This window comes from Citrus clementina, unplaced genomic scaffold, assembly GCF_000493195.1.
Source record: "Citrus clementina cultivar Clemenules unplaced genomic scaffold, Citrus_clementina_v1.0 scaffold_5, whole genome shotgun sequence".
Lineage (NCBI taxonomy): Eukaryota > Viridiplantae > Streptophyta > Magnoliopsida > Sapindales > Rutaceae > Citrus > Citrus x clementina.
Window position 1 is genome coordinate 37,089,604 of NW_006262201.1, and position 56,165 is coordinate 37,145,768.

General features: G+C 34.4%; 10 protein-coding genes across 15 annotated transcripts in view; 2 read left to right on the forward strand and 8 right to left on the reverse strand.

Moving 5' to 3' along the window:
* The window catches only part of LOC18040372 (O-fucosyltransferase 10), a 5,968-nt gene extending 3,942 nt beyond the window's left edge, over positions 1 to 2,026 (reverse strand). For all 3 annotated transcript variants that reach the window (XM_006434069.2, XM_006434070.2, XM_024184712.1), the window contains exons 1-4: positions 1,431 to 2,026; positions 873 to 960; positions 666 to 733; positions 360 to 448 (exon numbers count right to left, since the gene is read on the reverse strand). In XM_006434069.2, the coding sequence (XP_006434132.1) occupies positions 360 to 448; positions 666 to 733; positions 873 to 960; positions 1,431 to 1,859 (674 nt within the window). In that variant the 5' untranslated portion in view covers positions 1,860 to 2,026. The remainder of the gene's footprint in view (positions 1 to 359; positions 449 to 665; positions 734 to 872; positions 961 to 1,430) is intronic.
* A 4,260-nt stretch (positions 2,027 to 6,286) lies between these two features.
* LOC18040373 (ubiquitin-fold modifier 1) lies at positions 6,287 to 8,472 on the reverse strand. Of its 3 annotated transcripts, none has more exons than XM_024185019.1 (5): positions 8,351 to 8,472; positions 8,161 to 8,258; positions 7,401 to 7,433; positions 7,076 to 7,123; positions 6,643 to 6,920 (listed from the first exon to the last, which is right to left on the reverse strand). In XM_024185019.1, the coding sequence occupies exons 1-5, from the start codon at positions 8,416 to 8,418 to the stop codon at positions 6,859 to 6,861; spliced, it is 309 nt and encodes a 102-aa protein (XP_024040787.1). In that variant the 5' UTR covers positions 8,419 to 8,472; the 3' UTR covers positions 6,643 to 6,858. The 3 variants fall into 3 exon arrangements, with proteins under 3 accessions (XP_006434134.1, XP_024040787.1, XP_024040788.1); XM_024185020.1 differs by having other exon boundaries at positions 6,643 to 6,931; XM_006434071.2 differs by lacking the exons at positions 6,643 to 6,920; positions 7,076 to 7,123 and adding an exon at positions 6,287 to 6,636.
* Positions 8,473 to 10,979: 2,507 nt separating this feature from the next.
* LOC18040323 (pathogenesis-related protein 5) lies at positions 10,980 to 12,207 on the reverse strand. Its single transcript, XM_006434073.2, has 3 exons — positions 12,124 to 12,207; positions 11,374 to 12,037; positions 10,980 to 11,260 (listed from the first exon to the last, which is right to left on the reverse strand). The coding sequence occupies exons 1-3, from the start codon at positions 12,182 to 12,184 to the stop codon at positions 11,119 to 11,121; spliced, it is 867 nt and encodes a 288-aa protein (XP_006434136.1). The 5' UTR covers positions 12,185 to 12,207; the 3' UTR covers positions 10,980 to 11,118.
* Positions 12,208 to 15,319: 3,112 nt separating this feature from the next.
* LOC18040324 (auxin transporter-like protein 3) lies at positions 15,320 to 18,070 on the forward strand. The gene is made up of 8 exons (XM_006434074.2): positions 15,320 to 15,660; positions 15,764 to 15,949; positions 16,119 to 16,231; positions 16,368 to 16,551; positions 16,656 to 16,753; positions 16,841 to 17,048; positions 17,165 to 17,422; positions 17,538 to 18,070. The coding sequence occupies exons 1-8, from the start codon at positions 15,505 to 15,507 to the stop codon at positions 17,730 to 17,732; spliced, it is 1,398 nt and encodes a 465-aa protein (XP_006434137.1). The 5' UTR covers positions 15,320 to 15,504; the 3' UTR covers positions 17,733 to 18,070.
* Positions 18,071 to 21,481: 3,411 nt separating this feature from the next.
* LOC18042203 (glycine-rich protein 2) lies at positions 21,482 to 24,248 on the reverse strand. Its single transcript, XM_006434075.2, has 2 exons — positions 23,430 to 24,248; positions 21,482 to 21,625 (listed from the first exon to the last, which is right to left on the reverse strand). Exon 1 carries the CDS (start codon positions 23,966 to 23,968, stop codon positions 23,459 to 23,461), a length of 510 nt encoding a protein of 169 aa, XP_006434138.1. The 5' UTR covers positions 23,969 to 24,248; the 3' UTR covers positions 21,482 to 21,625; positions 23,430 to 23,458.
* A 3,763-nt stretch (positions 24,249 to 28,011) lies between these two features.
* LOC18042204 lies at positions 28,012 to 34,208 on the forward strand. Of its 2 annotated transcripts, XM_024185169.1 has the most exons (7): positions 28,012 to 28,638; positions 29,247 to 29,255; positions 30,774 to 31,222; positions 31,409 to 31,486; positions 31,808 to 31,906; positions 32,702 to 32,894; positions 33,077 to 34,208. In XM_024185169.1, exons 3-7 carry the CDS (start codon positions 30,818 to 30,820, stop codon positions 33,718 to 33,720), a joined length of 1,419 nt encoding a protein of 472 aa, XP_024040937.1. In that variant the 5' UTR covers positions 28,012 to 28,638; positions 29,247 to 29,255; positions 30,774 to 30,817; the 3' UTR covers positions 33,721 to 34,208. The 2 variants fall into 2 exon arrangements, with proteins under 2 accessions (XP_024040937.1, XP_006434139.1); XM_006434076.2 differs by lacking the exon at positions 29,247 to 29,255.
* Positions 34,209 to 34,630: 422 nt separating this feature from the next.
* LOC18042205 (flavonol synthase/flavanone 3-hydroxylase) lies at positions 34,631 to 36,816 on the reverse strand. The gene is made up of 3 exons (XM_006434078.2): positions 36,336 to 36,816; positions 35,671 to 35,998; positions 34,631 to 35,398 (listed from the first exon to the last, which is right to left on the reverse strand). The coding sequence occupies exons 1-3, from the start codon at positions 36,797 to 36,799 to the stop codon at positions 35,186 to 35,188; spliced, it is 1,005 nt and encodes a 334-aa protein (XP_006434141.1). The 5' UTR covers positions 36,800 to 36,816; the 3' UTR covers positions 34,631 to 35,185.
* Positions 36,817 to 38,168: 1,352 nt separating this feature from the next.
* LOC18041965 (selenoprotein K) lies at positions 38,169 to 40,246 on the reverse strand. The gene is made up of 4 exons (XM_006434079.2): positions 40,075 to 40,246; positions 38,810 to 38,913; positions 38,542 to 38,707; positions 38,169 to 38,432 (listed from the first exon to the last, which is right to left on the reverse strand). The coding sequence occupies exons 1-4, from the start codon at positions 40,091 to 40,093 to the stop codon at positions 38,395 to 38,397; spliced, it is 327 nt and encodes a 108-aa protein (XP_006434142.1). The 5' UTR covers positions 40,094 to 40,246; the 3' UTR covers positions 38,169 to 38,394.
* Positions 40,247 to 41,678: 1,432 nt separating this feature from the next.
* Positions 41,679 to 48,706, reverse strand: LOC18041966 (putative transglycosylase H16_A0665). The gene is made up of 5 exons (XM_006434080.2): positions 48,017 to 48,706; positions 43,012 to 43,137; positions 42,467 to 42,618; positions 42,099 to 42,255; positions 41,679 to 41,871 (listed from the first exon to the last, which is right to left on the reverse strand). The coding sequence occupies exons 1-5, from the start codon at positions 48,533 to 48,535 to the stop codon at positions 41,701 to 41,703; spliced, it is 1,125 nt and encodes a 374-aa protein (XP_006434143.2). The 5' UTR covers positions 48,536 to 48,706; the 3' UTR covers positions 41,679 to 41,700.
* LOC18040139 (G-type lectin S-receptor-like serine/threonine-protein kinase At5g35370) lies at positions 44,057 to 47,569 on the reverse strand. The gene has a single exon (XM_024184946.1). It carries the CDS (start codon positions 47,222 to 47,224, stop codon positions 44,609 to 44,611), a length of 2,616 nt encoding a protein of 871 aa, XP_024040714.1. The 5' UTR covers positions 47,225 to 47,569; the 3' UTR covers positions 44,057 to 44,608.
* Positions 48,707 to 56,165: the final 7,459 nt, after the last annotated feature.

Here is a 56,165-nt window from a genome sequence, read left to right on the forward strand (position 1 = left end):
ATATTTTGATCAAGGATCCTCATGCATTTGGCTGAGCAATTTAAAAAATAAGATCTCTGCAAGCTCTATATGAATAAAGTTTTGCTTGTAAAACAATCATAACATCTACACTATAGAAGAGTTCTCAGCCGTCAGCAGAGTCTATCCTCATGTCTCCATCACTTAACAATAACAATAGTAATTATATCAAAACTTGATCATAACTAACAAAACAAAAAATATTTTTTGGCTAAAAGTAAAAACATAATGAAACAGGAATATTAACAAAAAGATATCCAATATGTAAACCAGAATCTAGCACAAATATCCTTTTACTGAAGTTTGAGACAGAAACAAATAATGGCTCATTCGCTAACTACCTTGGATCCTTCCAAACACTGTTAAACTCAAAACGAGGGATGACAAGTATTGCATTTAAAAGTCCAGCTACAGCCACTGCATTGCAGATCTGCAAATGATAAAAAACTTTGAAGATACACTTAACGAGAAACAGAATCTATTAAGCATGTGAGTGTCTGTGTATTATGTTGTTATATTGTGAAACTATGGTAAATCCATTTGGTTTCTTGGAAGATGGATGAGAAATTTTGGGGAAAAAAAAGAAAAGGAAAATCTAGAACAAATAGCACAAAGATTAGTAATCAACATCAAAAGTAACAACTTACTGCAGAACGCTGTTGGTTAAGACCACCATTAGCTTCGACAATCAAGAAACCGCTAGGGCCAGGGGACTCTGAAATTTAATGGATATATATATATATATATAAGCTCTCAGCACCACTTCTATCAAACTATCAATTTTCATGGGAAGACCATGCCTTAACATGTTAAAGCAGACCTTAATCAGGATGAAAGATAAGAAATCACATTACCTTTTTCAATGCCGAAATATCTTCCAACAGTTGAATTCAGGCAAGGTTTCTGCACCTTCAGTCTCTTGTATTTCCATACAGAGGACAACTACAAGTAGAAACAGAGAGAATTTTAGCCTACTACTGAAACATCTTAATTTACGCCATAATATCCATTCATCAATCAACATATAATCACCAACTACATTTTGGTTCTCTACTTGATTATGAATATAAAGCCACATCTCTCAATTAACCCATTTGAGAGGAACTCAAATTCCCACTTTTAACCTAACAAACAAGAATGAGAAGCACCGATTTTTATCTAATTCTAAATTTCAAATTCAAGAAAAGCAAGGAAATTAATAGCTCGCTTTACTTTAGTCACATTAACCGTTAACAAATTTAATCCAGTCAAGAACTAAGTTTTCAATTTTAGTCTTTTAAATGCCAAAAATAAAGAAGTAAATTTCGAAAACATAAAATTTCATTCTCGGTGCTTTCTTTTCCTCACCATATTTTCTAAGCAAACAAACAGAAAAAAAATAAATAAATAAAGTGAGGAAAAGAGAAACGAACATCAATGGCTGACGAATTATCGGACTGAATTTGATCCCAAAGCTTCCCAAATATCTCGTGACTTCTGTAAACTGAACCTGGAACGGGAGTGTGGCCCACAAGTCCGGCAAACGGGCCCACGCACATGATGAGGCCCAAAACGTACAACAGACACAGCAGCACCAAATACCGGAGGTTTCGACGGAAAATAAAACTGACAGTGAGGGCGAAGCTATCACGGCGAAAGAACGAGAAAGACTTGGTTCGGAGCCGGCGTCGGCTATGGGAAATGCTAGCGTGACGACGCGGCGACGGAGGCGGACTCGGTGAGTTGCTGCCGCCGTTGCTACTCTCGCTACTATAACCGCCGCCTCCTCCGCCAGAGGCAGCGGCATTTGTATTCTGTTGGTGGTAGTAGGGCTTCGCTTTCATGTTTTTGTTAGTGGCCATGCAAGTCTCCACTATACACACTCTCTTTGTTGCATATGCTTTATGCGCGAAGGCTTAAAAAAGTGACCTGTTTGTTCTGATCTCGGGAGATTTTTTAACGGGCAACAGTGAAGAAAGAGAGAGAGGGACACAGAGCGTGGTGGCTTGGCTTGTAGCTATGAAGATGGCGTACGTTCCTTGTTCGTGCTGCCAGTGATATTTTATCATCCATAAATTTTATTTGGAGTCATAATATAGAGGTCCCTAACGTTTTGCTAAATTACTTATTAAAACAAAGTTTGCATCCTCTTATACAAACCTTTGCTTTTAAATTCTAGGGTTGATCAAGTGAGTGACAACACTTATTAGATCACTTATCTTAAATTTTATTTAAAAATAATTAATTAAATATTTAATTTAATGAGAATTCTATTGAAAATCTAAACTCAAAATTGACATGGACAAAAAGGTTGAATATAGTTTAATAACCTTTAAATTAATTCACATTAAATTTTTGTTCGTGATTAATTCAATATAATTCTCATTTTTTTGGTTAAATTTTATCTAAGTCATGCCTTAATTTCTCTATGATTTGTCAGTGAAAATAAAACCAATATTTTAAAAAATATATACATACATACATACATACATATAACAAACCGATTAATTTAACTCAATTTAGTTAATTATTAATCTCAATATATAACTATTAAATCATTGATAGTTAATTTTACTAATTTTTTAATAGAATCTATGCAATTTTTTTAATTTACTTCCATAACCAAATCTTATTTTAAAAGCATCCAAATTAACATCAGTAGATGCAAAAGGAGATCATATCCCTACGACCTTTACTATCGTTTTAAACTTCCTTACTTCCTATAAGAAAAGAAATGATGTCTTAAACTTAAAAAGATGTGTACTCTTGCTACACCTTTATACTAACTTGAGTTTCTCTTCCTTACCACAATCATATGTCTAATAAAGTAAGACTAACCAGTACTAGCAGAGATTTATTCCTCACTTGCTTATACTCATGAGGCCGTGAAGTGTCTTCAGTAGTGGGGAGATTTGAACCATCCACCGTAAACATAAGAAAAAGTATCAAGTATCAACCAATTCAATTGATAATATAGACTTGCATGAAAAGAATTATAATTTATACATGTAATTGTAATTTTTAAAAAATCAGGGCCTGAATGGCTTACTCCGATATTTTCTTTCCCGCGCTAAAAGCGTTTAACGTGTCTTAATTCTTATTTAACCACTACTCTGAAAAAGTCCAACAGACCACAAGGGTATCTTTGGTGTTTACAATTACAATTTTTTTTTTTTTTAGCTCAACCAATCAGCAACAATTTCTTAGCTGCACCTGTCCCCTACTCAAAAGCGAACGTGCTTCACGGACTAGAGTCTGGAGGGCAGAGCAAGTCCAATCGGCGCTTGGTCACTTAGCCGAGCTGCGCTGATCGGATCCTAATGATCTTAATCATAATCATGATTCCTTATTCAAAAGCACCAAATTGGAAAAGGAAAAGGAACAAAAGAGCACTTAGGAGATACCGTATTAAATTGGGTGCACTGATGACAAATCCTAAATTAAAATCCAAAACGGTGCACTTAACGGAGAATGGTTTTGCCAGATAAGCAAAGACGAGACGAGCGGCTACAGCCGGTCAGTGTCAGCAAAGTGCGTCGCCTCGGGCACTGCTGCGTGACCCCACTTCGAAATCACTAACGGACAATTTTATTGTAAAGATTAGACAATTTTACCCCCCCACGCATCTGACAATAACTTTTTCTGTGACCCGTTTTGGCACCATCCAATTTAATACACTTTGGAGTTTGCTAGCATGGATCCTTCTCATTTTTTATTTTTTTTTCATCTATTTGCTCACAACCAGGTCCACCACACTATTTTTATTTATTTATTGTATTTTATCTTAATTTTAACTTCATCTCATAATGGGTCCCTATGTTTTCATCAAGATAATAATTTATAACAATGTTGAGTAAATGTGGTTAGTTGAGGAAGAGCAACACCATAAAGACTAAAGTATAAAAATGTTGAAAGTTATGGAGCTAATGTACCTGAAGTGAATTTAAAGGCTTTAAGCCTTTTCAACGTTTTTTAATGCTCGAATAGAATTAATTCAACACCAAACGTAGATGATCCATTACTTCAAAAGACTTCTAAGTTTCTTTCATGGCAAAAGTCATGTGAATTTCCAATTATCAATTCGCATTCTTATACGTATGGGACTCTGCTAGTGGATAATTTATATTAAATAATGATTTCAAAATAATATATCATGATAATACATGTATAGCACACAAAAAGCTAAGCTCAAATCCTAAAACATTTTTATATAAGATTTGATGTAAACTAGTTTCAGTAATTATGTGATTGTAAATACCACTTATAGTATCTTGAGCAATAGCCTCACGTAATAAAAAAAATCGTAAAACATTTCATAATGACAACTAATTTTATTGAATTTCAATTTTGATAAAATAATAATATTAATAGAGATTTATTTTTTCTTTAATTTATTAATTATTAAGGTAACGATAGAATAAAATATTATGAGTGCAAATTGTAGAGTGAGAGGCTCTAACACAATTAGGTTGTGAAGAAATTAAAAATAAGATCTGTATAAGATTAAAAAAAAAAAAGAGTTGAAAGAGTTCATACCTTTATTTTTTCATCCAATAGAATTTTATTTCATTTACATATATATTTTTCTTAAAAAAATTGTGCTTGCATATATTAGAAAAAGGGATGAAAATGTGACAATGATTTTAATTGACAGTTAATAACCTACATGGTATGTTCCTCTAAATAACAAGAAATTGGAGGTCCAGTGGCAGTGAGCGACGCGAGAAAAGAGGAGGAGAGAGAGAAAACAAGCGCTGAAATCACATGGTGGGGACTGGGGACACAAGGATCTTTTGGTGTGGGTATGATGCCGAAAAATGACATAAAAAGGAGGGTCCCGAAATCTCCTCCGAGACACACGCTCCTTCCTCCCTTTCGGGTCGCATGTTCACTTGTTGTGGGTTGTGCTTTACAAGCTGAATTTCATAGTTTAGTCCCTTGCCAAAGAATGTTTGCTCTATTGTTATTGACTCACAGAGGGCATTTCTGACAAATAGACCCAACAATCTTCGTTATTATTTCATCCTAATCTCATTTCTACAACCAAATTCAAGGGATAAGCCTAGTTGTAATAACGTGCAAACTACCCAGATAAATTAAGCTAAGCCGTAATGTATGATTAAAAAATTACAGTTTTTTTTTTCAATTATTTTCTTTTCGTTTTGTGGGCAGTGGGCGCAAATGAAAAAAAAGAAAAAATGGTTTCTATATTAAGTTGAAGGTGTTCTTACGTCTCCAAGATTCTTCCATATAATGGGAGACTTGGGCACGTGCTATTTTCATATATTAAACGAAAACACTGAATTTGCAAATACCCACTTGGACAAGAGCACGACCTTTTTATCTTTCAACGTCTCACTCTATTATTATTATTATTATTTTTCTTTTCCCGAATTCCTCAAGTATCGAAGACCCAGAAGCAATACCCAAATCTTTCAAAGTGGCATTATTGGTGCAAACCCCATTAATAACACTAAAAATGTTGTGAAATAAAAGTTTTCCTCTAAATACGTAGAAGTCCTATTGATTTCCATTGAGAGTTGAGACGTGGCACTGTTTTCAGAAAACTAAGATCGAAGCATATGCTGCTTTTCTGGAAGTCGTTGTTACTTGCAGCTGGAAAACGAATAAGTTGTCTTTTTGTTTCTTCCACAAACTTTAGTAGGAGACGCATTAAGTAATGTGCCAATTTTGGATCAGAGAGATTCAAAGCTACTTTTGGTAGATGAAGTGCTAAATGAACTTGTCCCCACTAGATGAGAGGTTTGGCTACGTTATTGTTGGGCGGCGCATTACAGTTTCAAACTAGTGTGGGTTGCCTAAAAGACTCAGGTTAGGTCGGCAGTACAATAGTAATACAGCGGTGCAGATGGTTGGTAGATTTTTGGAGTCTTGAAAACGAGATTCTCAACCACAACCAGAATAATTGGCGAATCCCTTACCATTTATAGTTCGTATCATATAACAGAAGGATCAACGCATACATACAAATAAGTAAGAGATATCTGGGAGGAATATGACGGATGGTTCAGCAAAGCAAGTTAGTTACTGTAATGAGCTAAAAAAGCATGCAAAAGGTACCACTTTCCCTTTGCATTTCAAGATTGAAAGCAACTGCATTAAACTATCACGATGACCAACTGTTACGCTTAAGGCTTGCATCATGAAACTCCAGATTCAGTTAGTTCTGGTATTTGGTACTTAAACCAGGCAAACGTACTGCAATCAAAAGTCTCTGCCTGCTCAAAGCTTATTGACTGTGTCTTCAACCCATAAATAACATCTAATATGAGGCCCTAAATTGGCATTGTGAGTCATTCTATTATTTATTTATTGAAATGATTACGGTGGTCATTACAGAAATATTCATGCCTCATAGTTTCTTCCATTCTTTCAAAACTACAAATACTTTGCCTTTCACAACACAAGGATAATCTTTACCCAAGAAGTATGATGCATAAGATATAACTAATTAACTATGCCCCCAACATGATGAAAACTAAAGCAATGGATTCAAATTAATCCAGGTGAACCGGTCGCTTCACTCCAACAATGATGCAGCTCCCACCATCCTTGAAGCACCAACCCTGTCACGGGGAATCAACCGAAGCTCGGAACCATGTTTGAGGAAGACATTGCCTGACAAAACCAGTGAAATTTATGTTTCACACAACCTTATTACATTCAATATTCCAACTGTCCGAAGCTAGTGTCAATAAGCCTACACAAAGAGGAACTTCTAGCTCATGTAACGCACAATCTTTACCAATGAAGTAAAGGAATGCAATACTCAAACTAAAACTCCCCTGTATATAACAGCCTCTAAGTAAATCCTGCAGAAATGGCCAGTCCGTTTCCGTCCTAAGTGATGGTAAAAAATTGTTTAAATTTCATCCAGGCCTCATACTTCTTCTTCTGGGTTCCTGATGGAATACTATTATGAACTGAAATCAGATGCTAGCAGGGTGGGGATCTTTAATAGGCCCAGCAAATTTTTTAAATAAGTATGTATGAATTTGAGCATCTTAGGATAAGACTTTTTTATCACTTCAGCCACTTGGCTCCTGCAGTTTCTAACCTTGACATTTTAGCCCCACAACAGCAATGCTGGCTCCACCCTTGAATTCTAGGTTAAGGATAGAGGGAAATCAATCATATTTAACAGGTGAAGTTTACAAAACAAGCAGAAGCTATGCTAGTCATTGATAATTTTAGAGAACAGTCAACATGCTGAAAACAGATATAGTGACTGTGTCTGTAATCTAAACCTTGTTTCTTATAATGCTAATGCTTCAAATTTTGTAAAATACCTTATTAGTTAGGGCAGGGAGTGCACAAATGATAATCCAATAGAGTAAAGCTTAATACAAAAGAAACAAAATCAAGAAAAATAAATAAAATACCTGCACTTTGCTGAGGATTGATTCCCACACCATCTGCAAATTACAGACAATGAATTTTGAGTGAGATTGGTAGAAGAACCACAGTGAAAACATTTGAAAATCTCAAACTAAACAATTGAAAATCCATTTTTAATAATAATTACAGGTGTGCAAATCTTACCTTACTGAGTTTGATTACCTAGACTTGTAAAATGAAAATCTTCAGTTACTGGAGATAAAAAATAACTAGAATGTTTGTCTTGGTGACATCAATCGTGTTTATCTAGGTCACATCAATCGCAAAGGGTAACCAGAAAAAACCAAATAGACATCCTTGATCAAAATTTTCAAATGTCCATTATGTTTATATTCTCTTATGCTTTTCAGGGTTATCAGATGGAAGAATAGTATCATTGCAACAGATTTTTTATCCAAAAGAAGCTCCTCCCCCATATTACAGAAGACACACCGTAAATAGCCTTTGTTTCATATTACAAATGCCAAATAAAACACTAGCACCGGCAGATCAATTTCCTATTTGCAGGGGCCACATACCATCGATAAAATCACGCTAATGTATAAAACTTTACAGAAATTGAATAAAAACCAATCTACTGAACATCAAATCGACAACCTTGAACCCTAAGAAAGGGAAAAATATAATACGAGGAATCAGGAATCATTAACAACATGTAATCTCTATATTATTAACACATACAAAATAAAAGTAAATATAACTATGAATATCAATAGAATTAAAGTAATACAAAATAAGATTTACCGTTGGTGATGATAGCGCTAGTTTGAGGAGGGACTTTGAATTCCTCGGCTGCGAATTTCAAAACGGCGGTAAACGGAGCCGCTTCAGGAACGCTAAACCTGCGATTAAATTGAAAAACGAAAAAAAGTTTATGAAAATTGAGAGAATTAGTTTAAGAAACATACTTAGAATATTGTATGAATTTACGCACACTTTGAAGGGAAGCTTAGGATCGGAGGTGAGCGTAACCTTGAAGGAGACCTTTCCACCAGACGCCATTTTTTTTAAATTAGTATTTTTCTTTTTCAGATATTAATCAAGGGTTTTTTTGGCTTTCTATGGAGGAAGAAATAATTTAAATTTCTGAATTGCGTATTTATAGCGAACGAAAACGCAAAAACAGAAAATGCATTGGGCCTGCCTCTGCTCATCTTCGATTTTGGTCCAGCTCGGTCCATTAAGGATTAATAAAATTATGGACGAGTTCAACTATTAGCATCCCTTTAAATAACTTTTAAAACCCTTCAGGTATTTAAGAATATAACCAATATTCAAACTAGGGCAGAGCTATTGGCAACCCCCATAGCTTCCTTTAGAAACCCCGTTTCTGAGCACACACCTATGAAGCATGAACCACTTTCCAAAAACCCCTCTTTTTTTTTTTTGAGACGACCAAAACCCCTCATTAATTTCAAAATTGCTCTTATCTCTTTATTTTTTATTTCAATTACTGATTTTCACTTTTCATCTTTCCTTTTCCATTCTAAAGAAAAGGATCACAATTGCAATCGTTGTGCTCCTGACAGTGCTCCCACTCAAAAGTCATTGGCATAGATCCTAATTGAAATGATTGTACATTGAGAAATTCTTATTATTTAACTTGTCCAATCCCTTTTGATATCATATCATTCTATCAATGATTTGCTCAACCTTGACTTAAATATAGTTGATTCGTTACCACACAACTAGACTTATATGCTATCTTTTTTAATATAAAGAATAAAGAAAGATTAGTCAATAAATAAGATAGATAAAAGATTATTATATATAAAAAATAAATAAAATCAAGGCCAGAGAGAGAGAGAGAGAGAGCTATTTGGAAAAGAAGTAGAATGAGATTAGTTTTTGAATAAAAAAGGGTTCAAAACTATTTTGAAATTGCAATTTATTTTGGGTTGTGGGAAAAAAAAAACAGGTTATTTTAGGAAGTAAGAGGTGTGACAATAGTACCACTCTAAAATTTTATGCAAAAAAATAAAAATGAATTCTAATTAAACCCACACTTGAAACACAAACAATTACTATGCTTAAAATCTAAACGCCCACAAACATGCAGATTTTTTTTTAATTTTATTTTCTTGTTCTTGACAACCTTTGACACCCATGTATCATCATCAACATTCTTTTCTTTCTTAAACCATAACTTAACTACATTTATTTTTTAAAAAAAATTAGACTGAGACGCAGTAATCATGCAAGGGAGGAAGTTGATCATAAAAAAGCTAAGATTTTTTTTTTCCCTGAATGGTAACTTCATTGAGAGCAAAAGAAAATTAACAAGTAAATGCTGAGGAAAAGTCCTTAAGTCAAAACGCATGCTGTTGCTAAGGAAAAAAAAAAAAACATGTTGAAGATTTTTTCATCTGGTTGCTTTCCACTTATGATGAGGGTTTTATTCGCAATTTCCAACTATACTAACAGAAAAAAATAAAATAAATCTAAATACTAAACAGTTCCCACCATTCTCATCACTCATTAAGTTTTTTCAAAATTAAGTTTTTTTTTTTTTTAGTTACATGCAAATCTAAAACACCAATCTAGACATTGATCGACATGGTTTAGTTTGTTAATTATATGATCATAAAGTAGTGGCTAATAGAGCGAAAAGAGAATAAGGTGAAAGGAAATCTAAAGAGGTATAATAAAGTAATAAGGAGAAAGAAAGAAAAATGTTGAAGGGGTTATTCAAGAATAAATCAGGGTTATTTTTTGAATTAAAGGGATTTCATGAGAAACTTTGTAATCTCTATACAATTTTAATAAGGTAAATAAAAAAATTAAAGGTATTTAAAGGAGTGACAATAGTCAAACTCATTATGAACGCAAAAAAAAAAAAAAAAAGTGTGTCAGAACACTTAAAGCCGTTATATTGAGATCCATTTATAAATTAAAAAAAAATCGTATATTTACTGTATAGGTATCCATCATTAATACAACGAGGTGCATAGGTGATAATCACTAAACTAAGAGTTATCTGCCTCATAATTAAAATATAGTTAAACCTCCAACATACAACAACTCAGCAGGTAATGTGGAGAATTGACAACCACCAAACTGAACAATATAGTTAGAAGTTGAAATAGAATTTAAATTTGGCTCTACTTAAAAACAGTTTTTACTTCTAGTCAAACTATAATAAGAATTCTACACTTAAAAAAAATTGGGAAATTTATTTGTTTTCTCCAATTGATTTGATAAATAGACAAGTAGCAATCAAATGACAATATAAACGACCATTTGACACTCGACAATTTATGACACAAATCCATGTTACGTACCACAAATTATTTGTATATTTAATACTACCGTCCGTGAGTTTATTAGTTTTAGTTAAAGTCCATCTGGGAGTGCCATGCTGTGGCAGCCGAGCAACAAACTTTGAATTTGGTTAGTATTTTTAAGTTATAATTTCTTTTTTTTTTATAATATAAACTCATGTATCCTCTTCGGCAGAAATCATAATCTTGAATTGCCTTCCCTCCTCTCTTATCAAGGTTTAAACCCAGTAATAAATGATTGCAATTGACATAATATGATTATATGGTTTTCATTGAGCGCCGAATCAATGCAAAGTTATATAGTTAACAAATTCATATTTACAACCACTTCGAACACGTATCTTGTGAAGAAACGGATACATTCTTCCCCAAGTTAAGAATTAAAAAAATTTCTTCGAACGTCAAAAACAAATTAAGATTTTCAAGAAACGATCCACAAGGCAACCATTATCATTATTCCAAGCATCGCCCGCCAAAGCACACCAGTCAACCCTTTCACGCCGTTCGATTTCGATCCGCTGCATACCAACTTGTTGTTGTGATACGTGCACACCGGCTGCTTCCTGTTATCAAAGAAACAAGCAAAGATCGTTCCATTAGCTAACACACTTCATATTCTAAGTTTTGAGCGTAAATTTAAAATGTCGATGGAGATAATTAATTGTTGCTCACTAACCTGGGGGAGCAAAAGGTGATTACATAATCAGTTCCCGCGCACGTAAAAATGCTAGTGGGATCATCATATGCATAGCTATAAGCCGTGGGGCAAGCGTCCTTGAACTTCTTGGAATAATATGTTGGTTGACATACTACGGGGTTGCCATAGACACCCCGGCAACAGTACTCATCGGTGTTGAACACGTCACACGCGCTCCGGCAGGCAACAGTCTTGCCTTTTGATTTTACGGAGAGCTCCGAGGGGCAGGTAAGCCTCAGGTCGCCGTCACAACCAGCAACGCTGCAGTTTCCCTTGCCATTTATAGGTTTAACGGACATTGGTAGGTTAAACCCATCAACAAGGCTAACATCGTAAAAATCAAGAGCGGAAAGGGTAAATTCGGCAAGTGTGGCCGGGGGTGCACCCGAGGCTGAGCATTTGAGGGACGTCCCACAGGCCCCGGTCAGGCATGAACCGTTACCGTTTTTATCAAACTTGCAGCCGCTTCGACCCCAAATCCGGCCGCTCCACCCGACCGGGGCGTTGAATACAATAGATTGGCCTGATTTTAGTGGAAAACCCCCGTTATTGAAGTTCTCACCTGGGGTAATCGCGGGCCAAATTGTTTCTTTGCAATCATTAACAATAGTGAAAACTCTTGCACTCTCGCCCATTCTTGCCCCTGCCAGTTCATCAAAATTACAATATTAGAGATTTCTCTCCATGTGGCAATAAGATAATTGCAGTACATTATGCAAAAAATAGTACCTGATGAGATTATGACTGAAATCATTACAAATGGCAAAAGGAAACTGAAACGTGAGGCCATATCTTTGTGTGAATCTTTCTTGCTGGGAGTTTGTGGGGTAGATAGAAACTGAAAGCAATGTATGCATATAAAGGGAAAAGAGGTTAAAGGAGAATACGTGTAGCCGGGGGAGATAGTAAAAAAATGAAAGCAGCATTGGAGACATTTCTTGGAGGGCTTTTTTGAGTTAGTGTGATTCTTTTCCTAATCCTTTCCAGTAAGTTTGTTCAGGTTCTATAAACTTTTTGTGCATCCGGCTTATTTACTTTCTTCCTTCAGTTGACACACTAGACCGACCGAATCTGCCTACTGACTCGAGGCTTGCTTTCTTCTCTTTTTTATTTTTATTTTTTTCTTCCAAGGAAAAGTTATTAAAACACAAGTTGGGCTCAGATAGCACAGTTCAAATTGTTAGAAAAAGCCCAAGCTTGGATCTAAAATTGCTTCAGCTTAAGTCCCAAAATTTTAGACAGGCTAAAGGAAATAGGCCTAAATTTTACGTTGTCATGGTGCTGTCTGGGGTCTTAGAAGTTCATGAATGGAAATGATCACGTGGGCCGCTTTCTAATCTTTTATTTGAGGGAGATTTGGATGTTGCTCATGAAAGACGTATTTATATAATTATATGATATCATTCACGAGCATGGCATGGCACCATCAGAATTCAGTTTTAATTTTTGCACGGCTGTTTTGGTTGAAAGCCATCTCGGATGACCCCATCCCTTATCATGGACACATAATTTTCTCAGCGTCCAAACAAGCTAAAGAATCCTCTCACGATCACATTGGAACTTGATAAAAATTGCTGTCTCTATAAAACCTAAACCAATTGGTCAAACTGTTGATCTCATTACCACTTGTGATCTTTAGGTGGCTCTTTGGTCCCCATTTTTTTTTTCCTTTTTAGACTTTTTTTTCTCGCAAAGAAAATAATGGTCTGTTATTCTCATAGTTGCACATGAAAGGTTAGGCCTATGAACTTTCGGACCTACCCACATGGACAAGTACCAATCACCTTATCAATTATTAGCTACTTCCCTAATTTCCATAAGGGCCACTGATGAAATGATTATAACCATCCGATTGACTTATGATCATTTCTAATTTTGTGATCGAACATGCTCATTATTGTATTAATTATAGGGGGATTCTCAATTTTCCTCTTGCTAAAATGAATATGATCACTCATCCTTTTTATTATTTTTCTAATTATTAATAATTTCATGACAACATAATTTTATGGTATTACTCTTATTTTCAAATACACTTTTATTTATATTTATTATAAATTAAACAAATCAATAAATAAAAAATTAAACACTAAAAATAAGAAATATATTGTCAATGTGAATAAAAAATTAATAATAAGATATTTTCTTGTATTTTTTTTGTTATTCTTTAACTTTTTTCTTATAATATATATATATATAATTTTTTATTCCCAAATAGATGATCAAACAAATGAGCTATTTACTCCGTTTTTCCTTTAAAGATTTGATGCTAGAAGGATTTTTGGATATTATAAAAATAATAGGGGGAGATATCAATCCGCCTTCAACGTATTGTATCATTCTGGAGCTCGAGTTTAAATTACCACGATAAACAGGTTATTTGCAAAATGAAGACATGATTCATGTTGCGTGATCGAAAGAATACATGTTTGGTTGAAAGCAATCAACATTTAAGCAGTGTATTATCATTAGCAAGCTGGCTTATTATTTGTTGTCTCACTCAGTTTCTGGTGCAAAAGCATATTATAAAGATAAAGTGGTGTTGAAACATAAATATTTACAGATGTAAAAGAAGAAGTGTTGTCTCTCTATATGGCTTATGGACTACAAAATTTAAAACAAATTTGTGCGAAGTTAAATTCATTATGGCTTACTAATGGACTTTTGGGCCAATGGGAAAAGTCTTGCACTTATAATGTTGAGTGCAAGAGTTTAAACTTCCATAAAAGTATTATGGAGATTAGTTTCAATTCTTCCTCAATTATCAACTAATTGAGTGGAGACATTCTTTCCCTTACGAAATGTGAGTGGAGTAGACATCCCTCGAATATTAGAGAGGACTTAGAGTATTTGAGATTTTGAGCAAGTGTTTCAGTGGGTTAATGTATGGGCGATGATCACAGTTATTTAATATGACTGTAAAAAAAAATTCATTATAGCTTATTGCATGAATTCGGGCCCCATCTCACTCAATTCACATATATGAAACTTGTTTGCTTTCGATGCTTTTTTTTAAATATATATATATATATATATATATATGCAAGCATTATTTTCGGATTCGTTGATCTATTTTACTTTCTGAATTCGGCCACCTAATGGTGACTCCACCATGCATCCCAGGTCATGATTGGTGATACTCTAAGCCAGAAAAGTGTTTTTACATAAGAAGAAAAAAAGGGCCTAATCAATTCTATCAACTTTTTATTTTTTATTTTTTATTTTTATTTTTTACTTTAATCATTTCTTTGACATTTTAAAGACCAAACATGTATAGATCTTTTTGTATAAGCCAGTTGGCACACGTGTGGTACTAATCATGTTTAGCACCAAGCCCACTCCTAAGTAATCATTCCCTTCATATCTAGACTCCCCAAAGACACTAGCACTCACATTCACATAGGCTAAACCTATAATTTTTTTAATTCGTCCTACAGTGTGGAATTAAAAAAAAAATCTTATTTTCTTACTTTTTTCCCTTTTAATTATAAATTATAAGTGGCTGTCAATTAGATTAGTTGAAAAAATCTCTTAAATAAAAATAAGAGATATAAGGAAATAAAAAAAATATAAATTATATAAATCTTTGTTTATGATGAATTATACATGCATGGCACATGAGTTCTTTGTTCTTTCAAAGAAATTAAAAAATAAAGTACCTGGTTCCCTGTTAAAATTAAATAAACAAAGCTGATGGCGGGCCACCCCGCTCGTGCGATCATGAGAACCTGGCCCATTACCCCCTGGCAAGCACACATAACCCAAGAACAGTGCAATATGAGTTCCACCCGCGGGTGACAGAGATTCATCACTTACCAATGCAAAAGCTACACACAGACCCACAAATAACTTTGAAAAGAGCAAGATGGTATGGTAAATGTAATATCTAAATATCTAATGTAACAGGTATGCCATCACATTCCTGAAGGAGACCATAGCTTGGTCCACACAAGGGTGACTCAATTATTGCTCACAAGTTTATAAAAGCAACATAACAAGCAAAGCGAGAACGTAAAAGAAGCATTTTATTTTATCTATTTATAGATTCTCAAATTGCTTCATTGATCCCCCAACTTAATTGATCGGTATATACTTATAAGTGCTATAGCAATGGCGTCAGAGAAAGTTGAGACTGTTGTAGCTGGAAACTACATTGAAATGGAAAGAGAAGAGGAGGATTCCAAGTCTTCCAAGAGCAAACTTTCAAGCTTCTTTTGGCATGGTGGTTCAGTTTATGATGCATGGTTTAGCTGTGCTTCTAACCAGGCAATTTTTTTTATTTTTAATAACAGCTTTCACTTATACTTTTTTAGTTTGGTTAATTTAGAAAATGATGCATTGTATTAAGTGTTTTGTACCTTTGTTTCAGGTCGCACAAGTGCTACTCACACTGCCATATTCATTTTCACAACTTGGGTTGTTATCTGGGATTCTACTTCAGCTGTTTTATGGGTTAATGGGAAGCTGGACTGCTTATCTTATAAGCATACTTTATGTTGAGTACAGAACTAGAAAGGAGAGAGAAAAGGTTGATTTCAGGAATCACGTAATTCAGGTAACGTTTGTGTTCAGATTTATCTTTAATACTATTATCGGGCACTTATCTATCGCTTTAAGCTTTTTGGATCAAGTAAAATATTACAGAGGAAAGGAGGAGGAACCAAAAAAAAAAAAAGGCGGCCCCTAGAAAAAATATTAAGTTTCGTTTTCAAATTTCTGTGCAGTGGTTTGAAGTTCTTGATGGGCTACTGGGGAAGCACTGGAGGAATATAGGCCTATTTTTCAACTGCACTTTTCTGCTATTTGGATCCGTAATCCAGTTAATCGCCTGTGCAAGGTAACCCTTAATAATATTAATACGATACTACACGTAGATCATTTACAAGTTGGTTAGATTGATTATAAAAATAAACTTGAGTAATATATTTTGTTAATTCTGGCTAATATAACATTCATTATTAATGCTGATGCAGCAACATATACTACATAAATGACAATTTGGACAAGAGAACTTGGACCTACATCTTTGGAGCATGTTGTGCGACAACTGTGTTCATCCCTTCATTCCATAATTACAGAATTTGGTCGTTTTTAGGCCTTATAATGACTTCCTTCACCGCATGGTATCTCACCATTGCTTCCCTTGTGCATGGACAGGTACATATATATTTTAATTACATTTCATAAGGTTTCAAATTTGGCCTTTATTTATTTTCCGTACCATATTGTTAATAATCTTTCAAATATGTAATAATTTGCAGGTTGAGGGAGTGAAGCACTCCGGCCCAACCAAAATGGTTCTCTATTTTACAGGAGCTACTAACATTCTCTACACCTTTGGCGGACATGCTGTCACAGTGTGAGAATCTACAATAATGTTACCAATCACATACAAATTAGCAAGTTAATGCACGTATGATTAATGAGAATAATTATCTTTGTATAGGGAGATCATGCATGCAATGTGGAAGCCACAAAAATTCAAGTCAATTTACTTGTTGGCAACACTTTATGTGTTAACTCTAACTTTACCATCAGCTTCTGCTGTATATTGGGCTTTTGGAGACATGCTTCTCACTCATTCCAATGCTTTTTCATTGCTCCCGAGGACTGGTTTCAGAGACACTGCTGTAATCCTCATGCTCATTCATCAGGTCAACTAACCGCAAGGGATTTTGTTAAAAATGTATTGCATAATTGGTCCTTATTATGTGAACTATTGTAATCAATTTGCAAGAATATAACGTTTTTGTTGTTTTTATATTTGCAGTTCATAACATTTGGATTTGCCTGCACTCCTCTATACTTTGTGTGGGAGAAATTCATTGGGGTGCATAACACAAAGAGCACCTTCAAGAGAGCTTTGGCCAGACTCCCAGTTGTGATCCCAATATGGTTCTTGGCAATCATCTTCCCTTTCTTTGGCCCCATCAACTCCACTGTTGGATCTCTTCTTGTTAGCTTCACTGTTTACATCATTCCTGCCTTAGCACATATGATCACTTTCGCTCCTGCTGCAGCCAGAGAGGTCAGCCTTTTTCGAATTCAATTACTATATACTAATTAACACTTGGATGTGATTATTCATATACATTACTAATTTAAGTCTATTAATTATTTGTATGTTCTTAATTTATCTACAGAATGCAGTAGAGAGGCCTCCAAAGTGTTTAGGAGGGTGGGCAGGATTGTACTCATTGAATATTTTTGTGGTGGTGTGGGTTTTAGTGGTGGGATTTGGGTTTGGAGGATGGGCAAGCATGCTCAATTTCATACAACAAGTTGATGCATTTGGATTATTTACCAAGTGCTATCAGTGTCCACCTCACAAGGTTTAAGAATTAATTAAGAAAAGTTTCCCATTTCCTAAATTGTTAACAGATTAAGATACATATGTAAGTGTGTAAAGAGATTGGCAATTTGGCATTTGTAACTCTTCTTTTTTTCTTTATCTTTTTCCCCCTTCTGGGATCTTTTTTTTTTTTAATTTGTTAGAGTACTTATTGTTGATGGTTTTCGGATTATAAGGTGTGATGGCAATTTCATGGCCACCCCTACACGGATCTGCAGTTGTGTGTTGGTTAATCTCTTTAAAAAAAATTAGTGCAAAATTCCCTTGCTTTTTGGTGGGATTTATATTTCTCTCTTCGTTTCCTTCTTCTAACATCACTCCAACTGTTCTATGAAGTGCATTCCATTATTTTATATAAGTTCTATTTGATTGTGTGGATTTTTCCCTTTTTTTTTTTATAGAAAAACACATACACTTATTACGTGTTTCATCAGAAAACTATTTTTAATTCATTTATGTTCAGTCACACGCATCTTTAAATTGAAGGCGGACAATCGGAAGAGCCAAACTGAAAGTGCCATTTACATGATGAACGTGACTGCCCGAACGACGACTTTAGCACCAAACATGAATGAAAACGACGATGCGAAAACAAATGTGCATATTAATGCCATCACTACTAGGCGGTTCTGCTGCTGTGCATGTCGGCCGCAAGGCCCTGTTGTGGTACTAGCTACCCATGGCCTTGTTGATTTTGATGGCATTTCAGATTTTCATTGCCATTTCTTTTTTCTTTTACAGGGCTCTTATCACATAACTCAAATTATTGGACGGTTGCCTAATCTGATGTGCTTCTCTTTGTACATATCTTAAAACGACAAATGCAAATGTTTATTTCGTGTTTGAAACAATTCGACCTTTTTCCCATTTGGCTTAAGTATTTGAATGAAACATAAATTATTGGTATTTCTTAACACTCCACCCCCAAAAAAAAATAAATAATAATAATAACATTCATTTTTTATCATTAAAAATGTTCGATGTAAAAATCTAGCATGGTTTAAGTAGAGTAATAAATTTATAGGATGTGATACGGATTTGCATTGTCACCTCGCCATTCTGACCCCCTTCGCCGAGTGAATCAAAAGGAAGGGGAGTGACAATGGTGAAAGTAATATGTGGGTCTATGAGCTTTGGTGTGCTTATAATGACATGCTATCTTCCTGGCTAATTAAAGTGACTTTGATTCATTTCTTCTGAAAAGAGAAATGGTCACAACATGGAGAAAAAGTTACAAAAGGCAATCAATACTCGATGCCCACTACTCATCTCCTTAAAGCCTCTTGCAACTCAAAAGCACTTTTTCACTTTTTCTAAGCTTAACAACTCCGAGAGAAAATCAACAGCTTCCAAAGAAGAGAGGCATGCATAAAGAGAGAGTGAAAGGATACGTTAAAGAGCTGAGGTTGGGTGCGAAACAGTGATTTAATATCGTGGTATATATGTAAGGACTTTAGTCTGACCAAAATGGTTGGCTAATCAACTGGATCAAAGTTAAACTGTGGGGTGAGTTTAGATTAACTTAAGAAAGTGCTTTTTTAAAAGATAAGCATTATTAGGCACTATCTGGCGTCTAGTCAATAGTCATTGTCCCGGGATTTTTAGTTTCAATTATATCTTCTTTCTTCAAGATCAATGAACCTGGCTAATGGCTATTGCTTTTGACCAATTATTCTGACCTTCCAAGATTAATGGGGACTCGAATCTACTAACTAGTTGCTGGGCAAAGCTTGGGCTTCTGGTCATGTTTTCTTTATTTGTCGTTTTGTCTAAGAAAACATTTTTTTTTCACAATAGTAATATTATATAATCAGCAAGAAATAACATGACAAGTGTAATGACCCTCATCATATTATTCTCAGCTAGTGTATGCTTGTGTGATTTAAATTTTTTTTTTATTTAGACATCCCAATTTGAATTTTAGGATAAATATGAAGTTGAAAAATTAATTTAAAATTTACCTACCCCATATTAAAAAAAAAAACTTATGTTAGCAATATTATAATCCAAAATTAATCGTTCTATCTCCTTCATAGTAAGTTAGATCTTTAATTAATTTCCTTTTAATGTTAAAAAAAATATTCTTGCAAAGAGATGGAAGACAGCTGAACCATTATGTTTTAACAAGCATAACTCCATCTCGCAATTCAAACCTCTGTAGTTTCTACTCGTTATATTTTGTTTTTGGATTTGTCTACCCTAATATACATCCAAGCTGAAATATACGACGGAAGATGGACCGAAGTGGGCCAGTCATCGCTCCGTTTTATTAGGGGCTATCAGGCATTTTTGCAAGCTCGTGAAGAAGGAATCAAATCTTGATCAAAATTTCCAAGCAAAATCAATCGGTGCCGATAAGGCACACGTGTGTGGGTCCTGTTGTGACTCAAATACCTTTTTGACATAAAGTCCCGACTTGACTCTGATGAACACCGAAACCACGGAGTGTCATCACGTGGTTGGAGGATTATGGGCATCGGCTTTTAGTCCACCTCGCGGCCTATGATCACCATCATTCTGTAATGCCAAAACGCGGCATCTTGGTAAACATGTTTACTATAATTTGATCTAATTTTCTTTATATTTCTATTATAATCTAAGACGAAATTCAATCAAATAAAAGATGTCATCAACCTGATCTGAAGTCTACTAGATTCCAACTTGCTAAAAGCCAGCTGCGTGGCCCATTCTGGCATGTAAATCGTCCTTTTCATCCATCTTTTTTCTTTTTTTCAGTGACCAATGAATCTACATCAGATAAAGATGCAGAGACATACAGAGTGAAGTCCGCAAGAGGAAACGGAGGTGACTGCAGAAGTGGGTGTTGGTCAAAACTCTAAAAAAGGGGTCCATGGAAGTTTCTCATATGATACATAAAGGCTGCCATTTTGCAATTTCTAAAGGAAATAAAGGCTGCCATTTCTAAAGTCCACTGAAATATTGCTTGATCAGGAATCAGGACTTGTCCCTGTCATTTTGACTGTGGTTCACCAGTGTTCTTACCTTTAGGGCGATTCTTTGGCGGGTTGCACTCTATTGTCCGTAGTCTGCACTGACTCCCCGAAGAAGCAATCTGAGCATCCATTATTCCCTAGTTAATGCCCCCATGGTACAAATGAGTACTAACATTACATTACCTATATGATACTACTGTTTACTCATTATGTTCTCACGTTTCCTATCACCAATTTCATAGCAAAGAAATTATTCAGAAAATAAGAATTACAGAACAAAGAATTAAAAAAATCATAAGAAAAGAGCATGATTAGGATCAAATTATGAGGAGCTGTATTTAGGTTTTGACAGAAATCTCTGAATAGAAAACAGAGTAAAGAAACCGCAGAGATATTATGTATCGTGGATGATCAAACTTAGTTACCATAAACATGCTGCATCGTGAGCCTCGTACTCCCAAGGCAATGTTAGCAAATAGCAATAAAAGGAAAGAAGTTAAGAACTTATTTTATTAGATGGCCACAGACAAGCACGAATTTTGAACCTACTATTCTGTCAAAAATCATGCATCTATTGATGCGAACTGAATTTTTTCTTTTGGTATAAGAGTACTCAGCCAAAGGCGTGTCACAGATGAATATAGTCTCATAATGGTTTACATCCTGAAAATTGAATTTCATTCACTACTAAATCGTTTACATCCTGAAAGTACAAGCAAAGAAGAACGATGATAAACTTGGTTGTCCTGATGAAATAGAACAAAAATGAATATGAGGTGATCTGGGATTGCTGCAGAGCCCAGGGTATAGCAAGGGCAAATCTCATTTCTTATTCTTCTTACTGTTTGGGATTTGGGATTCCTTTGACACAATATATACCAGCTTCTATGTTGGCAATGACAGTCAAATATGGGTGTCGAGCAACCTAGTAAATCGAGAAGCTAAGTAAGTCCAGGTTACACTGCATTAATATTGATCAGTTCTTTTATGCATTTCATACACTTCTAATCCCAACTCCTGAAACATGAAGCATAAGTTCACTTCATACACTCATTAATGATGAAACTAGATTGCTAGAGAGAAAGGGCGAATAGGCGTTCGATTCTGGTCAGTAAATTATAAAGTCTATTAATGCACACAATGAATCTATGAGAGATGGTTAAATAGTCCTGACCAGAGAACTAGCAGAAGCATTCAATTTTCCACAAGAAGATGACCTACATGATACACATTTTGACATTGAACTAGTGAAACCAAAATGATCACCCCAAGTAAAATAACAGTTGAAATTTAGAGGCATGAATCTCATTCCAGAGTTTAAATCCTGGAAATAAGTGAATGGAACCTCTCTCTTATTGCCCCAAAGTTTCTTCGTAAACAAATTTATAAATGCTAATTTGAAGAACTTGCCATTTAGAAGGCTACAGAATTAGATGGATTTAAGATGAGTGTATGTACTGCTTAGAAAAGCCTGATGACCGATGGAGTTTGCTCTTACATAAGCACAAATATCAATCATGAAACATGTCAAGTGAGGCAATGTAATTGCTGGTGTCTCTTGATAAGATCATACAAATAATCACTTCCAGCATACATGGTATAATTGGTATTCTGCATTCACTTATAAAACGTCAAGGGAAAAATATATTGTTAGACTGATGACTGATTGAATTGCGGCACAAAGTCTTAATTTTCAAATCGATAGCTGCTTTTTCCTTCCTTTAGGAACACAAATGATGGTGATTAGTCCAGACACAGTACTGTGTCACCCTAAGTTTCATATTTTCATTATTATAAATTCACTTTTAGGAGTATCAACTCCACTATTAAGAAGCCAACCTCCTATCTGTTACATGTTGCTAACAAGATTTAACTAATAGTAAATTAGGTGTAATTTTCAGTTCTCTTTTCGATAGTCAAACCAAAGCAGTCACTATAGAAGAAGAAAATCTAGATAGCAGTTAAAGACTGGCCACAAAACGAACCAACAGATACATCTCACATGCTAACGCTAAAAAGGAGAGCACAAGCAATCTTAGCCAGCCCAATGTCCGCCTCTCACCGGTTAGATGGTTACTAAACATGGATAAGGATGATGTGAATTCAAGGCCCACCAGAAATGAATGACTTGGTTCTTCTGCCTTAAGCAAGATAAATAGATAAGATGAGTCTAGGAATATGTTGGGACATTTTTGTCTGGCCATCAAAGCATTGAAGGCGATTGACACATTATATAGATGCAATATACAAGACCAGAAAAACTCTAAAATGAGTCTTAAGATCGCTCTATTTTCTTGACATTCGTATCTTCAGCAAATTGAATAAGAAACTAACTAAAAGAACAACCACAGTATTTCTAATTTTTACCGCAATGTTTCTATGTTCTATCCAATATAAATTTACACAAAATTTAATTATTGCAAGCATTTGATTTTAACATCTCTGTTTTAAGGACCATAAAATTGACGGATGTATATTTTTCCTTGTATGGACCAAATTCTACAAAGCAAAAAATGGAACATAAAATTAAAGGTGAGTAACAAAGAAGTAAGAATTACAATTGCAAGCAACAAATTTGCATAAGCAGCAAAATAACAAATATTATGCCTTTTCATTTCATAATGAACAAAAAGTAAAACAAGCAAATCAATTGATGGGAAAACAATTTTGAAAAAAATCACCCGCGTTAACACATAATTAACCAAGAACAAAAACGGAAACAATCTCACCGGGCACCTCTTTTTCCCTCTCATTTCTGTTAATAATTCGGGCAATCTCTCGCAAAATGCCCTTCCTCTCCACAATTATAACACCCTCCTCCGCCTCTTCCGCCGCCGTAACCCCGACCACCTCCGCGGCCACGGCTATAACATTCCCGAGCTATATGGCCAGTTCTTCCACAGTTAAAGCAAGCGCCACTGCCGGCACCGCCACCACTTCCAACTGACCGACCTCCTCTCCCACCTCTACCATAACCACCGCCTCTTCCCCTCCCGCCGTAAAATCCACCGCTTCTCCCGCCGCGACTTCCGAAACGGCGGGATCTGGAGGCGGCCTCCACGTCGACTGCTTTTGTGCGGCCGTCTTCTCCGACATCCACGGAAAACTCAACGGTTTGGCCTTCAGAGAGAGTCCTGAAACCCTCGGACTTGATTGAGGTCTGGTGGACAAAGAGATCCTCGCCGCCGTCTTCCGGAGCGATGAAACCGAAGCCTTTCTGTGCACTGAACCACTTTACCGTTCCGCTGGATCTCTGAACCTCAGCCATTGAGTGGAAGTTCTAGAAACCAAGTTCCTGCTTTTTCCAGAACGTTCTAGAAGATCAATGGCTGATTTGGGTGAGGTGTGAAATGAGATCCAGGTGTGTCAGAGCTGAGTGAGTGTGGTTTATTTGTTTTTTCAGTTCGTTGGGCGGGGACCAAACGAGTAGGAGATCGGACGGTGAGGAGGTCGTTACCTAAAGTCGTATATTGTATCTGACGGTTCATATATTTTGTTGATTTATCCGTTTCGAGGTTTGACTTCTTATTAGAGGAACAGTGGCGGGATTATCCCCTCGAGTACAAAATTTTGTGTGTCAGTGTGTGTGTGTATATAGCTGACAAAACCGAGTCGTGTCCGTGCCTCGTCAATTTCGCGGCGTCTCAAATTTATATAGACTCATTTAATAAATATATTAAAATATTAATATTTAAATTCAATATAAAAAATAAATAAATTATTTAATAACTCGTTTAATAGCTATATATTTAATAAATATTACACATTCCTCTAAACTATTTTATATTTATATTATTTAAAATTTAAATTATATATGTAAATAATATTATATATTGATATCATAAACTATATATGTGTATCAATATTTTACACACACTTATATTATTAAAATTTTAAATTTATAAAAAAAATTATAAATAAAACACTATGTATATGTCCATCAGCTCAAAAAAATTAAAAAAGGATAATCATGTCCAATATTTTAATTTGATGACAAAAACTTAAAAATTAATATAAAATATAAAATATAATTATGTCATTGTTCGGGTAAATGGGTCAAGAACTTTAATCCTAACCCAACATGAAAAAAAATGTCAACCTAAACCTGGTCAATTTAATAATTATGTCAAATTTGACTACTCATACTCATTTACTCATGTTGTATTTGTATCGGTTAATCAGATCATGTTAAATTTTGCTAGCTATATATATATAATGAATGTTATAGTATTGTTGCAAAGTCGCAAAGTCGCAAAGTCCTACGGTGTTATCTCAACTTTTTTATATCTTTAATTTTCGTGAGATTTGTTAACTAATAACTATCTCAAATTCAGTTAATTTGAAAAGCGCCTCCCAAATAATTTATTTTCATTTTTACTTTTGATGGGCAAATAATTTTTCTTTCTCAAACCATGCAATCAGGTTACATTATCATAAAAAAAAACTTTTCTAATTTAACTTTTTAAATATTTATTTGTTTACTTATATGGCAAATAGAAGGGTAAAAAGAGAAGTTATTTCTCAATACACTCTTCAAATAAAAATACGTATATATTATATTAATTAAAAATTTTATATAAAAGTAATAACAATTATAACACTCTTCTCTCTTTATGAATTAAGAGATAAAAATAATAATATAATACTAAATTAAAATCTCTAAAAAAATTTTCAAATAAGATTATTCAAATGAGATTATGTTTTTCTCTCTTCAATATTGAAGAGAAATAAATACTATCTCATTTGAAAAGTCTTTTATAACTGTTTTTGTTTATGTGATTGTTTAAATAAGAAGTAAATTAAATATCATTTGAAAAGCCTTTTGATGATTTTCTTAAACTTAACTTTTTAAAGGATAAAATAAATAAAATTTTATGTGTACTTGAGTTTATGGTATATATTTTTTCATCTATTATTCTTAGCGTATGTGTTAATATGGCATTTGAAAAGGCTATAAGTATTTTTTTTTCTTTTTTTTTTAGTTCATAAACAATTACCAAAGTTTTTTTTTGTGGTGTTTACAAAAAAAATAAAATAAAGGATGGGGCTATTTGAACCCACCAATTTACTCAATAAACCTATTTACTAAATAAGCCCACCTTTAAATTTTAAAATTTTAAATTTTACTCAATAAACCCACTAAAATACCTAATATACCCTTTCTAAACCCAGTTTTTATAATAATAGTGATTTTACTCATTAAACCCCTAATATTCATTTATAAACCCATTAGATTGGAAATTGATTATTAATTGAAAATTTAATAATCAATTTTGAGTGAATGGCCCTCGTTCAAGGACAAATGAATCAAAACATTCTAAATGGAGAAAATAGTTGTCATCATGAAATTATTTTTTTGAGTTATATTATATTGGTGAGAAAAAATCTTGTATGATGGAATAACGTGGTGACCCGCCTGCATAATATGAAGAATATTATATATATTTCTAACGAATACTATGAAATTGTTTTGTTTAAAAATTGTAGCCAATCCCTCTCTTAAAATGCAAGCATTCAAGTGTGCAAGGAAATTTTATGCAATAAGACGAAAAGTCAAAGAACAGCCAACTTTGTTCGTGATTCAAATAAAGGGAAAATTTGTCAACATAGTCTATCAATTTTGAAAGGAAAAGGGAAAAAAACAAAAATTAAATATAAAAAAAATCATAACTGTTCATGATTGTCAATATTATTTTGTTCCTCCATAAAATCAATATCCATCAAATCAATAACAACTAATTTTGTTACTCTGAATTAAATCACACGTGCCTATTTAACAAAATATATGGCTTGAGAGAAGAATCACATCTCTTGATTGATTAGAGTTTAATGAAAATTTGATTAGGGTTCTATAAAACTATGTTGAATATAAAGATGGGTTTAAAGAGTTAAAATTCAGTTTTTTGTAAAAATTATATTCTAGTGTCCATAACTGTAATTTAATTTAGGGGTATTTTAATGATAAAAAATTATTTTTAAAAATGGGTTTATTGAGTAAATTAGTGGGTTCAAATAGCCCCACCCTAAAATAAAATAGAGCTTTTGGGGTCTTTAAAAGCTATTTTGTCTCTACTTCGGAAAATTCAAATTTTAGATTTTTGGAGTAGAGATAAAATATTTTTTTTTATTTTGTATGAAATGTCAAAATTACCCTAACATAATTTCACTAATTTCATAATAACCTTATATGTATATATATATATATACACACCCTAAAAAAATAAAATGTTGAACCACCCACACCCATTTTTTTTGGGGCCATTTTTAATGCATGCCTCATGGTTATGCCTGTTTACTGGCCGAGTCTAGCGTTTTCTACGGTTTCTTCAATTATTGAGGAAACTAATGGGTCTTCGTTGTGGGATTTCATGACTCCTACTGTTACGTTTTACATGAAGATGATATGGAGTTGCTGTTTATGCTTTTGTGGCTATGAGGAGGCTTTGTTAGTTTGGAATGGGGCTGCTAGTTTCTTAAAGAATTTTTGGTAATTTAATTATACGAAAGCATTTTTAGAATTATAGAAACAAACAATCTAATAATTGGAAAAAAAATTAATTGAAAACTAAACATTTAACGACCTTCGTCAAAAATTTTACTCTAAATGCTTAACCAAATTGGACCTTAGCAAGCATACATTTACTTTTACAAAGATTGATTGAGATTCATGCAAGATGCAAATGCACAAGAAATGAGGGAAGCATCCAAAACTATCTTATAAAATAGATTAACTGCTTCTTAGTTAATTATTGAATTGTCTAAAAACATTAAATTGTCCGTAAATAGGCAGTTGCATAGGCGCAAGTAAGGACGACCAATCGTTCATAAAAGGAACATCATTTCGACATGTCGTTTTTACAACACCGAGTCCGCGTGATGACATGAAATGAAGAGAGGATCACACGATCTCCATGACTCCATCGTACCGCGTGATTTTATAATTTATCCTCCTCCTCCTCCGTTAGCCAATCACACCATCCCACGCGGCCTTGCTACGGAGATAGCCTATGCTTTTGGGCATTGACTTGTCGTATTGATTCAGTGGCTAATAGTTGGGAAGCAAGGCAAGAAATGACTTGACGAGCAAGCGAAGAAAGATTCAATGGTTCAACTTCTATGTTCTCCAGCTGCCATTCAAGTAGCATTCAAGAAAAAAAGAGAATATGCCTTCTCAGCCTCTCAACCTTTGATATTGTACTTTTACTGTTAGCAAGTCCATTGCACCACACCAGGAATAATAAATAAGACTCGTCGATGACTCGATAATACAATGTGCTTGGACTATTATCCTCTTTATTTTTATTTTTATTTTTAAAAGGAAATTTGACTACCGTTAGATGCAACGAGGAATCGAAGCAATTATATGCTTTGGTCTCTGCTTTCAGTATTCTTGTTGACATTAGGATTTCACATTATTATCGCCGAAGTCGTTTGCTATACCAACTACAACTCGTACGTTAGTCATATATTGCAGCGGCAAGTCGTCTACTAAAAAACCCGACGAACGCAGATAAAAGAAACAAGAGAAATATTATGTTCAGTCGAACTCTTGAGGCGAACAAGTGTACTTCTCTCTCTTCTAATTATCGCGGAAGGTACGTTGCTTGAAATTGTGGGGGTGCAACACGTATCCTTGCCCTGAATCCAGGCCCAGCGGCGCCGAAACGACCATAACTAACCTCCGCTCATTTTTAAATCGAACAAAACAAGAGAAACGCCGAAACAACAAAAACAAAGACAAAAAGAGTGCCGCTTTTTTTCAGATCTGCTTTTCGCTCCCGCGAACGCCATCGACTCCTCTTTCTATTTCGTTCAATCACCCTGAGAGTCACGGTTCGCAACCCTAGGATACGATCCTCATTTCCACACTTCGTCTTGGAATCAGCTGTTTTGCTCCGTCAACAACTTACGGAAGACTTTTTGGACGGTCGGCTCCTGGTAAGTACAAAATATGAATCTTCGTTCACATGCAAATATTCATTAATTATTTTAATTTTAGTCTTACTTTATATTTTGACTCCCCCCCCCCCCGGGCACCCATTTTTTTTTTATAATCGGGTTTTAATGTTTGCTTTTAACTTTTAGCTGCTGTTTTATTTGAATCATTCCGTCCGTAGCCGTGAAATTGCTCAACTTACATGTTTAATTATTGATTATTATAATGTGAAAAAGGCACCGAAAAGTTTCTTTGCTCACATATTGCTCATTTGTTTGTTTACGCGTTTGATTCTAAGGAGGCTTAGCTGACATCAAATCAAATTTGAAGTGGGCCTTGTATTTTTGTGTTGTGCGTACTGCGTATATATATATAGCTTAAATTCTGGAGGGCACATCTTAAATTCTGAAAAAAAATCTAAAAAGAAAAAAAAAAGTTGCTTTCATGTCTTTTCTACTTCTTATTTGCTACTGCTAAATGGTTTGATTTCTATAATGCCCATAGTGTGTTTTATTAACAGGAAAATATTAAAAAATATATTAAATGCTTCTTTCTCTCTTTCTCTCTTTTTTAATCTTTTACTTTTCTATTTTTCATGGTCTCACTATAGCTCTCAAAGGTATCATCCAGGCATCCATAAACTTGTTGATACGTTCACATGCTATGCTTGATACTTACAGTTTGTGGACTGCAATCAATCAGAGACATGGTTACCGTCCAGATATAATATAATAAAGGGGAAAACAGATTCTTTTTACCTGGACTACTGTCTTTTTTATTTAGTTATTTAAGAGGGGTTTTATTACGATATGTTTTATTTGTTAAACAGTTCCTCGCCAGCTTCTCTGTCACCACGTGGGTACATGTCTACTTGAAGAAAAATATTTCTTCCACTGTCGACAGCTACAGGAGTTTAACAACACAAATTTGCATTTACTTTGTTTTTCTTATTTCAATAGAAGTCCTCTTATTTTGTTATGATCCGTAATTATTTACTGAGTAAATTTGAATAGCATATTGTGTGTCAGATTGTAATCTCAAAAAAGAAAAAAGGAAATATGCTTTCAATAAAACTCTGGCAAGGTTTTTTCACTCCACTTTTGCCGTTCTGCTTTACTGTGGCCTTTTTAGTCTTTTTATGATGATTTTGTTGCCGTATAGTTTGGTCAATCTTGCACTTAAAAGAAAGAAACTATATTTACTGTTATAGTTGTACGTGTGAATGGTGATTGCTGACTTGGGAGGTCTAGGTACTTCTAATTTGTTCTGCTAAATTACCTAGACTGCATTTGCAAATTTCAGATTGGGTTTCCTTTACATATCATATAAAGCTACCTTTTTTTGTTTGACATTGTTTCCATCTTTTGTTTTTTTCTCTTTGGAATTTTATTATTTGGTTAAATATGAATGATAAGTCATTTCATCGCACTCACATAGTGAGTTAGAATTCTAATAAATATGAAGTTCTGGTAGTGCCGACAAGATTTACTGATTTAGCTAATTATTAGTGGCTTTATGGTTAAAGAGCTGTGGTCTACCACTAAAGTGATCTAAAATGGCTCGCATCTGAATCTATCCTAGATTTTCCTGTAGCAGCATACATACTTATTTGAGCTCTTGATTTGCTTGTAAACGAGAGGATCTTTTTTTATCATGCTCAATGAATTTCAAAACAGGGTCCGTGTAAGATGATTCATGATCAGCAGAAAGTCAATATGTGCCAAATGTTTTCTGAAATCCATGGCATCATTCATGAGGTCAACATAGTCTGCATGTAAACTATTTTAAAATTTGATAAGAAAAAAATTGAAGATATAGCTTTTGGTTCCTTATGTATGATGATTTCATTTATATGAGTCTCTGTCTGTCTTACATCACTTGGAGCAGACTTGGATGCAGATAACGGTTTTATGCTTGTATCCTTGAATTTTGAAGCTTGAATTTTCTGTTAAAAATATTTGTGCAGGTGGCATCACTTGTTCTTTTGCGTACATATGTACGTTTATCAAAAGAGGAGTGGTTGGGATTGGGAATCACTTACAGAACCTGCAAATAAATTGTTGTCATTATTAGCGTTTAAATCACTATTATTGCATATATTCTTGGTTTCTGAACCAACGCCATAACTTAATTGCAGTTGCCTCTGATAACTTGCAAAAAGCTCGTGGCCGGTGGAGTGGCATGGATCAAGGAACAACTCATGATTCTAAATTTAGAACAAGTGGATCATTCGGTCGGACAATCAGTGTAAGTTCTTCATTGAGGAGGCGCTCTTTAAGTTTATCCAGTGCCGTGGCCTCTCAAATTGATGATGAAATTGAAAGTGAGTCTGTTTCGGAAGCAGGCGATATTGGGGATCGAGCACTTCCGAGCAAGAGACACAGCGAGAGTGGAAGCCTATGCTTGTCTATTAATAATGTATTAGAGGATGGAATGGAATTTCCCATTCCAGAGAATAATCTATTGCAACATTCATCTCGTGATCCTGTGGCATTAAATACAGGCTCTGCTGTGACACCTTTGCCAGAGAAAATCGTATCTCCTATTTCCACCGAGCCATTAGTGTGTCCTGAGTACAAAAACCAAGTGAGCGTGGACCTGATATTTTCTCTTGATTTCTTAAGCATCACACGAGTAATTTAAATTTCACATTATAGATGGTGCTGTTTCTGGTCTGCATGGTGTTGGGTGATCATATTTATATCAGACTTGTTTATTTCCTATGCTTCACAAGTCACAGATAACTGAGGTGACTCATGCTTTTGCTTGCAGGAAAGCAAGAAAACACTGCCGGAGTCATTGGAGTATATATCATGTCTAGTCCATCTAGCTGTTTTTGGAATTCTAGGGGTAATCTACATGACCTTCATTTCCTGAAACGTTTACATTGGCAATTGACAATGCTTATTTCGGTTTTGACATGCAAAATTTTCATTAGCTTTTAACAGTAATTTTGCCTCTGTCTTCTGGTTTTGCATTGGCTTCCCTTTAGGAGTAACCTTACTGCAAATACCTTTTTCGGCACTAACTCTCTAAGAAAATTTTGGGTTTTTATTGTTCTTCTGTAGGAGGATATATATCGTTAGTCTTTTCAAATAAAATACAAAAAAAAAAAAAAAACCACATAATAATTCATTAGTTAAAAACAATGTGTAAAAAAGTGTTTTGCAGGTTTTATCAAGATATTTGCTTGAAAAGCTTTTTGGTCCTAGCGTTGCTGGTGTGACAAGTGACGGAAGCATTCTATACCTTGACCTTCCTTCTAATATGGTATTTCTTTCTCTCTCTCTCTCTCTCTCTCTCACCCACACACACACACAAACACAGAGAACTGGAGAAACATACTCATTGAGGTTACACTTGCTCTTGTCTGCAAATTTGACATTCCTGCCTCCTGTTTCCTTCCAATTTCAGTAATTTTAAACCTTCTATGTCCCATAATTTTGCTAAAAGAGACTTTAGGACTGATTAATGCAATGCTGTATGCATGTTTGGGTTTTGTTTGAAGATCAAGAAGTTCTGATTCGGATGAGGGACACCATGAAACCTCATGTGATCCAATCTTGTAAATAATAAAGGACGAATGCTTTTGGAATTAAAGGTGTTTTAATTCTTTCTTTTTCTAAAAAGAAAATGAGTGCTCATTCATGAGTTAGAAAATGACATCAGTTGCACTATTTGAAAATTAAGCAAAGCTTAGGTACTTTTTAAATATCGATTAAATTTGTTTCCGGAAGTTGGGACTTCTGGGCATTTGGATTTCACCCCAGCTAAATTAGCGTTGTGGTGGATTTGAAGTCATAGGCTTTGGATCTACCTACCACTCAAGAGGCTTTCTGCTTTTCAGATAGTAAGCATATTAGGTGAGCCTTCATAATTTGTTTCTTGCCACACCAACGCAACTGGTTATTGTACCAGTTTGCTTAAAGTAATAATCGGAATTTTTTAGTATGCCTGGAATAGGCTTTTGATGCTTTATAAATTGCCCTTTTTTATTTTATTTTGTTGTTTATAATCTTGTTGAAAAGTTTTCTTCTGATGCTAATTAATTCATATGCCTTTCAGGTTGGTTCTTTCTTGATGGGGTGGTGGGGTGTTGTTTTCAAAGGAGACATATCAAAAGTATCTGATTATTTGGTTATAGGGTTGAACACTGGCTACTTGGGAAGCCTCACGACTTTCAGTGGTTGGAATCAGAAAATGCTCGATCTCACTGTTGATGGCCATTGGGTTTTAGCTTTCCTCGGCTTTTTCATAGGTAATGAGGGTCACTTTCTAGTAAAAAAAAAATCCTCTAACATAGAGCTGCAAATAACGGGCTTTCAAATGAAAATTAACATGTTTCAGCTTCATTTTTTCTGCAGGTCTTGCTTTTCGTCCCGTTCTGATTTAATAACACTTTACTCACTGTCCTTATTTTTCCGTTATGATTCTTTGCAGGCTTGTTTCTTGCGTCCCATTCTATTATATTTGGGATTGAGACAGCCAAGGGTTTCAGGTGGCTTCTAAAAAGATATAGCACAAGCTCAGGCAAAGAAACACCAAAATCTGGCAGCAACTGGAAGGTGGACAGCTGCAAGCGTCACTTGGCAGTAATATTAGCATTGACGCTGCTCCTATGCGCTTTGTGGATTGTAAGTGCGGTGCTCTCAAAGGAAGAGTTCGATGGTGGTGGCAGGGCGGCTGAGCTGTGGCTTGGCTGCATTGTTGGGCCAATTGGCGTGTGGATCAGATGGTTCTTAGCACGACTCAACGGACGTGGATTAGGAAAAGCCGGTACTTTGAGATGGGTTCCGTTTGGTACTCTGATTGCCAACGTCTCAGCAGCTTGTGTCATGGCTGCTCTAGCTACAGTGAAGAAAGCGGTGGATACCAAGACTTGCAACACTGTGGCATCCGGAATTCAGTTTGGTTTGTTGGGTTGTTTGAGCACTGTTTCTACTTTTATGGCCGAATTCAATGCGATGAGAGAAAGCACGTCCCCTTGGAGAGCGTATGCGTATGCCTTAATCACAATACTTATCTCGTTTGGTCTGGGAATTCTGATATACTCTGTACCTGTTTGGACGAAGGGCTACAACTAAAAGCATGCTAAGGCCAGCATTATTAATTTTATGCTTAATTTTGTTGTGCTTGCTGCTGAAGACCAGTTTTGTGCCGGTTAGTTGGGTGAACTTGAGTCATGAGGGTTCGGTGCTCCGCGTACATCGGGGCAATATTATCCCGGGTTGAATTTGAAAACTGCCAAATCCTGCGGGTAGCCCGATAGAATTGCCCGATATTAGCAAAGAAATGTACAGAATTACAAAATATCGTTCCAGAACCGAGCTTTATTTTTTTATTATAATGTTGACGCCAAAATAGTAAATACAGATGAGTTGGTTAGTAACTCGATTTCAGATCCCTGCATCAGCATTAAATTTGTTTGGTGGGAAGTTATTGGTTGATCTCGAAGAAAATCCTCCGACTATGAGCAAAATATTCATGAGCATATAAACTTCAAGCTGATGATCACCAAGTACTTGAAATTACAGAGAATGGTCAGAGCCGCTGAAAGTTTTTCCGGCGTAAACCCTCAAACGCTCAAATCAGTTATTGAATTTACAGGAAAAACCAAATATGTGATTTCTAGTTTTTATGAATAAATATTCTTAAGTAAATGTAATAAAAGAATAAAATAAAAATTAAGAAATAAAGTTCCTCCCTTGGCGTGATTGTGGATTCATTCTCCTGGCCTGTTGGGTCACTAAACGTTCAAATTGGGTTTGCCCTGCCAACTCTCCATTTCACTCAAATAGTTTCTTTAGACGAACATTCAACATATATATAAATGTAGCTGTCAAAAAAAAGAAGAAGAAAAGACATATAAAATGTAAAACAGTCCATTTATTCCACCAAAATTCATTACAATATCAGTAAAATAATAATCAGTAGACCGCAGACAAGATCAACATATCAATTGTACAATTGCATAAACATTTGAAATCATCCGGACAATCGGGGAGAACACTAGTGTAGAAATAAACCGGTATAATGAGTGATTTCGCCAACGGCCAACTCGCGAGAGACTGACTCAATTATTCACCCTACACCGGCATAGTGATAGCAGGCTCCACCATCTCGTACCATCATACAGCAGAGATACGACAACCAATCATTTTACACTCAAAATGAATTGACAAAAAAAAAAATTCAAATTCACTCCAATTTCCTTTCGCACTCCCTCTCTAACAAATCCTCACACCAACATAATTTCCTTGGCACCAATGGAGTAGTAAATGGTCTCGAGGACAAGGAAGGACCAAAAGGAATAGCAAACGAAAAGAATCTCATTCTTTCAGTATTCAAAAAAGAATTAACCTTCTTTTTAAAAAATTGCTGCCACCACTGGTGTCTTCGAGTCACTTTGTTTCCGTATAACTCCTTGAAATCAAATCATATTTTCCTAGCCATAAACCTAATTATCAGCGTAATTACCACTGGTATTAAATTAATAGTAGTTAATTAATAAGAATTTCGTCTCCAATTACTCCAGTTAATTAATACTGTTTACTGGGGAATCTTGTTCAACTTGCAATAAGCATAGTCACTATATTCTTTGGTCTTGAATTTAGCAGGATTCTCTTCGTTAACGAGCTTAGGATGAGGCCCTACTTCTTGGTCCGGTGGTGGCTCTAAGAATACCGGCCAAGACATTCTTGTCTTGTCCTTGCTCACTGTCGTCCTGTGAAGCACGCTCTTGTACTTTCCATTGCTCAAAATCTGCCACATAAAAGTTTATAAAGACCAAAAAGGAAAAAAATTGTAAATTAACTATTCATGCTCTTGTAGGTATTTGGGAATTGATGATCTCGGTTTCCTTTGATCTCCCTCTATTCGATTATTGTCACGTGTACATTCACTCTTTCAATTATATAATTCGTCAGAAACTACATGCCACAAAAATTCTAATAAAATGGGTTTACAGACAAAGTATACCCTTTTTTTTTTTTTCATTTTCCTTTAAAAGACAAAGTACGAAAGCAAAAATGTACCTCCATTTGATCCCCAATGTGGATGACAAGGGCATTTGGGATGTACTTTACATCATACCAATGGCCATCTCTTGAAGCCTGAAGGCCCTGCACGTCGTTGGGCACAAGAAGGGTGATGGAGCTCATATCCGTATGAGCCACCACGCCAAGAGCAAGCTCCGGCTGCGGACACGGCGGATAGTAGTTTATCTTGAGAAGGTAAATCAAGTTGTCACCTCCCAGAGCTTCTTTCATATCATTTTCTTCTAACCCTAACCCTAACGAGAGACACTTCAGAAGCTTGTCTGCCACCCCATGCAGATATTTTCTATATTCCTCGTTAGCTTCCCTGACAATATTCAAAACCAATAAATAAATAAATAAATAACCTAAAGCCTGTAAGGCGTGACATTTGAATTATTAGAATGCGGTTAATATCATTTTACTATCTTTTCAATACTGTTGATTAAAGTTATATATTTATTCTAAAATTTGATCTTTCTGATGTATTCAAGTTCTAATTTGATCTAAATAGATGAAGATGAATTGTTTTATGACATATGGTATTGTAATTCCACGCATCATGTCATTGAAAAGTTATTTTTTTAATATTAAATTAGATTTAAACCTAATTGAAGTTGGAATCAGGAAAGCATCCTTTTAAATTTTCATATAGCTCCACGTACCTGTAAGAAGGAATGTTCTCAGGCCAAAACCGGTAGTCAATAGCAGAAGGAGGCCATATTTTGTGAAACAAATGATCAACCCAACCTTTCTTGCCTTCTAATTCTTTTTGAAGCTTTGAACCATATCCTTGTATATCCTTAGAATCAGGAGGCTTTGCATATTTCTCTTTCTCCTCTTGTGGAAGCTCAAAAAACATTTTTCCAACTTTTTGAAGCTCTCTTATAACCTCGCCAGGTATCCCATGATTCACAACCTGGAACATGCCCCACTGCTGGCTCGCATCAACGATCGAACGGTGGACCTTTTCCTGATCTGGGTCGTTGAGATCGATAACCGGAACCTCGAGAACAGCCCCATGGACGGTGGTAATCCCAGGTTGCTCATTCTCTGACCTAATGAACTGTTGAGGGATTGTGTCATTGTGCTTAAGAGCAACGTCTTGCACTCTCACCTCTCCCTCCATTCATATGCACAATTGATTTAATTTGTGCAACTCTGAAGTTTAAAAACACAAAAGGTGTCCCTTGAGTAATTTAGCTCTCTGTGGACAACACACGTATCTCTCTCTTTTTATGGAGTTAACGGAAAACCAAAATTTCTGGTGCCTAGCTAGAAAATAGGATGAGAAAGAATAATGAAGAATATGGACGTGATATTTTGTTCATTTTGATTTTTTTGATCATTTATCAACAGAATCTATTTATAGAAACAATAGGCTGATTTTTCTCTTGTATTTCGGAAATATTTTGTTTCTAGATACTCGTCGTTCGGATAAAAATAGTCAAGCTATCATCGAAGAACAACAACAAAAATGTCAATTTCGCCATGAGAGATAGTCAGTCTCTTGACTCTTGAGCGGCTGAGAATGTTATGTAAAAAAAAAAAGGACATGTTATTACAACAACTAAAGTAACCTTCTTTTATTTATTGATGGAAAAATATCCACCGTCCACCTGTTTTTTCTAACTTTTTCAAAAATACACAATTCTTTTTCTTTTTTTTTGCTGGAATCCACCTAGAATTACATTTTGTTTCACTTTTCCACTTCCGTTTGGAATCCGTTAAGAAAACTAACGGAAACTTAAAAAAATAACAATTTTACCCCCAAAACGAAAATTATAATTTCACCTTAAAAATGCTAAAAATAATCAGATTTAATGATAATTTTACTTTCTTTATTAACCAATAGGGAAAATATTTAGATTTAATTTGATTATTTTTGGCAATTTTAGGGTGAAATTATTATTTTCGTTTTGGGGAGTAAAATAGTCATTTTTTTAATTTTCTGTTAGTTTTCTTAACGGATTCCAAACGAAAGTGGAAAAGTGAAACAAAATGTAATTTTAGGTGGATTTCAGCAAAAAAAAAAAATTGTGTATTTTTTAAAAAATTAAAAAAAACAGATGGACGGTGAATATTTTCTCTTTATTTATTTATTTATTTATTTATCCATCTATCTTTTCCTCTTTCGTTTGTGTATTCCAAAGCTACCATTATCATACTTTTATTAAATCAGCTTGCAGCTTTTGATTTGTAATTTGTAAACATTTTTCAGCTCATCTGAAAATGTTCTTCAACGTTTTGGCTTGTTTCTTATTCTTTTCCTTCTATTTTCTTTCAGCTTCTGTAAAACGGACGATATGCGACTGCCGTTTTGTGTGAACTTTTGTCCTTTCTAGCAATTACGTTTGAACAAAAAATTGTATCTAAAATTATGTAATTATAGGTGTTCGTTAAGATTAAAGGTGGGATTCCCCTCCTCAATTAGGTGTTCGTTAAGATTAAAGGTGGGATTCCCCTCCTCAAAAAACAAAAGGGGGGGGATTGAATTCCTCAATCAAATAACCATATATCTTGCTTTATTAACCCAAAAATATTATACAGTGATGCTGATTTACAGAAAATCAAAGTTCAACTAGCATATTAAAGAGCTTCCATTCGTTTAACATTGAAGATTAAAATACAATATATCGGCTTTTAAAACTTCTACTGACGTGACAGTTTCAAAGTAAGCGTTTTCAGACCCGATGGTAAATGTGAAAGGAAAAGGAGCCACTCTTAGCCACCACAGCAGGAGCCACAGGCAGGTAAGGAGCCTAAAAGATAAGCAATTAAAATAGTAAGCAAATTAGGGAAACAGTGAGACATAAAAATATATCTGGAAATTCGAAGAACTGGAAATGTATTCAGGATTTTCAAACTCACTATGGTCATTGCCACGGACATCATTTAGCCCTCGCACATTGTCAAGTCCGCGGGATGGCCCACGTGGACCACCGCCACCATATGGTCCACTTCCTGGACCACCTGGGCCGCCATCCCATTTCTTACTAGAACGAGAGCCTTTTCTGTAATTATCAGACTTTTCCATCTACGGCACAAAGGACATTAAGAATAGAAGTTTTTAGACAAACTGCCATCTGTATTTCTGAAGAACATACATGCTAACAAGAAGGGAAAATCAAAACATTACCGAAAACATAGTTGCAAAAAATACGCGTATGAAATTGATAATGCTCCAGAAAAAATCAGTGATTGTACTGATACGCCATATCGATCGCTTGGATTTGACAACACCTAAACAAATATTCAGATGAGTTCAGAGTCAGCTATGCTCATACAAGTAGCAAGATGATGAACATCCCTGAAATCTGCCATAAGTTTGTTTCAATTTTAAGTACAGTCATTGCAGAAGACCAAGCAATTTCAGCATCCCAATTCTGCTTATAATCAAGCAACACACACAGAAACTCACAAACAAACAACACCAAGTAAAAAATGGAATCATAATGGAAGACACAGGGGCTTAGATCCCAATGTCAATAGTTAAATTGCATGATGCCCAGAAAATTAAGGCCAACAAGCTTTGACAAAATGGATGATTTATAATTATTACCCGTCAATCAAAATTTAATGAAATCACTTTCTGTTTCAGCAAGAAAGAGAATGTAGGGGATAAGAACTCCAAGTTGTCCAAAGGGGTTCGAAGAAAGTAAGCATCATATCCTACAAACAGATTTTCAATATACCAATTCCTGTGGACCTCAGAAAGAAAAAAACTACTTTACAATCAGGAGAAGAACACTTGATGGATAAAATTAAATTTGAAAACTGGGCATATCAAAAGGTAAAACAAAAAAGAAAAGAAGCATCAAAATAGGAATGTAACTAAAAGAAAAACAAAATCAATGCTTAATTTAAGCTCACTGCTAACTAGTGTTCCAGATTTCAAACAGAAAAATAGCTAAATAATCCTCAGATCGTTTCACAAGGAAGCCTGTTAATAATTAACTAAAAACTAAGCAACCAATAAGACATAAGTACATTGTGGTCAATGTTAGCGTTGACTATCATCATTGGATGAAACCATCAATCGGATCATGTTTACGGAAACGCTGATCCCTCAAAAACAAGCAATATATACAAAAAAATTTTACAAGTCAAAACACCATTCATTGACATTGACGATCAAAGAATAAGACAAAAGAGAAAAAGTAACACAGAAAACATTAATAGAATAATTAGCCAAGAATAGAACCCCTAAATTCGAATCTCTCACAGAACTCTAATCAACAAATTAACGATACAAAGGCGGGAAAATAATAGCCCTATATTCAGAACAGAACTTAGAATCTTAGATTGAAAACCCTAATTTATAGATCAGATGATCAAAATAAATTACAAAAATTTAAAAATCCAAATTAAAAAAATTAGAGAGTGTGTGTTCTGAGTCCTGACCTCGCTCGACGTAAGCCATGAGAGCTGCTGTTCCACGGTCTTCTCCGAATTAAGGAGGCGCAAACTTATTGAAATTTCTGGTCCTTTTTATCTCACTTGCGTGTTCGGGCGATTTTGGTTGGCTCATGAAAGTCGCATCTCAAAGTCGTTGGCTAGCGTGGCATGCTGTGATTCGACTTGTATAGAATTTTGTCCAATCGGCGTAAGTTCGAGAACCTGAATATTTAATTAGAGTTGATTTGTGGGCCTATTCTTAATCTGGTACGATTTTAATAGAAGCCCAACCCGACCCAATATGAAGGTGGAGTGGACTTGGCAATCCATCTGAGTTGTGACTTGTAGCCCTACCGAAATAGTGATTGATGCCATGCCTAGTTTCCTTGTTGAATACTAATTTTCAGCTTGGCTGTTAACGAGGAGACTGAAGGGAGCACCACCATAACATCGATTATTCAATATTTTACTCCTCGAAAGTCTTGAACATAATTCCTCTTCATTTCACATTTCAGAGGTCACATTATCTTCAACTACTCTGTTGTGGATTGCGACATAAAACTCTGGTTACAAAATAAGCAAAACCGAACAAGCTCGTTGAGCACATATATCACAAACTTCGAACTTCTTAAGGGTATTTGGAGAATGCCATTAGATTTCAAGTACCCAAACCAGCTATTGAGCCCTTCTGCTCCGATTTTTAGAGTAGGGACAGATGCCTTCTTCATGCTTGGCTTTGGCGATACTTCAATGAGATCATATGAGGCTAGGTTTTAAGCTTATGAGTTGGTAAGCCGAAGCTTCTTTACACAGTAGGTATACGCCAGGTCGTTCGTTAGTTAAAAGAGTAAAGGACTTGTCGTCTATACGTTATAGAACAAGATGTCATTTCATTACGGATCTACATGTCGTTATTTTAAGCAAAACACGACTTGCATTTACTAAGTAGCTAGATGTTACGTCATTTTAAAACCATATTTAGACGATTGTCATAACATATCAATCGACGCATACCTTTTCGAATGCCGTTTGTTATTTTAATACAGAAAATTATTATTCATTCGCGAACTGAGTAATTAGATGTTATGTCATTTTAAAATTATATTTAAATAACTTGTCATAAAAATTAAACATTGACGCATATTTGTTTTGAATGTTATCTTTTCCGTTCAAGATAAATGATGAGTTGATAACTTCTTGTTCATCGGTTTAAGATTTAAGATTTTAAGATTTAGGGTTTAAGGTTTTTAGGGTTTAAAATTTAAGGTTTGGGCACGACTTTGTCGATGTGGATTGTTTTAAGCCACTTATTTTATGCAACCTCTCGTGGCTTGTTTGCTTTACTCCCTTCCTCCTCTCCTCTGTTGTGAAAATTTATTTACTAAATATCATATGGAACTTTTGTTCCAGGATTTGAGCAATGGGAAATACAAGAGTGTTCTTCACAGTAATGTCGTGAACAAGGAACGTATGCCCATGTGTTGGGCAGTGTAATTTAAAGTAATAATAATAATAATAACATTGATTGATTGATTAATGAAGAAAAACTTACTGAGAAGCATCCAATGAATGCTAAAAAATAGTTTTAAAAAAAAAAACACAGAGAACACTAAAAACGATCAACACATTCTATCACGTATCCTTTTTAGAAATATTTTTCACAAGCTGATGTGGGAGCTTAGTCGCCCATCTTTCCATATGTTCACATGCTTCCCGTATCTTGCTTTCTTTTTCCCAGTCCCATATATCCTTCATACTTGAGTCTACGCCTCCTTGGTTCAGTTCGTCGAACCCTCCAAGTCCCTAGAAACAGAATTTTTAAACTCAAGAAGAATTTACAAAATATGCAGAAGTAATAGTGTAACATGAAGTAGAAAATTTCAAAGAAGAGAAAAAAATATCCACTTGGAGCCGCAAGGTCTGAGAATTTTGAATGCATGGTAAAAGAAGTTGATTAAAAATAGGATTTTTCAAATTGCTCCTGATACTAGAAAAACTATAATATTAGACAGAAGGGCAAAAAATTTTACCTTGGAGAAAGACAAAAGGTACAAAAGCCTATCTGCGTATTTTTTCCCATCATCACGTAGATCAAGCGGTTGTTTCAAAACCCAAAGCGCTGTTTCAATGTCAATAAAACCTGCTTCCACCATCCTTTTCAAAACTCTTGCTTGGAAGGTCTTCCCTCTATTAAAAATTGAGAAGTTAATACTTTAGTGTACAAAATTTTCCTTAAAAATAACAGAATCAGTAACTAACACAAAAGTAAAACCACATAAAAGTCATGAGCATCCAGCTCAGAAACTTTTGAAAACGCTTTAAAAGAGTCAAATCAGAAAATGACTTTTTTTTTTGGGGGGGAGGATGATCAAATTGAACAATATCAGCCCAGACAAACCTGCTACAGTCCTTGAGCGGTGATCGAAGATCTGGAGCAGGTATCATCCCTGCAAGCATTGCGGCCTCTGCCATACTCAGAAGAGATGGATGCTTTCCGAAATAGAAAATAGATGCTGATTCAATGCCATAGATACCATGGCCCCAGTATATCTGCAACATTCCATGACAACATCTGCAAATATTATTTGCACTTTACATCTTTTACTTTTTCACTCCCTCTGCATATTCTATAACCTAGACTTCATAAAATAACTTTGAAAATTTTTCTTAGCTCTGGGAATGAAACACATGATCCGAATTCAGAACCAATTATTCTTGATTCCTCTTCCCAGAGTCTAGAATATAAATGCACCTGTTATCATCTCCATACAAATATTCCTGCATCATTCTTCTTGATTAAGATGTCAAGAATGCATTTTAAGCTGACAAGTCTCTATCAAGAAATGTAGTTTGGTTAAATTCAGTTAAAAGGAAAAGAAAGCTCAGCATGGACACCCCTTACACAAGACATTAGGAGAGTGCTTGAGGAGGAAGCATATTTACCTTACTCACATACGAGCTCAATATTTCCCATTTTGATATTGCCCGCTCCAGAGCAAGTGCTAGCACCATCTCAACAATCTTTCTTGAAATAGTGCGTTCATTTTTTAGGAAAGTATTCTTGACAAGCTGCCATGTGGCTTGAAACATGTTAAGAAACCCAGAGAACTCCAATTGATAAAAAGCAAAACGTTTAAAAATCAACCAGAGGAAGAGAGAGAACTACGAATCAAGGTTCAAAAAATTTAGCAAAGTATTCTTGACAAGCTGCAATGTGGATTGAAACATCTTAAGAAACACAAAAAACTCCAATTGATAAAAAGCGAAACGTTTAAAAATCAACCAGAAGAAGAGAGAGAACTACAAAGCAAGGTTCATATTTCCTACAAAGCATGCAATGGTCAAGTCTTAGGCTAGCTGAAACAAAACTCTCCTTGAATCCCTAATAACAAATATTCCTAAGAAAAAAAAAATCAAAAATCAAGTGCAGGGGAAGAGGGAAGATTGGAGCCATCTCATCATTGCATAAGTTCTAGTAGCCAAAAATTAGAAAATCAACAACAGAAGATTTTTCTTTCCTGTCATCATGTGTCATAACTAGTGACATAGTGTTTATTTCAACCAGCACATTTACACTATTGTTTTACATTCAATTTTATGCTTTGAGTAAACTAATGTTAAGTCAACTAAAAGTGCATAAAAGAAAGATCAAGAACACAAGCCATAAAGTAGCAGTATTAATAGTTGAATTCCTATCAATGGCCAAAAAGACATAAAAAGCAAATAGATTGAGTTAAAAAGGAGCTATCACCAACAAAGCTGTTCGAGTCGATTTAGACAAAACAAACATTATATTTCTACTGTCCCTTTTGCCTTTCATGCTCTTGGACCTTCGTCTAGAACCAGAATCAGTATCATTCAACACCTATAAATAAAAATAAATGAGTATTGAAATTAACAGAAAAGCCTATTAACTACTAAGCTAGTTTCGCAGTATTCCTACTGGCAGCTTCTGATAATAAATCTCAGACCAATTCTCAGTTTTTGATATCCCACACTGCTAGCAATGGTGTTCCTGGACTGGTCAGTAGGTCCTCAAAAGAAGAAGTATGCAATATCCCACATCGCCAGGCTAGATTGATTTATAAGTCATGGGCCCTTCCTTTTTCTACTTGGTTGTTGGGCTCGGGCTGTTACAATTGGTACCAGAGCCGACTGCGACCTGATGTGTGAATAGATATGTTTATAATATAGTTGTGGACCTTATGTGTGGATGACTATGTTGTGGACCCAATGTGTGGATGGATATGTTTACTATATGGTTTCGTGTATGTAATATCACACAAATAAACTAAGAATAAATAGAGTCCCCTGAAGAGATCAATTACATCTATCCGAAGGCAGAAATATTATTTCAGCAGCCAAGTTTCAGTGGTCAAAAGGTCTGAAATTGAAAACCAGTTGTCTCTAGTTTAGAAGAACCACCACCAAAGTATTTCAACAGAATAAGATATACAAATTACACAGGTGTTTCTACAAAGAAAATAAAAGTTAAAATTCAATACCCTTAGACCTTATAGTCGTTCATTCATAATCAACATTATCTTGGACCAGAAATCTGATGTGAAGAGACATAAGAAAAACAAGTAGGGAAGCCAGTTGTTGTGCTAGTGAGAGAAGCATTTGCTCGTGGAATAATCATAACATCGCTTTGCCCATTTTCCTCTTCTATCATGGAAGCCTCAGTAAATCTACGCCCGTAAAAACGCAAGAAATTCAAAGACTCAACTCTTGGCTGACCTACAGGGATCCCTCCTTCCAACATGCCAACAACGCTAACCATATTCGGTCTTATTGCTGGTTCCTCATGAACACAGCACAAAGCAATACGCACTAATTTTTCCACCTCCTCATTTGTAACTCTGCCCTCTAATCTTGGGTCAGCAAGCTCCAAGTACTTCCCTTGCTCATGCATTTCCAATGCCAATAGTGGAAAATAAACAAGTGCTGAGGCTGACGACGATGAAGAGGGAACCCCACTACTATTACTATCCATGCTATGACTTTGTGATCGTGGTGAGCAATTTCTCCTCCCACTCACAAGTTCAAGCAGTACCATTCCAAAACTATAAACATCAGTTTTTTCTGATATTGCAGAGTTTGTAAGCCATTCAGGTGCAAGGTAGCCACGAGTGCCTCTCATTGTTGTGAACAGGCTAGACTGCTCAGGAGTTAGAAGCTTTGAGAGCCCAAAATCAGATATCTTTGCCTGAAAATGATAGTGCAAAAGAATGTTTTCTGGTTTGATATCACAATGAATGATCTTTTGTTCACAACCACTGTGCAAATATGCAAGCCCCCGAGCAGTTCCCAGTGCTATATCAAACCTCTCTTGCCATTCCAAGACAGGACCATTTCCAAAGAGGATACGGTCCAGTGAGCCGTGATTCATATACTCATATACCAGTAGGCGTTGTCTCCCTTGAGCACAAAACCCTTTCAATTTGACCAAATTGACATGGTGTATGTTTCCAATAATTGCAATTTCAGTGCAGAAATCCTTTTTCCCTTGTACACCTACATTTGTAATCTTTTTCACCGCTACAATAGTTTTATCATTCAATATACCCTTATAGACAGCACCAAACCCACCTGACCCAATAAGGTTCTTAAAATTATCAGTAGCCACCTCCAGCTCTTCATAGTCAAACCTTTGAGGTAAGCCTGGGATGTAGAAGGCCTCCAGGTCTCCTGAAGACAGTGTGTTGTTGGGGTTGCCTGATTTGGAATCTATACTCTTGTGAAGTTTCCATCTTCTCCACCAGAGGAAACCCAGAGCAGAGAAAAGAAAGAACCCAGTGAATGGTAAAAGCACTAAAGCAACTAAAGGAAAATCTTGATTTTGATTGCTGGAACTGTTGTTAGGATTTAAGTCTGCTTGAGTAGGCCCAACAAGAACTTTGATGTAGCCCACAAGATCACTATCAACTGTATTGCTTGACATAATGGAGCCCAACACATTCCCAAGCATGTAGCAAGATCCTGATGAATTTTTAAAGAAAATTCCCAAGCAAGAGCAGTCATCCGAGCACAACTCTTGACAGAATGACAGATTCACATCATATGTGCTAGGCTGGAAGAAATGATTAGCAAAGTAATCCATGCCATAGCCAAGCCTCAAATATGAAACGACAGAGGCATTCAACAGGCTTTCTTTCCTAGTTGAATTACAAGCGACTGGCAGAGAATGAGAAGCATCACTTGGCACACAACCACTTGTATTCTGTGAAGCTAAGTGGAATCCTGCTGGACATGAACAAGAGGGGGACCCCGATGTAGCGTCATCAGCACACATTCCCATTCTGCCACAGATGAATGGGATTTGACAACCATCATCAGGTCCCATATATTCCTGTTCCAAGTCACTGCCAGAAAGCCTAAGGACAGTAAACTGGCCAGAGGCATCCAACTTAGCAATTCGGAAGTTGGAGGGTGGCAAGACCACACGGATTACCACCGCTGATCCATTGTTACCAAACAAATAAACTCCTGTTCTGTTTATTGCCATATAATCCACGATATATCTTGAGTCCACATAAGCCTTGGTATCCATTGATAATTTCCAATACATCTGTCCTTGCCATTGCAGTTCTGCATCAGAAGCTCCAACTGTGAGGCTATAATCACCTGTTGCCAAATTGTAATCTGATACAGCACTTGACAGCGATTCTCCAGCAGGTAATTGTTGGCCAATCACAATTGTGTCTGTCGGGTGATGGAAGCTCTCCCAAAGAGAGCCATTAAAGCCATCAAGTAAAACAAGGTTACCCATCTCAGTCAGCCGTAGTGCACTTACTGATGATTTCAGTGGTGGTGTTGACCATTTGAGATTGCCATTTTCATCGGAAATTATAATTCCTTTTGGCGTAAGATTCATTTTACCGGAACCGGAAATGGGAGTATCACGATTAGCAGACCAGATAATGGTGTTGGACAAAACATGGATGATGCATAAGTAAAAGCTATTTTGCTGTGACCGAGTATTGACGATAGCAGCCTTAAACGTTCCATTATGAGAGGTCAGGAAGGAGCCACCATAATCAATGAATTTAACATGTGAAGCAGTGAAATTTGGATGGATAAACTCCGAGAAAGAAATGCTGGAGGCAGGTGCAATAAACAAGAAAATGGTAGCTACAAACAAGAGAGGTTCCATAAACGTAAGGAGGATTGATGAACGGAAGATTATAGAGAAGTAAGAAGAATGGTATAATGAAGGGGAATTGGTAAGGGTGGAACTGGTCCATTTCTTTTCTCCAACTCAGTTTCTGCATCTAGCGTTGACTACTGAATCTCTCTCTCTCTCTCTCTCTCTCTCTCTCTCCCTCTCCCTCTCTACACGAACTAAATCCTTATTGGTGGCCCAAGTTAGAAGCTAATCTTTTACTCAGTGCCAGCATAGATGTAAGATATTAAAATTTAATGCAGGTCAAACCTACAGAATTGTTATTTATTCTAACAAGGTGGGTGATTCGTGTCCTAAAACCTCTCTCCCCCTCCACTTTATTATTCCCTTTCAACATCTTCTTTTCTCCAAATGCTAGCTATATGCAGAACTACCATCCCATCTTCTTTAATTAAATCATTCTACGGTAAACAACTCCAAATATTTAAATATGCAAATACACAGGTTCCAGCCTGACCTAGGCAATGCGTTTTGTAATGCGATTTATTTACGCTAAAATTGTTGGCGTTCATATTATAAATTATTTATAGGAAAATGATGTTCTATTCACTGAATCATTCGTCAAAACAGCATTAAACAACATCCATCACTTACCACATCCAAAATATAACCCAAATAAACAATGTAAACATAAAGTACAAATAACAACCACCAACCTACCAAACAAAACAAGCAAAATCCAACTTGGTTCAGTAAAAACATCGAACATTTGGCAAGCAATAAACAGAAGGGAAAAAACAAACAATATAACAAAACAGTGACCTGCTGGGTTATAGTGCTTCCGCCCCCGCGAGCCGAGAGAGACAAAACTGCACGAGAAATCCCAACTGGGTCGACTCCAAAATGCAAAAAAAAACGCTTGTCTTCATAGGCAACAACGGCTTGCCATAAATGTGAAGGGTAACCTCGCGTTGTGGGTTCATTTTGTTGAGAGAAAGCTACCAGATTGCGCCAACGAAGAGGGAAACTCGGCAAAAGAGCGTTGGAGATGAGGCGGAATAAGAGAAGAGTTATGGAGAATGTGAAGAGAATGAATAATTCTTGAATGGGCTGGGTTCTTTTGAAGGGGTGATTTTGAGAGGATGACTTTGCTGGGCCGAGAGAGTTGACTCGGGCGTGGAGTGAGCTCGAACGAGTTGAGAGCGGGTGAGTGATATTAATATACAAGTACTGAGTTGGGTGTGAGTTGAAGCTGCAGTGATTTGGTGAGTTTTGGTCGTTGCTGAGCGGGAAAATCGGTTTCTTTGTGAGAAGTGTACTGTAAATGGCAGAGAAGGTCATTTTCTGATTTCATCGGGGCTCAATTTGTTAGTTAACATCGTCAAATACGCTCTTTTAAAACTGTGAAATCACTGTTCAGGACCTGAATGCTTTGGAAATTCTCCAGACTTCACAGAGGTCGCTTCAGTAATTTTCTATTTTTATTTTTGAACGAAGGTCACCTTCGGTATTTGAAACACAAACACAGTTGAGTGAGATACTTGTTAGGAAACATATAACCACTAATCTTCAAAACATGCTTCAAAATTAATTTACAGCAAACTAAGACTTAATATCTTTGGGTGAATTTAAAGTTTAATACCATGAGATGCGAATAGCATCTTATGCATCAACTTAAGATCCGTTTGGGGCAGCTGCGCTGCTTAAACTCATTTAGATTAGTGGAGTTGAATAAATTATCAGAATTACAAAAATTACAACAAAGTTCTATTAATGAAGTTGAAACTTATGTTTATTTTTGCGACACAAAATTATTAACATTGTGTAAACATGGTAAAGTATACGTATATAATCTGCTTGAATATTACCGTTAAAATCTCAATTCAACATTTAAGTTAAAATCTCAATTCAACATTTAAAAATAATATAGATTTTGCAACCAGAAACTTATGCAGAATGGTGATTATAAAATCTTCAAGAAATTGATGAAATTAATGGTTGAATCCTGCGCTAATTAATTTTTTTAATTCTTTAATTATCCAATTATTTACATTCTGGAAGGTAGTTGGCAAGTGAACTGCTACTATTTTATTTTATTTTATTTTCATCAACTGAATGATCCAACTCATTCCAGCTACAATTTGTCTAAAATAATACTATATAACATAAATTTAACGAGCGGTTCACATGGACAATGAATCTTCGAGGTTCATTTAATGTGTGGGTTCTTGAATTCCTTTGAATCCCGTGACAACCAAGCCTGATCCACTCTCCACGAATGGTTGAATGCTTCGTCTCCTTTTAATTCTTAATTTTAATTTTGCATATCTCCTCCTGTTTTAATTTGATTTGTTTCTTCTAAATTTTGAATATTTGACAAATTTATTCATCTATTTAGGTTTATGTTCTCTTTTAATATCTGGATTCGTGCTCGATGTTATTCTGACTTATGACTTGAAATTTTAGCATTAATAGGTAATTGTGACTTTTTAGTATACAGAACATCTAACTAACTATTTTTTTAACAGACATATCACATTAGATCGGTGCCATAATAATTTTAAAAAAATTAAGAAAAAATATGTTTTTTTTTTTTTTTCAGTTACTGTCTGACGTTGAATAAGCGATAATGAAGTACCGAAATTTTTTTTTTCAAGTGGTATGTAATGTTGGATTAAAATATATGATAATGTTCATATTAAACCAATATTTTTTGTCCTTCCTTTTCAAGTGTTAGAATCAGCCAACAACTTGGAATAAATTTTGGCCGACCACCATGACTTGGCCGTATAAAAACTTTAAAAGAACCTTAAAATATATTAAAACGATTATTAAACTTTTGTATTTGGGATTGAAGAACAATCTACTTGGCCTAATAAGGACAATTTTTGGTTCATAATAAAAGATTTCAAACTCGCAACTGTCAGTTCTATCTTTTAATCAAAGATCACGCTTCGGATTAAGACTTTTTATAATGTGATTGTTGTAATGTAACAATTAACTTATATTTAAAGTGAAAGAAAAATAGGGATTCTAAAAATATCTTTCTTTTCAAATTAAGCAACGGAATAATTGAATATTGGATTACGTTAATGGTCGAAAAAAAATCACAAGCGAAAATCATTCTCTGATCAAATATAAATGCCTTTTTTATAAATTGTTTAATGTTCTTAATTTTTGAATCTTCACGAAGAAGATAAAGATTCTCTTTCAATTCCTCATTACCCCAAATGGTAACTGCTTACCATGTGTGGATCAAGTTGGATTGGCTTATCATGGGCGACCCACCAATCTAACATAAAGGGACAACTAAAATTAAAAATAATAATAATAATAATAACTTAGGAAATTTGAAATAAAATTATTCAACAAATCTAGAGGGGGAATTCATTGATAAATGGTTAAAAAAATTAAAATTTGTAATAAATTCAAATGGTTAGACTTATATAGACATTAAAAATACACACACATTAATAAAAGGAAAAAAAAAATCGATAACGTACGTATTAAGATTAGCATCATTTGTTAGACATATAACGTCGGCCACCCCTAACATGTGAAGATTTATTGTAACTGAATTGTAAGTTTCTGAACATATTTTTATTAATTGTCAACGATTAAAAAAAAAAAAGAAAAGAAAAATGGCCATACATATTGAATAAGATCTACAATTTAGTCTACTGTCCATGTGAATCTATGTGTATGTATGTGTGTGCATTAAACTTTTTTTAATTTTTCCAGAAAAATAAAAAAAAGCAATAACATTAATGAGCGTTATCTCCAAAATTTAAAACATTGATTTCTTGTCCCTTTTTTTCCAGAAAAATAAAAAACAATAACATTAATGAGCGTTATCTCCAATATTTAAAACATTTTTCGTTTTTAAATTGAAATTGATCCGAACTTAGGAAGACTGGATTTCCAATTATGAAGCCCAATAATAGTGTTAGTGTAAAGCCATTTATTGAAGCCCAATAATGATAGCCATACACATAGGCTCGAATAGAACTTCTTCGGGAAGCACAAAGCCATTTATTGAAGAGGTTTATGTAAAGCAATGATGCTGGTGTCCATTTCTTTTGGTTAATGATCATGTGATAATCCAGAGTTCCACACGTGAAAATGTTGTCCGCAATCCACCATATTTTTTTTTCTTTGCTTTTTAAATCTTTCGGTTGCACTTTCTGTTTTCAAATAATCTTTAGACTTACCAAAAGTTTTACCATCAGTTCTACGGGTGGGTGCTTCCAGTTTTGGTTCGGATTGCAACTCCATTCAATTTTGAGAATTTATTTCAAATGGCTTCAAAAGTTAGTTCGGTTGGGATTCAAGTTCAATTCGTGTTCAGGTTATAATTTCAGGTCAAATTTTAATTTGAGTTGAGATTTGAGGGAAATGAATTTTTTTTATTTGATTTATTTTTTTAGGAAAATTATTATTTTACTACTAAAATTATTCTGACATATCATGTCAGTACTATGGTTTACCGAAAAATATATTTTACTACCAAATGTTTGCGTCGTTATCAATTCACTAATATTCCATTAAGAAAACGTTAATATTTAGCAGAAATTGAGTTAAAAATCGATTTTACCCTCAAGAGTTTAAAAGACAATTTTACTCGTTGTAAATTAAGCATTATGTATCATAATAACTTTGATAGTAAAATGATAATTCCCTAAAAACTTGGTAGTAAAATGATAATTTATTTATCAAATTAACAGAAAATTTTACTCTTACAGTTGGAAATGTCTTTGATGCCCTTACGACGACATCAACAAATTTTTAACATTCTTAACGGAATAGTAGTGAATTGATAACGGCTCAAACGTTTAGTAGTAAAATACATTTTTCAGCAAACCATGATACTGACATGATATGTCAAAATAACTTTGGTAGTAAAATGATAATATTTTTTTTTAAGTTTTTATATTTAAATGTAATATGATCAATCTTGATTTTCGATTCGGTCTAAATCGAGCTGAATCCAAACTTGAGCAATTTTCAATTCTTAATCCAATCAAATTTTAGAGTCAAATCGAACTAAACCGAAAATCGAAATAAATTTCAGACCTGATTTCGATTTGACCAAGCTATGCCCCAACCCCCACTCAATTATATTTGATTTATTATACTTTGTAATTCAACTAACTGGTTTAGTTGGCTTAATTTAGTACATTCATAATAAGTTTCGAAAAATACAATCCAACTAACTTTATATTTTATTTGGTATAACTTTTCAAATAAAGTTTTCTTACGTAAAACTTTTATCCAATAGAAAATAGTTATTGAAAGAATGAAATAAAATTTTAAAATAAGTGAAGGACATTTAAAAAAAATCCAATCTCTATTCCCAAAAACTCAAAATTTAATCATTTTTAATATAGACAAAATAACTTATATTATCATTAAAAGTTCTACTCAAAATCCAACATAATCCAACTGAACAATTTCGTGCATATTTAATATGACTTATTTAATAATAATAAGTATTTATTTAAGCCCATAAAAAATTTTCAAATTTTTTGTTATTTGCTTATTCTTTTAGAAGAACTTTTGAATATTAAATAAGTTATTCTATCATTAGTAGCAAAGACTCAAATTTTGGGTTTTTATAAGTACATATTAATTTTTTCTAATATTAAAATATATAAAATATTCTTTACTTGTTTGGCAATTTTATTTCATTCCTTTCATAACTTTTTTTAAAAAAATTATCTATTAAAATAATTTTATAATATTGAATAAAAACTCTCATAAGCAACCAAACAACTAATTTTTCTTTTTTTATAAAAGTTTTACTGACAAAAGCTCAAGTAGTTATATTTGAAAAACTACACCAAATAGAGTCATTAAAAATTGTGAAAGAACTTTTAGTCACTAGATAAATCATACTAGATATTCACTTATTGCAAGACTCTTCAATTGTGATAATTCCTAAATTCTCACAAAACTCTATGAAACAGTAAACTTTTGATACTATAAGAGGTTTTTTTTTTAATTCATTTTTATTTTAATTTTTGAAGTTTTTAATTATATGGTTTATAATAAATTCCATTAAAAATAGAACTTTAATCGAATCAATTGAAGGTTAGTGGGAAAACATCGCACACTTTTGTGGTACATATTTTATTTTTATTTTTTTTAAAAGAAAGTACAAGAAGAAAAACCACTAGTGTAAATACTAATTACAAAAGTCAATAAAAATAAAATTTCCAGGATGTGGGCTTGTAAAGATAAAGTTGACCCAACATCACATTTTGCTTGTTTTAGGCCTTAGCATATATAGATTTGATTGCCCATTTCGCTTGACTAATGAGTAATGAACATAATTATTATCGACACGTGAATGTGTACGAGTCTTCACTCCACTGTCCTGGTGCTTTCTTTCTTCAGCTTTCGGTTTATAGTCATAGCCCATAGTCTTACCAAAGCTTATTGACCAATTATTCAATTTGATTTGTTGTCGTTTATGCATTAAATCAACGGACGGATAAATTGATTCCTCGTGGTTTCTATGTTATATTAACGGATGCCAATCATGACAAACAATCTCAATCTTAGCCACAACTATATTATTTATTTTGGGTGAATTTGGCACCTCCTAATGACTTTTGAAAAATCAAACACAACCAAACTTTATTAATTCAATCAATTGAAATTTTGAAATGAATGAGGTTGGTTGAAAAGCATCACACCCCTTTTCTTTTTTCTCTTTTGTATTTTTTAAACATTGCATCACTTTACAAGCATTCATATCAACTCTAAAATAGCACCATATACATACGCGAGTCCAATACTTTGAAATATTTTTTATGAAAAAGCTTCCACCACTAATGCACACATGCCTGGAAAGATAAAGTGATTTTTCTAGCCAATTAGATGTTGATTCCCTGAAACATAACAAAAATGGAAAAGAAAAAGCAGAAATGAGAAAGGACTGTTACGCCCCTGAAAATTTTGAGAAAATAATTATGAAAGGGAGCTGCTACCTTACATGCAATGTAAGGTACAGCCTCTATCTGGGTCTCATTTGGGCCCACAAGCCTTGTAAAAGACTGTACCTTACGTGCATGTAAGGTAGCAAAAGTCATTATAAAAATGTCTTAAGTTCGCAATACCAAGATTCCCTCTCTCTCTCTCTCTCTTTAATCATAATATCATGGGAAATTATCATTCGTATACCTTAAATTTATACTTTTATCATAAATACTATAATATTTTAAGGGTGTATCAATCGTCTACCCTAAATTGACAAAAGTTATATGCCGTCCACTAAATCGTTAACTGCTGTTTGAAAGTTAACGGAATAGTAACAAATTGACGATTTTACCTTAAAAAATTATCACTTGTATACCCTTAAATTATCACTTATATCATATAAAAAGACTAGATTACCCCTCTAACATCATCATATTTAAATGGCAACTAACAGTTTGGTGGACGACATATATATTTTGTCAACTTAGGGTGGATGACTGATAATGTTGTAGTAAATTTGATAACGGAGTAAACTAAGGGTATACGATTGATAATTTCTCTAATATCATTTATATACAGTGACTAAAAAATTAATTTTAAAATTTTTAATGGATACAAATATAATTTAAGTAGTTTAATTTGTTTATTAGACTAATAATATTATAATATTTTTAACATACAAAATAAAATTTTGAAATAAAAATTTTTATATTTATTTTAGTAATATATATTGTATTTATTGTAAAATTTTTAAATAAATCTTTGGGTTAAATAGATTTATAATTAATAAAATATACCTTGTGTATTAATACTATTAAAATTATTCTATATAATATTGAAAATAATTTAAAATTTTTATATACTTATTTTAATATTATCTTTCCATTTGTTATAATTTTTATTTAACATTATATAAGATTATAAAGTATTAAGACTTTTTTAAATATTAATTTTTTTAAAAATGTATATATTGTTACATTTATTTTAATATTATATTTCTATTTGTTGTCAAATACTAAATTTAATTTTTTCAGTTAATAGAGTCAAAGGATATTATGATTAAAATATAGTGTCTCTTTTTTAATATAGAGATCTACATAATTATTTTCGCAAATCTTGAATGTGTAAGTGTCTTTTTTTTATAAAAAAAATAGCACAATTAATGTCACAATTCTAAGAGTATATTTCGAAAACAATCATGGATCTTTCACAAAATGAATGGAATATATTCAATAATAATGGAAACCACAAAAAACTTTTAGAAGCTAATGCATATAAACTGATGCGGCACCAAGAGATTGACCGAAAAATAATAATTTTTTTTTTATTTTGTGGATCCTTGATAGTTTCATATAATTAACCTCATCGTGTCACATCGGTCATTAGTTTGTATACACTTATTTGTATAAAATGATCACGGTTCAATTGTTACTCCATATGTATATGTTTTCTATTCTATTACTATTATCATTATTTTTAAATATTCCATGAGTTTTCTGACTTTCTCGGCTATACAAAATATTTTGACACATCGGCAACAAAATTCATAAAACACCTAAAATTTACAAATTCTATATATAAAAATCTATTCAATGGTGTAGACACATTCAAGAAAATTCCTAATTGATTTATTATCCTACAATTGGGATTGATATTTGATATTCTTAGTCTTAGCTTAAACGTTAGAAGACTTATTTGGTAGGTGTCATCGAAATAAACATTAAATTTTTTTTTTTATCAAAAGTAAAAACGATCATAATGCTTATGGGTAAAGATGGATAAAGATTGAATTTTTTTAATATAAAATTTTATATCTAAATTTGAGCTATCAATTAAGCAATCAAGATTAAAAAAAAATGTAGGGTGGGAAAGGGCCAAATTAATTTTGTAACCGTATTTCAGGGTTTTAATCGTATACATTTTTTAATTAATTTTTTTGTCAAAACATTATGAATCCTCAAATAATGAGCAAAATTATAGTGCAGCACAA

Coding starts and splice junctions, on each gene's coding strand:
- LOC18042203 (XM_006434075.2), bottom strand. CDS start 23,968: ATGGCTGAGGTTCAGAGATCCAGCGGAACGGTAAAGTGGTTCAGTGCA.
- LOC18042205 (XM_006434078.2), bottom strand. CDS start 36,799: ATGGAGGGAGAGGTGAGAGTGCAAGACGTTGCTCTTAAGCACAATGAC. Junction 35,999..36,335: donor GAGAACATTCCTTCTTACAG/GTACGTGGAGCT, acceptor GAATATTGTCAG/GGAAGCTAACGAGGAATATA. Junction 35,399..35,670: donor ACATTGGGGATCAAATGGAG/GTACATTTTTGC, acceptor TTTATGTGGCAG/ATTTTGAGCAATGGAAAGTA.
- LOC18040139 (XM_024184946.1), bottom strand. CDS start 47,224: ATGGAACCTCTCTTGTTTGTAGCTACCATTTTCTTGTTTATTGCACCT.
- LOC18040324 (XM_006434074.2), top strand. CDS start 15,505: ATGGCGTCAGAGAAAGTTGAGACTGTTGTAGCTGGAAACTACATTGAA. Junction 15,661..15,763: donor TTAGCTGTGCTTCTAACCAG/GCAATTTTTTTT, acceptor CCTTTGTTTCAG/GTCGCACAAGTGCTACTCAC. Junction 17,049..17,164: donor TCCTCATGCTCATTCATCAG/GTCAACTAACCG, acceptor TTATATTTGCAG/TTCATAACATTTGGATTTGC.
- LOC18041965 (XM_006434079.2), bottom strand. Junction 38,708..38,809: donor TTTTTGCAACTATGTTTTCG/GTAATGTTTTGA, acceptor TTTGTGCCGTAG/ATGGAAAAGTCTGATAATTA. Junction 38,433..38,541: donor TGTCCGTGGCAATGACCATA/GTGAGTTTGAAA, acceptor CTTATCTTTTAG/GCTCCTTACCTGCCTGTGGC.
- LOC18042204 (XM_024185169.1), top strand. CDS start 30,818: ATGGATCAAGGAACAACTCATGATTCTAAATTTAGAACAAGTGGATCA. Junction 31,487..31,807: donor CTGTTTTTGGAATTCTAGGG/GTAATCTACATG, acceptor AGTGTTTTGCAG/GTTTTATCAAGATATTTGCT. Junction 32,895..33,076: donor TTTCCTCGGCTTTTTCATAG/GTAATGAGGGTC, acceptor GATTCTTTGCAG/GCTTGTTTCTTGCGTCCCAT.
- LOC18040373 (XM_024185019.1), bottom strand. CDS start 8,418: ATGGCGTCTGGTGGAAAGGTCTCCTTCAAGGTTACGCTCACCTCCGAT. Junction 8,259..8,350: donor CCTAAGCTTCCCTTCAAAGT/GTGCGTAAATTC, acceptor ATTTAATCGCAG/GTTTAGCGTTCCTGAAGCGG. Junction 7,434..8,160: donor TAGCGCTATCATCACCAACG/GTAAATCTTATT, acceptor TGTAATTTGCAG/ATGGTGTGGGAATCAATCCT.
- LOC18040323 (XM_006434073.2), bottom strand. CDS start 12,184: ATGGCCTCACGTTTCAGTTTCCTTTTGCCATTTGTAATGATTTCAGTC. Junction 12,038..12,123: donor TTCAGTCATAATCTCATCAG/GTACTATTTTTT, acceptor ATGAACTGGCAG/GGGCAAGAATGGGCGAGAGT. Junction 11,261..11,373: donor ATCACCTTTTGCTCCCCCAG/GTTAGTGAGCAA, acceptor CTTTGATAACAG/GAAGCAGCCGGTGTGCACGT.
- LOC18041966 (XM_006434080.2), bottom strand. CDS start 48,535: ATGACCTTCTCTGCCATTTACAGTACACTTCTCACAAAGAAACCGATT. Junction 43,138..48,016: donor GAAGCACTATAACCCAGCAG/GTCACTGTTTTG, acceptor GCCACATGGCAG/CTTGTCAAGAATACTTTCCT. Junction 42,619..43,011: donor TGAGCTCGTATGTGAGTAAG/GTAAATATGCTT, acceptor GGAATGTTGCAG/ATATACTGGGGCCATGGTAT.